Here is a 67,739-nt window from a genome sequence, read left to right as displayed (position 1 = left end):
GCATGCAGAGTTTGAGGGGTGTTAGCTGTGGGCGAATCTGCTGGACGTCCCCCTCCTGCTCCCTGGGGCCGGGGTGGAAGCGGTGGGGGGAGGCTCCTGGGTGGTTGGGGGGTGGCAGGTGAGCAGGGGGGTGTGGGAGTTAAGGCCCATTGGGACCATGCAGCCGGGCTTCTGCAACACCTTTAACGCTGCCCCCCGACCCCCAGCTTTCTGCTGCCACTAGCCAATGGCATATACACAAAGCCTGTGTCACGTCCCTCTCTAGGGGCCTGGCCACATAACCACTGACAGTGTCTCCTCCAGCTCGGGGGCAGGTCTCTGCGGGGGCATTGGAAGGTCCGTGGGTCTCTCCTGGATATGGGGGCCTGGGATGGAATTTCTCTTTCTCTGATTTTCTTTTGAACCTGGTTGATTTAATTCACATGTTGAGAAAAACCCCTTAGAACCAGGCGTTACAGTGTAAACCCGTCATCACCCCTCAGCTATGGCGCAAGGGGCAGCAAACCCAGGCATCCCCCATCACACCCGCTCCTCACACGGTGCCACGGCTCGTGTCGCAGGTGGGCAGGTTTGCAGGCTGAGAGGGAAGGCTGCAGAGTCAAACCCTCCAGCACCAGGAAATGCCACAGTTAAGGTTCTCCGAACATCCTTAACTCTACTCCCTTGTGCACATGTATTATGATGCCAGCCTTTAATTGCACGATCAGGTATTAATTTTACCTACATGGGTCATTAGCCAGGTTTGAACCCAGAATAGAAAGGGGATGGAAATATTGGTCAGTGGATGACTGAAGACCAGACCCTGTGGTCTCTCAGGCTGATGCACTTTCCTCAAGGCTGCAGGGTACGTTGAGGGTGACCTGTCCCCTCCGCCCCCAGAGACACCTACAAGCTGGGAGCTGCGTGAGACTTGGCCAGGGCTGACAGTTCCTGGGTTTCTTTCCTTTTGCAAAGCCCTCTGCTTACTTTGACCACACTAGATTTCACCAGCAGATTAGAGACAATGTGTGATGGACATAGGAAGAGATGAGACATCGTTGACTTCCTGTAGCTGCAGCCAGCAGACGAGTTCCTTATTTGGGGCTCGGTGGAGCTGGGCACCGGGGTGTTGGTGGCAGCGCTGAGGGTCCCCTCGCTGCCCCCGTCATGGCATCTGCTCTCATCATCCTCTTCCTCGGTGAGTATTGGAGACAGCCAGGGCTTGTGCCCATGGGGGGGATCTGAGCCCAGGGTGTAGGATCCAGTTGCTCTGGGATCTGGCCCCTAACAACCCATCTCCTTTCCAGGCTGCTGGCTGGCCGGGCGGAGCGGGATGTCGGGAGGTGAGTATCTGTGGGGAATGGGGCAGCTGGGGGAATTTCCACATAAAGTACAAGGGACGTGGGTGAGGGATGAGGGGTGCAGCAGATCCCACAAAGTTATGATCCTCTCAGACCGCTGCTCCCAGTGATTTCCCTACACTCCCCCTGAATTTTCCCAACACCCCCCCCACACACACACTTTTGTGAGCTAGTTACATACCGATTTAGTGACTGTTTGGAAATCTGAATTTAAACTGGAACATTAATACACACTTTAAAAGCTTATACAGTGTATGATAAAATATGTGTATCTGAAAAAGTATAATAGATTTGAAAAGTATGAACATAGACTAGCTTCCTTGCTTCCTTATACAGCTGTTTTTTATGATGTCAGTGCATTCATTTCGGTGATGTTGGCCAACCTAATAATTGAGGTCAGGGGGGAGCAGCCTTCTACCCTGCACATGAGTTCTCCCTGACAGCTAGTGATGAGCTGGGGGCTAAGGCTTCAGGGACAGATTATATTTACATTCACACCTAATCTACCTAGATATCCAGCACACAGAGCTGTGTTGTCCAAGTGATAGATTTTGGCTGGGGTTGGGTTACAAACCACTTGAATGTAGGGGGAAGAGGGGATGAAATGTTGTTCTTATTGTATGAGTAAAGGGCAGTAGAACTGTACTTAGCCTGTGATGATCTGAAGGCATCAAGAGAGAGGGTGGGGAGGGGACCTGTCCCTCTCCACTGTTTAAAGACAGAGCTGATTAGGCTCCATAGATAGTCTTTTGTTCTGTTAAGTGACCACTGCAGCTGAAATCACTGACAATCAGGTCTCTGGGTATGGCTACATTTACGGTTTGCAGCGCTGGTAGTTTGCAGCGCTGGTCATCCAGCTGTGTAGGAGCAGCGCTGGTGTGTGGCCACACTCACAGCTACCAGCGCTGGTGTGTGGCCACATTTGCAGCGCTGTTGGGAGTGCTGCATTATGGGCAGCTATCCCAGCATTCAAGTGGCAACAACGTGCTTTTCAAAAGAGGGGGGTGGAGGGTGGTGTACTGTGACAGGGAGCGGGGAAGATAGAGAGAGTGGATTTTTGGAGCCAACACTGTGTGTTAGCTTCCTGGATTGAAAAATCACAAAATGTTCGCGAGCCCTTAGTCTTAATTGCAAACAGCCTGCCTCCAACACGGACTCCCCGCTGTTTCACTCACTCCCTGTGGTGTACTGTGACAGGGAGCGGGGAAGAGAGAGAGAGTGGATTTTTGGAGCCAACACTGTGTGTTAGCTTCCTGGATTGAAAAATCACAAAATGTTCATGAGCCCTTAGTCTTAATTGCAAACAGCCTGCCTCCAACGCTGTTTCTCTGTCAAGCAAACATTCACTCCCTGCCTCTCATTTGATCGTTCACAGCCAGTACAGATAGCTCCTGTTTGCTGTGATCAATGTTTGGTTTTTTAGATAAGCAGTTCAACGGAGCTCCGATCGATCGGAGTTCACAACAAAACAAAGAGAGGCTGCATAACAAAACAAAGAGGGTAATTTAGTTAAAAGCATTCTGGGATATCTCCTTATCCCCTGGAGGCCAATAAAAGTGCTGGTGTGTGTCCACACTTGATGAGCAGTGCTGGATCACCAGCGCTGCAATTGCTACACCCCAACCTGACCAGGTGTACAGCCAGCGCTGCAGCCAGGGAGTTGCAGCGCTGGATGTGCCTTGCAGGTGTGGACGGTTACTAATTGCAGCGCTGGAAAGCCTCTACCAGCGCTGCAACTTGCAAGTGTAGCCAAGGTCTAAGTGCTTAGTCCTGTTGTGGGGACAGTGTTCCTGTGGGGACAGTGTTTTTGTGTAAGAGACAGCCCAGACTGCACTAGCAGTGAGGTTCCCGCACTGAGAGCTCAGCTGAAATCACTGAGAGCTGGTGGAACCTCAAGAGACCAACTCGCAGAGGTCACAGTGGTAGGTGACAGCAGAAGGTGACTGTGCAGGGCCATTGGCAACAGAGCGGTGGAGTGAACGGTGGCACAACGAACAGCCATGGCCAGAGCGAACTGTGCCTTCTTGCCCCCCACCTGGAAGGTGTACTCACGTGAAAGCACCTCTGAACTCTGAGTCTCCACTGACCAAGGACAACACCGGTGAGTGGAGTGCAGTGGAGGGAAAAGTGAGGGGCACGTTAAATAAACATTTGTTTGTTGGACTATATTTTAGTCACTTTGCTCCAGAATGCTGGATTTGTGACTGGGAATGGAAACTTATATAAATATGTTTCCCAGTAGGCCAAGATTTTTAAAATGCAGTATTTGCCAAGGTCGTTATCTCACGTTGTTGCTATCTTGGGAGGTCATTATGTTGGGGAGTTTCTGTACTAAACATTTTTATTATAATTAATTTTTACATAAGAATGGTCATACTGGGTCAGACCCATGGTCCATATAGCCCAGTACCCTGTCTTACAACAGTGGTCAAGGCCAGGTGCTTCAGAGGGAATGAATAGAACAGGGAATCATCAAGTGATCCATCCCCTTTTGCCCATTCCCAGCTTCTGGCAAACAGGCTAGGGACACTCCGAGCATGGCGTTGCATCCCTCCCATCCTGGCTAATAGCCACAGATGGACCTGTTCTCCAGGAATTTATCTAGTTCTTTTTAAAATCCTGTTATAGTTTTGGTCTTCACAGCATCCCCTGGCAAAGAGTTCCCTGGGTTGACTTTATATTGTGTGAAGAAATACTTCATTTCATTTTTTAAAAATCTGCTGCCTATTAATTTCATTGGGTGACTGCTAGTTCTTGTGTTATGTGAAGGATTAAATAAAATTTCCTTATTCACTTTCTTCGCACCAGTCAAGATTTTGTAGACCTCTATCATATCCCCATTAGTCATCTCTTTTCTAAGCTGAAAATTCCCAGTCACTTTAATCTCTCCTCCTGTTTCATACTCCTCATCATTTTAGTTGCCCATCTCTGTACCTTTTCCAATTCCAATATATATATATTTAGGATGGGTGACCAGATCTACACACACTATTCAAGGTGTGCACGTACCATGGATTTATATAGAGGCAATATGATATTTTCTGTCTTATTATCTATCCCTTTCTTAATGATTCCCAACATTGTTTGCTTTTGTGACTGTTGCTGCACATGGAGTAGATGTTTTCAGAGAACTATCCACAATGACTGCAAGATCTCTCCAAGATGCCATCATTTTGTATGTATAGTTGAGATTGCTTTCCAATGTGCATTACTTTGCATTTATCAACATTGAATTTAATTTGCCATTTTGTTGCCCAGTCACCCAGTTTTGTGAGATCCCTTTGTAGCTCTTCGCAGTCTGCCTGGGACTTAACTATCTTGAATAGTTTTGTATCATCTGCAAATTTTGCCACCTCACTGTTTACCCATTTTTCCAGATCATTTATGAATATGTTGAACAGCACTGGTCCCAGTACCGACCCCTCAGGGATACCACTATTTATCTCTCTCCATTCTGAAAACTGATAATTTATTCCTACCCTTTGTTTCCCATCTTTTAACCAGTTACTGATCCACAAGCAGATCTTCCCTCTTACCCCATGATGGCTTACTTTTCAAAAGTCAATTTAAATTAAATACTTTTTTTTAAATGTATTTTTTTTTAGAAATCTAGACCTGTTATGTGTTTTGGTGTAACTTGCATTATTCTTATGTTAAATTTGCATAATCCTAACAAAACATTTACTTTATTCATATCTCTTTTATATATCTTATTGGTCCTGAGACCCCCCCTGTAAATTCGAACACCCCCCCACTAATTTCAATTCCTGGGGAAACCACTGGCTGCTCCCTTCCACAACCAGAGGTGGGGACTGAGACCTCGCCCCACTCATTACAGGGATGGGCACCACACAGGGTGAATTCACCTGCACTCAAAGCAGGAAATACAGAGTGAAGGCCCCAGCCCCCCCGCAGCGCCCCCGCACTGTGCCCGGGGAGCTGGCAGGAGCCCGGGGAACGGGTCAGGCAGAGCAGGGCTGTAAGACGTGGACACGCAGAGGGACTGGAGCAAGGCCCCGTTGTGTCTCCCCCTCGGCTTGCTGCACACGCGTGTCACTGCTTTGCTCGTAGGTCAGGCTCAGCCCGGCCCGGCGTTCGCAACGTCCCCTGAACAGCTTTGGGAATATCCCGTCCCCAAAGGGGCCGCCGGCACCGTGCAGAGCGGAGCTAAATCCCCAGCGGCTGAGAGCGGTTTGGGGCGGAGCAGAGCCAGAGATTGAGCCCCAGGGGTGGGCAGGAAAATGTTAGAACAACCGGGGGATTTTGCAAACGTGTTTTTCGGAGCCTTTGCTCAAAGGACTCAGATTTGTCCTATGATCCCCACACAACACTCCTGTGCATACAGCACGTTGCCGGACAATTGGAGTCAATGTGGTTTTTAGAATATTTTAAAGAATAATCCGTGTTCAGCCCAACTCCAGCAGAGCTGCAGCTCTGCTACAATGTTAGTGTAATCCCTCTGCCAGGCTGAATTGATAGCAGCAAGGGCCGGGTTCAATACATAGCGGTCCCTTCCCCACAACGTAATGCAAAACCAGCTAGAGCCCCCACCCAGTGACCTGGGAAAATCTTACACACACCCCTGGGCACCTCGAGGAGGCAATACTTCCCCTTTCACAAGCACAGAGTCTTGGTGTAGCAGAAAAGGTTTAATTACATGAGATAAACCACAAGGATTAAATTGGGAAAATACCTCAACTAGAGTTCATAGATCAAACCGTGAGCAAAGACCCACCCCAACAAATTGGGCCGTGTCCTTCTCTCTGGGTCCTTGAGTCCAGCAACCCTCAAATCACCCACAGTCCCAAAATCCAAACGTCTCTGTCCCAGGTCAGTGCAGCCCCAGAGTTCAAGAGTCTCTCTGCAGAGGTCCCCCTCCCCAACCTGGGTAGAAAGGGGCACCTTACATGGTTCGGGGCCAACTGCCCTGCCTCTTCATGGGGTTCTGCTTCCACTAGTCATCCCCGCAATTAGCTCAGCTCCGCTGGCTCTGTGGGCTGCTCCACCCATCCCACAGCTGCTTCGCTCTGCCAGCTGCTCTGCTCCACGGTATTGCTTCAGGCTCCCCCACTTATTAGCACATAACTCAGTGCTCTCAGCTTAGCAAGTCCAGCTCTTCACTGAGTCCAGCTCATAGTAGGGGAGCCCCAGTACCAGTGAGTTCAGCTCAGTAACCTGCATCTAGATTCTTAAGGGAATCAAAAATTAACTCTGACATTCCACAGTGGAGAGAGGCACAGATGGGACTGATGCTTCTGGCTCACACAATGAGCCTGTACCACCAGGTACAGATATCTGTCCCCAGCCTCTCTCAATTCACTGGGTTTTGGAACCCATGTCCCTTGTCTAGCAAGTGCTATTTAGTTGATAATGAAACCTTCTATCATAAGACAGTTTTGTAGTTCCTCATTTACTTAATCGGGGTGACAACATTTTATTCCTCCTGCCCCAATAACAATGAAATTGGGGATCCCACAGCTGTGAAAATAACCACCCCAGGCTCCTGTGGGCTATGCTAAATGGGGTGGGAGTGCCAATGCAAATAACTGAAATGCTAATGCGAATACTTGAAACTGCTTTCTGCACTCCCTATAATTTACCACCAGATGTCAGGGTGGGGCTCATCCTGACTCTCCTTACATTAGAAACACAGAAGGAGGGTGATTCTGAGCTCAGCCCCCAGGGTCAATCCAGAGTCACACCTGACTGCAGCGGGGGCAGGGCTGAATTCACCCTGGAGAACTGAGGGAATCCGAGACTGGAAATCTCCTTCCCCCTCTGCTGTGTCTCTCGCCGGCTGTGAGCCGCGGGTCCGGGCTGCACCCCAGGGACGGGCGGGGGGTGAAACGCTGGAGCGACAGATGGGCAGAGGATTGAATCAGACGGACGCGGTTTGTGTCACCCCCACTTACTGCCTGTTTGTTTGTGACTCCAGAGGGGTCCTACCCCAAACCCTCCATCTCCGTCAGCCCTGGTGGGGTGATCCCCGTGGGGGGAAACGTCACCATCCGGTGTCGGCATCAGCGCCTGGACATGAGGATCCTCCTCTACAAGGACGGAGCTGGGAACTATCTGACTTACACAGACCCTGCCGGCTCTGAGGCTGAATATCCCATCACCAGCGCCAGACGGGAACACGGGGGCAGCTACACCTGTCGTTATAGCAACAGAACAGGACAAGCTGCCTACTCGGAGCCCAGCGACCCTGTGCAGATCATTGTAGCAGGTGAGGGGCCCAGCCCGGCACCTCGGCTCCCAGCCCCACACCCAGCTAGATCCCCGGGGGCTCGCACCGATGGGCCACTCAGAGCCAGGCTCTGCCCTGAGCCCTGGGCCCAGCAGAGGGGACGCCCGGCCGGGGAGGGGGGACAGAGTCACTGGGGGGTCCCAGCCAGGGGGGAGCAGCCTTCTACCCTGCACATGGTCTGACGCTGCCCTGGTCACCACGGTGTTGGGCGCCTGCCAGTCGAGCATTAAGCGCTGTGGCCCCGTCTGTCCCGGGCGGGTCGTTCTCTCTCGTCCTCTCCCCGGGGGAGGTCTGTGCCCACCGCGGAGGGGCTGCTCTGGGGCGGTTTGGGGGGTCAATGGCCACGCTGCCCCGGGTCGATAACGGAGCAGGCCGGCCGGGGGAGGGCACCTGGCCTTAGAGCTGGAGGTGGGGAGGTTTGGGGGGCCCTTGGCTGCTGGGGGAGCTCGTTCTGCAGCCTGGGCCCAGCCCCGGAGGAAGTTCTGTCCCTGCCCAGACGAGCGTGACCCTGATTGTGGCCGGGCCGGAGGCAGGGAGCCAACACCCCGGGGTCACCCCAGAGCTGTGGGCTGTTGTCGGGTGTCTGCCCTGCAGCTGGGGGCCGGCAGGCAGCACCCGGGTTAGCTCTGATGGAGCTGAAAACAGCAATGGAGCCATGGGCGGGCAGGACTAGCCGCTCGCGTGTGCACCCGGCGCCCTGGGCGGCTTGTCCTCGAGCGCCCAGCCCGGCCCCACGCACCCGGCACTCGCAGCACCCTGCAGCCAGAGCCGGGAACACGCTGGACTCAGCCCTCGGGCATCTTGGAGATCAGGGCAGAGACCTCGGACTTGACTCCGTCTGCGGGAAGCCGATGCAGGGAGCGGGGGCTGGGTGTGGTGCCCTCACGGCAGCCTGTGCTGGGGAGGAGCTGCTGCAGCTGGCTTAGCCGTGTCCACACACCCCAAGGGCAGGCTGGATGCAGTGAATGAGGCAGGGGCCACACACGGCATATGAGGATCCCAAGCACTAGGGAGCCGCGGCTCAGTGTCTGTGGGGTGGGAGCCCAGCTCGCAGGGCCGGGATTCTGGGTGGGGGGAGCTCTGGGATCTGGGAGAGAATCTCTGCCTGGGGGCCCCTGGATCTGCCCAGGGGCTGCAGCCGGCTGGGGAGGCTGGGGCTGGGTGGGTGCCCGGGTCTGGCTCTCACAGCCTGTCTCCTGTGCGCAGATCCCAGCTTACCCAGACCCTCCGTCAAACTGAGCCGCACCGGGGTCACCGCCCCAGGGGCAGACGTCACCATCCGGTGTCAGGGGCAGCGCCGGGACGTGAGGTTCTTCCTGCACAAGGCTGGAGACCGGAACCCGCAGCGACACATGGACCCTGCTGGGGCCGGGGCCGAGTTCCACATCCCCAGCGCGGGCCCGGAGCACGGAGGGAGCTACAGCTGCAGCTACCGGCCCCGGTCAGAGCCCTTCGTCTCCTCGCAGCCCAGCGACCCCGTGCAGCTGGTGGTAGCAGGTGAGGGGCCCGGCTCAGTGTCCCTGTTCCCATCCCCACACCCAGCTAGACCCTCCAGGGCTCTGCACCAATGGGATGCTCAGAGTCAGGCTCTGCCCTGAGCCCTGGGCCCAGCAGAGGGGACACCCAGCCAGGGACAGGGGAGTCACTGGGAGTGGGAGGTTCCCCAGCCAGGGGGGAGAAGCAGCCGCTGGATATTTGGGGCAGAGGAATGGGGGATCTCTGCCCCCTGGGGGAGCTGCAGAGCAGGGGCCTTTCCCAGGCAACACATCAGTTAGGGGGCCATGGGCAGAGCTGAAGGTTTTAAACCTCAGTGTATAGTAGAGACTTGCACGGTCCCCTACAAGTCAGTGGTGGTGCTGTGCACAGAACCCAGGAGTCCTGGCCCCCATCCTCCCTGCTCTCCCCACTAGACCCCACTCCCCCCACAGAGCCAGGGACAGGACCCAGGAGTCCTGGCTCCCAGCCCTCCCAGCAGAGAAGCCAGGGAGTGAATGGACCCTGGAGACTGGCCTGGCCCGTCACCCACCGGGGAGCAGAGCTCTGGGCCCCAGGGGCTGGGGTTGCTCCGTGTCTCATGCTGTGAGCCCAGGGCTGAGGGGAAACTCTGGCCCCTGTGGAAAGGGATCCAGGAGCCCGTCCCCAGGGCCGCCGGGTCTGACCCACCACTGAGGCCGCGTGGTGAGGACAGGCCCCAGGAGTGAGTGACGGGGCCTGTGTCTCACGGCCTGTCTGCTTCCCACTGCAGAGCCCAGCTACCCCAAACCCAGCATCTCCCTGAGCCCCAGCGGGGGGGTCTCCCTGGGGGGAGCCGTGACCATCCGGTGTCGGGGGCAGCACCGGGGCGTGTGGTTCGTGCTGAATAAAGAGCGACGCCATTTCCCACCTGTGGATTCGGATGGGTTTGGGGCTGAGTTTCCCATCAGAGACGTGAGCCGGGAGGATGGCGGGAGCTACAGCTGCTCCTATCACAGCAAATCGGAGCCGTTCGCCGTGTCGTACCCCAGCGACCCCGTGGAGCTGGTGGTGAGAGGTGAGGGGCCCGGCTCAGCGTCCCTGTTCCCAGCCCCACCCCCAGCCAGACCCTCACGGGGACTCGGTGCCAATGGGACACTCAGAGCCAGGCTCTGCCCTGAGCCCTGACCCCGCAGAGGGGACGCCTGGCTGGGGAGAGGGGACGGAGTCACTGGGGGGTCCCTAGCTAGGGGGGAGCAGCAGCTGCCTGAGATTAGGGGCCGAGGGAGGGGGGGACCCCTGCCCCTAAGTTTCCTCTAAGATGCCGAGGCCAGGGAGAGGCACCTCTCCCCAGGCCCCAGGCTGCTGCGGCAACAGAGGGCTGGGGGGAGTCCTCTCTTCCCGCAGCAGCCCTGGGGCAGCCTGCACCCCACACCCCTGATCCCCAGCCCCACCCCAGAGACCCCACACCCAGCTGCAGCCCTCACCCCCCCCTGCACCCCAACCCTCTGCCCCACCCCCGTCACATATCACCTCTCTGTGCACACAACAAAATTCATTCCGCACATGGATGTAAAAAATTAGCAGGAACACGGCCCTGCCCCCGGGGGGAGCTGCAGAGCAGGGGCCTTTCCCAGGGGGATGCTCCCCTGGCTGCCCCGGCTCTGGGGACCCACAGAGGGGTCGGGGCCCAGGGGCTGCACAGCCAGCCCCGCCCCCAGCCTGTGACTGCCTTCCAGGGCCGGCTGTGTGATGCCCACCTGGGCTGGGGGCTGTCGGGTTACAGAGCAGTGGGAGCTGCACACGTTGGCTGCTCAGAAGCAGCCTGGAAACACCAGCTGTGGGGAGACCCCCAAGGATTCCCGGGCAGGGGAAGTGGGGGGAGCTCGAGCCTGGGGCGGGATTTTTTGTGGTGGGGAGAGAAAGAAACCAGCGGGGGACAGCAGCCAGCAGCTCCTCCCCCACCCCAGCGCTCCTGGTGGAAACGGCTGGTAGAGTTTGGAGGGAGGCTGCCCAGCGCCGGGGAGAGACACCAGCAGCCAGCGAGGTACCAACCGGCACCAGAAACGCAGGGACCCAGCGAGCGGGAGCCAGTGGAAAGGGACCCGGTGGCCGAGCTGTGTCATCGAAGGGGCCAGGCACAGAGCTGGCAGGGGGACAGTCCCGTTGGGAAGGGGCAGAGATGGCAGGAGCAGGGGGAGGCAGAGAGAGGAAAGACAGAGGCAGGAGGGGGAAAGTTAAAGGAGGAACCGGGCAGTAAATTGTTAGAAAACCTGCAGCGACAGGAAGAGAGAATTTGCCAGGGAGCAAAGGGACTCTAGAAAAAGCAGCGGAGGGACAGTTGTTGCATTGAGAACCAGCCTAGGAACAGAGAAGCCGCGACGGGACCGTAGCGCGGTGGGTTCTGGCCTAGTGCCTGGGACGCTCCAACTCCAGCTCCTGGGGCTCCATGAATGTAAATTGTTGCCCGTGAAGTGGGTTTAATTCAGCCAATGGCAGTTACTGGTCAGGCAGCTCAGCAATAGTTCCCAGTGTGACCCTACCCAGCAGTTCCTGCTACACCAGCGAACTGATTAACTTGTGGTCATTCCCCACTGAACTGATTTCTCCCTCCCCAGCCGATGGAGATAAAACACAATTGGCCTCTAGGTCCCCTCGGCCTCTCCTTGCCCTGCCCCAGCCACCCCTGGATCCGGCGGTTGCCCTGCTGAGGGGTGGGGGTCCCTGTGTCTCTTGTGTCACTAGCCCAGCTCTCTCGGTCTTGGATTCAGGGGAAAAGCATCCAGGAGACTCTCCCTGCAGGCCCCTATATCGGCCTCATCACTGGGGCTGTGCTGTGGGGACGGGGCGCAGTGACTGTGCCGGGGTCTGTGTCTTACGACCTGTCTCCTCCTGCCCTGTGGAGCTGGTGGTAGCAAGTGAGGGGCCTGGCTCAGCATCCCTGCTCCCAGCCCCACACCCAGCCAGCCCCACAGAGGGTCTCTGCACCGATGGGCCACTCAGAGCCAGGCTCTGCCCTGAGCCCTGGGCCCAGCAGAGGGGACGCCCGGCCGGGGAGGGGGGACGGAGTCACTGGGGGGTCCCAGCCAGGGGGGAGCAGCCTTCTACCCTGCACATGGTCTGACGCTGCCCTGGTCACCGCGGTGCCGGGCGCCTGCCAGTCGAGCATTAAGCGCTGTGGCCCCGTCTGTCCCGGGCAGGTCGTTCTCTCTCGTCCTCTCCCCGGGGCAGGTCTGTGCCCACCGCGGAGGGGCTGGTCTGGGGTGGTTTGGGGGGTCAATGGCCGCGCTGCCCCGGGTCGATAATGGAGCAGGCCGGCCGGGGGAGGGCGCCTGGCCTTGGAGCCGGAGGTGGGGAGGTTTGGGGGGCCCTTGGATGCTGGGGGAGCTCGTTCTGCAGCCTGGGCCCAGCCCCAGAGGAAGTTCTGTCCCCGGCCCAAACGAGCGTGACCCTGATTGTGGCCAGGCCGGGGGCAGGGAGCCGACACCCCGGGGTCACCCCAGAGCTGTGGGCTGTTGTCGGGTGTCTGCCCTGCAGCTGGGGGCCGGCGGGCGGCACCCAGGTTAGCTCTGATGGAGCCGAAAACAGCAATGGAGCCGTGGGCGGGCAGGACTAGCCGCTCGCGTGTGCACCCGGCGCTCTGGGCGGCTTCTCCTCGAGTGCCCAGCCCGGCCCCACGCACCCGGCACTCGCAGCACCCTGCAGCCGGAGCCGGGAACACGCTGGGCTCAGCCCTCGGGCACCTCAGAGATCAGGGCAGAGACCTCGGACGTGACTCCGTCTGCGGGAAGCCGATGCAGGGAGTGGGGGCTGGGCATGGTGCCCTCACGGCAGCCTGTGCTGGGGAGGAGCTGCTGCAGCTAGCTTGGCTGTGCCCGCATGCCTACAGGGCAGGCTGGACGCAGTGACCGAGGCAGGGATCACACACTGGCATATAAGGATCCCAAGCACTAGGCAGCCGCAGCTCCGCGTCTGTGGGGCTGGGAGCCCAGATCGCAGGGCGGGATTCTGGGTGGGGGAAGCTCTGGGATCTTGGAGGGAATCTCTGCCTGGAGGCCCTGGATCTGCCCATGACTGGTGTAGGCCGGGGAGGCCGGGGCTGGGTGGGTGCCCAGGTCTGGCTCTCACAGCCTGTCTCCTGTGCGCAGATCCCAGCTTACCCAGACCCTCCATCTCCCTGAGCCCCACTGGGGTCACCGCCCCAGGGGAAGACGTCACCATCCGCTGTCAGGTTCTGCGCTGTGACGTGAGCTTCTTCCTGCACAAGGCTGGAGACCTGAACCCGCAGCAACACATGGACCCTACTTGTGATGGAGCCGAGTTCCGCATCCCCACCGTGGGCCGGCAGCACGGAGGGAGCTACAGCTGCAGCTACCGGCCCCGGTCAGAGCCCTTCGTCTCCTCGCAGCCCAGCGACCCCGTGCAGCTGGTGGCAGCAGGTGAGGGGCCCGGTTCAGCCATCCCAGCCCCACACCCAGCTGGGCGCTCAGTGGGTCTCAGAGCGAGTCTGGGCTGTCAGTATTAGCGCCCCTGGTTTGATTCAGCCCCGGCTGTTAGACAAGCTCCCCTGTAGCTCTACAGACACAGGGACGTTCCTCCTCCCAAATAGGAACAGCCGCACCCAGACCTGCTCCGCAGTGACTCCAGGTGTGAATGGCACCTGGCTGGGACAGGGACCATCTCTGTGTCGTGTGTCTGTACAGCTCCGAGAACACGGGGGAGCTGGCCCAGCACAGGGGCTCCTGGTAATTAATACTAGTCAGTAATGATTTTGGTTCCAGATTCCGTGGAGCCAGCTGTCACGGAGTGTGGGGGAGTCAGGGCCCTGCACCCCCGGCTTCCTGTGATCACCAGGACTCTCAGCCAGCCAGTAAAGCTGAAGGTTTATTTAGGTGACAGGAACACAGTCCCAGACAGGTCTTGCAGGCACAGACAACAGGATCCTCCCCAGTTAGGTCCATCTTGGGGTCCCAGGAGCACCACAGCCCCCTTGGGGGGTCAGAGCCCTGTCTGACCTTCCCTCCCTTCCCCAGCCACCTCCTGAAACTCTCTCACTCTCCAGAGTCTTCTTCCCCAGCCTTTGTCCAGTTTCCCGTCAGAGGTGTCACCTGGCCTCTAACCCCTTCCTGGGTTCTCATGTTAGGTGCTCAGGTATCTTCCCCCAAGGCCAGTCTCCCATCCCCCCCCCCAGGCCAACCCTCCCCACTCAGCACTCACAGGCCACAGTAAGAACAGTCCCAGTTCGTCACACCAGCCAGGGGCTGTATCTACACTCAGGGTCTCGCTGGGCCGATCCTCCCCGTTCTGGGATCCTGGGGGCGCTGAGCCGGCCCGAATCCCTGGGTCCCGTTGTCACGGAGTGTGGGGGACCCAGGGCCTTCACCCCCGTGCTCCCTACGATTCACCAGGACTCTCAGCCATCCAGTAAAGCAGAAGGTTTATTTAGACGACAGGAACACAGTCCAACACAGGTCTTGCAGGCACAGATAACCAGATCCCCCCGGTTCGGTCCATCTTGGGGGCATCACAGCCCCCCCCCCGGGGATCAGAGCTCGGTCTCCCTGCTCCCCTCTCTTCTCCAGCCCACTTCCGTCTCCCAGTCCTCTCCGGCCCCTCCTCTCTCCTCCGCCTCCTTCCTTTGTCTGCCCTGGCCAGAGGTGTCACCTCCCCTCCCCCAGGCCCAGCTCAGCTCACAGTTGAATTCCTGACACTCACCTAAACCTCTGGCTTTTCCCTCCCCCACACAGACAGTCTGTGCTTCCTACTCTATCACACCTCTCCCCCCTCCGAGACTGAACTGAGCGGGGTCACTCCAGCCAGTGACCCGGGGAAGTTCAGACCCACCTACAACCTTATGCCGCCCGCGCCCTTTCCCCACCCCAATACCCCTGGGGTGCACCCTGGGCTGGGGCCTTCTCCCCACGTTCCAGTCTGGGGGGCTGTGATTCGGGCTCTCTCGGTTCAGAGCCCCCCTTCTGACCCTGGCCCCCCTCTGGACAGGCTCCTCAGGGCGGGGCGGGGGCCTTACAGCCATCTCCCCCCTGTCCCAGGCCTTCCCCCCCCTCCGGCAGGGGCCACAGGAGCGGCAGTGCTGCCGGACATGGGCAAAGACCCCAGGCCAGTAATAGTTCTGCAGCAGCCGCTGCTGGGTACGCCAGGCTCCCTGGTGCCCTGAGGGGGGAATGTCATGGGCCTGGCACAGCAGCTGGCGGCGATACTCCTGGGGTACCACCAGCTGCCTCCTGATCCCCCCTGACTCCATCTTCCCTGGGGGAGCCCATTCTCGGTACAGGAGCCCCTTCTCCCACAGGAACCTTTTCCGGCCACCTCGTCCCATGGTCTGTCCCCCCCCGAGGCTGGCCAGGTCCCTTATCCTCCGCACGGAGGGGTCGTCCCGCACCGCGGCCTGGTGCTCCGCCGCGGGGGCAGGGGCGGGATCTGTCCTCTCTCACCGGCTGGGTCTGGGGCCACAGCCTCTCTGGGCCCTGTCCCTGGGCGTTCCCTCCCTACCGGGTCCGGGTCCGGTGTCTCGGCCAAAGTACTTTCCCCGGGGTCAGGGTGCAGAGCCCTGCGTCGACCCTGACTACGGTTCACGGACAGGGTACCCTGGGTGTTACTTGGCCAGTCCTCGAGGTCCCCCCCCATTAACACCTCCGTGGGCAAATATGGGTGCACTCCCACGTCCTTGAGGCCCTCCTTGTCCCCCCACTTCAGGTGCACCCTCGCGACAGGCACCTTGAATGGGGTCCCGATCACGCCCCTCAGGTTCAGGTAGGTGTGGGGCACCATCCGATCTGAGCCCACCACCTGCGGCCGGGCCAGCGTCACCTCTGCGCCCGTATCCCAGTACCCAGTGACCTCCTTCCCGTCTACCTCCAGGGGAACAAGGCACTCGCTCCGGAGGGGTAGTCCCGTGCCCACCCTGTAAACCCCAAACTCAGGGCTGGGAGCATCCAGCCCCTCGGAGGGGTCGACCCGGGGCCCCCCTCCCTCCTTTGCAGGGGGTACGCGGCCTACCCCCCTTTCGTGCGACCGCTGCCCCTCATCCGGCTGGGTCTCTACCAAGTTGACCCGGTGTGGGGTTGGTCTGCTCAGTTTGTCCCGGAGCTTGGGGCACTGGCCCCGTACGTGGCCCGGTTGGCCACATTGATAGCAGCCCATGTCTCGTGGGTCCCCTCGAGGGGGACGGCTGGACCTGACGCCAGATGCTTCCCTTTGGTGGGGGCCCTCCCTCGGCTCCTTCTGGGAGGTCCCATGGTGACTCTCTCTCTGCGTTGAGGCAGATCTGCTCCTTCGAGACTCCTCCCTGCCATCCCCCGCCCGACTGTCCATGTATTGGTCGGCCAGCCGGCCTGCATGCTGCGGGTTCTCCGGCTTCCGGTCCATCAGCCACTGCTTCAGGTCAGACGGGCACTGCGCATACAGGTGCTCCAGTACGACTAGGTCAAGCAGGTCCTCTCTGGTTTGGGCCCCAGCCGTCCACTTGCGGGCGTACCCCTGCGCCCGGTTGACCAGTTGCAGGTATGTGACCTCCCGGGTCTTACGTTGACCCCGGAACCTCTTCCGGTACATCTCCGGGGTCAGCCCAAACTCGCGGAGCAGGGCCTCTTTGAACAGGTTGTAGTCCCGCGCCTCCTCCCCTCTCATTCGGCTGTACACCTCCACGGCGGTGGAGTCCAGTAAGGGGGTGAGGCGCCGGATCCTGTCTGCGGGGTCAACCTGGTGCAGCGCGCAGGCGTTCTCAAAGGCCGTCAGGAAGGTGTCTATGTCCTCCCCCTCCTTACGCGGGGCCAGGAAGTTCGCATCGAAGCTCTTTGTAGGCTGGGGCCCCCCCTCACTCACCGCAGCGGGGGCCTTACTGTGGTTCAGCTGGGCCATGGCCAGCTCATGTGCACGCTGCTTCTCCCTGTCCTCAAATTCACGTTGCTTCTCCTTCTCTCTCGCCTCGAATTCACGCTGCTTCTGCCGGTCCACCATCTCCATCTCCCTCAGTTTGACCTCCCTCTCCAAGTCCAGCCGCCTGTGCTCCACGGAGGCCGAGCGTCGCCGGGACGATCCCCTGCTGGCCGGGGGGGTCACGGTGCCCTCCGTAGCTGGGCTCCTCCTCCCCCTCCCCCTAGGCCTAGGGGTGGGGGGTCTCGAGGAGCCCTCATCCGCCGACTGGCCACTCCCAGCGGGTACAGACACTGGTGCCTGCGCTGCATCTGCCCGGCTGCTTCCCTCAGAGACAGGGACCGGTTCATTCCTGCGATCTCTCTCCTCCAGCCGGGCAATCAGCTGGGCCTTGGTGAGCTTCCCATGGCGCAGCCCCCCCTGCTTGCACAGCTCCACCAGCTCACACTTGCGCTTCTGGGAATACATCTTCCTGCTGGCCGCTCGCAGGCCGGGGTGCTCGCCACTCCCCACGGGTTCCAGGGGGACCCCTAGTGTGCCACTCCTTGAGGTCACCCCCTCCCTGCCAGGGTCGGGCTGCAGACTCCTCCGCCCCTGGGATCGCTCGCTGTGATCCCCCGGGGGACCCTGTTACTGCAAAGTCCTGCTCTCTGGCCACACTCGCCCAGGGGTGAATCGCCCCTTCGTTTTCCTGCTCCCCAGTCACTTACTGCAGGAAGCGCCGTCCACGGGGTGCCGCCGATCCCACCGCTGCCACCAGTTGTCACGGAGTGTGGGGGACCCAGGGCCTTCACCCCCGTGCTCCCTACGATTCACCAGGACTCTCAGCCATCCAGTAAAGCAGAAGGTTTATTTAGACGACAGGAACACAGTCCAACACAGGTCTTGCAGGCACAGATAACCAGATCCCCCCGGTTCGGTCCATCTTGGGGGCATCACAGCCCCCCCCCCGGGGATCAGAGCTCGGTCTCCCTGCTCCCCTCTCTTCTCCAGCCCACTTCCGTCTCCCAGTCCTCTCCGGCCCCTCCTCTCTCCTCCGCCTCCTTCCTTTGTCTCCCCTGGCCAGAGGTGTCACCTCCCCTCCCCCAGGCCCAGCTCAGCTCACAGTTGAATTCCTGACACTCACCTAAACCTCTGGCTTTTCCCTCCCCCACACAGACAGTCTGTGCTTCCTACTCTATCACACCCGTCCTCTCCCCAGGGACGCCAGCTCAGCCCGGGGAAGAGCCGCCATTGCCGACTAGGGGAAGGGATCCGTGTATAAGGCCTGGTCTACACTAGGACTTTAAGTCGAATTTAGCAGCGTTAATTCGAACTAACCGCTCAACCGTCCACACCAGGAAGCCATTTAATTCGAACTAGAGGGCTCTTTAGTTCGAATTTGGTACTCCACCCCGGCAGGTGGAGTAACGCTAAATTCGACACGGCTAGCTCGAATTAGGCTAGGTGTGGATGCTAATCGAACTTAGTAGCTCCGGGAGCTATCCCACACTGCACCACTCTGTTGACGCTCTGGACAGCAGTCCGAGCTTGGATGCTCTGACCAGCCACACAGGAAACGACCTGGGAAAATTTGAATTCCTTTTCCTGTCTGGGCACTTTGAATCTGACGTCCTGGCTGGACATCGGGGCGAGCTCCGCAGCACCTGCAACGATGCAGAGCTCTCCAGCAGAGGAGTCCGGGCAATCCCAGAATAGAAAGAGGTCCCCAGCATGGACTGACCGGGAAGTCATGGATCTGATCGCTGTGTGGGGCGAGGAGTCTGTGCTCTCGGAGCTGCGCTCCAACAAGCGGAATGCAAAGACCTTTGAGAAGGTCTCCAAAGCCATGATAGACAAAGGATACAGCCGGGATGCGATGCAGTGCCGCGTGAAAGTCAAGGACCTGAGACAAGGTTACCAAAAAGTCAGAGCGGCAAACGGACGCTCCGGAGCACAGCCCCAGACATGCCGCTTCTACGAGGCACTGCATGCCATTCTAGGTGGGTCTGCCACCACTGCCCCACCAGTGACCGTGGACTCTGACGATGGCATAGTGTACCTGGACAGTTCCTCGGCGATGTTCGCCGATGGGGAAGATGAGGAAGGGTTTGTGGAGGACGGCGCAGGCGACAGCAAACACAATACCGCTTGCCCTGACAGCCAGGATCTCTTCATCACCCTCACAGAGATCCCCTACCAACCCTCCCCGCCCGTTAACCCGGACTCAGAATCAGGGGAAGGATCAGGCGGTAAGTACTATAAACATGGAAACATTTATTTTTTAAAAAACAGGTATAGAAAAAATAGAAATACTATATAAAAAATTTTAAATGTCAAACTATATAAAAAGTAGGTCCACACATATAGGGATAGAACAATAATCCTCTTGGGACAGTTCAACAAAGTTCTCAGAGAGCTGCTCGAAAAGCCTCCACAGGAGGTTCCTGGGGAGAGGTGCCTTATTGGGTGCTCCGTGGAAGCACACTCTTCTGCGCCAGGACATCCTAATGTACATAGGAATCATCGCCTCCACCAGCATTGCTGCATATGGTCCTGGTCTGTGCAGGGCTTCCATTAGCATCCGCTCTCTCTAACTCCGAGTGACCCTCCTCAGGGTGATGTCGTTCTGGACAGGCTGCATCTAAGTAGGGCAATTAGTGTATTGTTACTACTGTTAATGGTTTAAAATTAGGTTGCATAACAACGACCCTCGCTTAACAGCCACGTGCTGGAGGCCACAGAGAACAAGCATACATTGATCTTTCCCATGCACTGGCGGGAGGGGCTGGAAAAGGCTCAGCCTTTCTGTTTTCCAGATTGCCTTTAGCAGGAGAGCACAGCTATCCACTAACTGATAAGCATTATCTACTTTAAGGCTTACCAGGACTGTCTGCAAGACGGATTCAGCTGTCTCTCCCCGCTTGTCCGCTCTCCTGTGCAATGGCGCCGCCAATGAGAGCGTATTCCGAAATCTCGAACTTGTCCTGAGATCTCGTGGAACTTGGTGCCCTGTATGGTCTTGTTCAGAGAAACTGACTACACTGTGTTCACTGTTCGCAAACATGTATCTGTTCAAGGAAATCACTTACTGTTTCCCATCACACAGCTTCTGGTCTTTCCCGGACTGCCCCGGCATCCCCCTCGCAGAGGCTGGCTCAGATTAGGCGGCGAAAGAAAAAGACTCGGGACGAGATGTTCGCGGAACTGATGGCCTGCTCCAGAGCCGAGGGCCCAGCAGAGCCACTGGAGGAGACCCTCTCAGCAGCAGCGCTCACACAGCGAACGGGAGGACAGGTGGCGGCAGGAAGACCAGCAGGCGACTCAAACGCTGCTTGGGCTAATGAGGGAGCAAATGGACACGCTCCGGCGCCTTGTTGATGTTCTGCAGGACCGCAGGCAGGAGGAGAGAGCCCCCCTGCACTGTATCTGCAACCACCCTCCAACGCCAAGAAGTCCTGTCCCTCCCTCACCGAAAATTACAAGACGGAGGGGCGGTAGGGGCCATGAGAACTGTCACTGCACCACAGCTGAGCGCTAATGTACCACACACCTCTGACGCTATAACTGTGTAGAAGCGCTTCCCTTACAGGATCACCCAGTCCCAAATCCAAGTTTCATCACCCCACTATGTAGTAGATTAATAAAAGCTGTTTGCTGTTGTTCACTCTTTCCATCACGTCTTTCGTGTCAGAAGACTGTGTGTATGTAGGGGTGGGGCAGGGGATTTATAATTGCACGGGATCGCCTACTTTAGCAGGATCCAGACTATCGGGGGCAGGATCAACTGCAGGGCACACACAGACTGCAGTCAGTAGTCACCAGGGTCACTCTGTGTGGTGTATGCTCCCCAGGGTCATTCTGTGATGTGTACGCTTGTCCACGGTCCTAGCGCCTGCCACCCCCTAATGTTAAGGCATGCTGCCCTTACCATGCACTTCCACCGTAGGCGCGATCCTCTCCGCTGCCCTGAGCCCCAAGAAGAGCCCTCATCCACGGACAGATACTCACCCTTCCCCCACACCCATCACCCCTTCCTACGCCCAAACCCACAGCCCAGAGCCTGCATCCAAATCCCTATCCAAAGATGGCACCACTCGCCCCTTCCTGCAAACCCACCCCTACATGCACAACCACTTGAAACCGTCCCCCACCCCAGAGACCTATGTAGGAGCAGGAGGCTGTCCGTCCTGTATTGTACAAGCGGTCTGTACATCAGTGCACACCGTACCCAGCACAGTATGCTTCCATGTTTCAAACCCTGAACAGAAATGCAAAGTAAAAGAAAGATTTATTAACAATAACTGTTCCGTTTAATTTGTTTTAAAACGTGTTTGGGAAGTGGGGGAAACTTGGAGAACGGGGTATGTAACCGCAGATCTCACTCAACACATAGAGACACAGGCCCAGGATCAGCTTCTCTTAAAATCAAGTGGAGAGTCCTAGGTTACCCTGCTCTCCGAGGAAACTTGCTTTCAAAGCCTCCCGGATACACAGCGCTTCCCGCTGGGATATTCTTTCGGCACGGGTGTCTGGCTGAGCGTAAACAGCAGCCAGGCGATTTGCCTCAACCTCCCATCCGGCCAAAAAGGTCTCGCCCTTGCTCTCACAGACATTGTGGAGCACACAGCAAGCAGCAATAACTACGGGGATATTCTTTTCGCTGATGTCCGAGCGAGTCAGTAAGCTCCGCCACCTCCCCTTAAGACGTCCGAAAGCACACTCCACCACCATTCTGCACTTGCTCAGCCGGTAGTTGAAGAGTTCCTTCTCACTGTCCAAGGCGCCTGTATAGGGCTTCATGAGCCAGGGCATTAGCGGGTAGGCTGGGTCCCCGAGGATCACTGTAGGCATCTGCACATCCCCAACCGTTATTTTGTGGTCCAGGAAGAAAGTTCCTGCCTGGAGGCGTCTAAACAGACCAGAGTTCCTGAACACACGCGCATCATGAACCTTGCCCGCCCACCTGACGAAGATGTTGGTAAAACGTCCCTTATGGTCCACCAGTGCTTGCAGCACCATTGAAAAGTAGCCCTTTCGGTTAATATACTGGCTGGCCTGGTGGGCTGGTGCCAGGATAGGGATGTGAGTCCCATCTATAGCCCCACCGCAGTTTGGGAATCCCATCGCAGCGAAGCCATCTATGATGACCTGGACGTTTCCGAGAGTCACTACCTTTGAGAGCAGTTGCTCAACGATTGCGTGGGCTACTTGAATCACAGCAACCCCCATGGTAGATTTGCCCATGCCAAAGTGGTTCGCTACTGATCGGTAGCTGTCTGGCGTGGCAAGTTTCCAGAGGGCTATGGCCACTCGCTTCTGCACACTCAGGGCTGCTCGCATCCGTGTGTCCTGGCGCTTCAGGGCAGGGGCCAGCAAGTCACAGAGTTCAAGGAAAGTGCCCTTACGCATCCTGAAGTTTCGCAGCCACTGTGATTCATCCCAGACCTGCAGCACTATGCGGTCCCACCAGTCCGTGCTTGTTTCCCGGGCCCAGAATCGCCGTTCCACACCATGAACTTGACCAATTGCCACCATGATCTCCACTGCCCGGCGTACCCTGCTTTCTGAGAGGTCTGCGCCACTCTCCTCACCGCGCTGCCGGAGCCTCCTCGCCCGATTTCTCAGCAGCTGACTGTGCAAGAGGTGGACGATAAGGTGTGAGGAGTTGACAACGGCCATAAGTGCAGCGATGATCGCAGCGGGCTCCATGCTCGCAGTGCTGTGGCGTCCGCGCTGTAACCGACCAGAAAAGTGCGCGAATAGATTTCCCGCCGGCGCTTTCAGGGAGGGAGGGTGTGATTGACGGTTCGATGACGACAGTTACCCAAAACCACCCTCAACACATTTTTTCCCCCAGCAGGCATTGCGAGCTCTACCCAGCATTCCAATGGGCAGCGGGGACTGCGGGAACTGTGGGATAGCTGCCCACAGTGCACCGCATCCAATGTCGATGCCGGCCCTGTTAATGTGGACTCAGAAATTCGAATTAGTGTCTTTACTGTGGATACACAAATTCGACTTCATAAGGTCGAATCCACAAATTCGACTTAAGTAGATTCAAAATAGTCTTGTAGTGTAGACAAGGCCTAACTCACCACAGACACCAGGGCTCCAGCTTTCTCACCCCTGTGCCCCACCCCTGACAGACGCTAGTTCTGTTCCTGCAGAGGAAACCGACCAGACTCAGTCAGGAACGGCGCCGACTTCCCCCTGCTCAGGCAGCGCAGGGCCAGGTACCGAGTCTAAGGGCAGTGAATCGCCATCAGCCACCCCAAAAACAGGTATGTGCTGCCCAAGGAGCCGCCCCCAGGGGGAGCCACGAATGGCTGCCTGGGTGGGATGGGGGCAGATCCCCATAGCGAATGCCCCATCTGACCCCCCCCCCCGGACTCATTTCATATAGGGGGGGGTCACTGGACAGATGCCAGATTGGCTTGGTGGGGACAGGGCCTGGGAGAGCTTCCCCCCAACGCACAGCCCCACCCTGGTGGGTCCCACAGACTGGGGAGACGCAGGGAGCTACAGCTGCCGATATCGCACCAAGTGGGACCCGCCCGTCTGGTCGAAGCCCAGTGACCCCGTGGAGCTGGTGGTAGCAGGTGAGGGGCCCTGCTCCACGTCCCCGTTCCCAGCCCCACCCAGAGCCGGGCCCTCAGGGGGTCTTGGCCCCAATGGGACGCTCAGAGCCAGGCTCTGCCCTGAGCCCTGAGCCCAGCAGAGGGGACGCCCAGATGGGGAGCAGGGACGGAGTCACTGGGGGATTCCCCAGCAAGGGGGCAGCAGCAGACACTGGAGTTTCAGGGCCAATGGCTGGGTGCTCGGTTCCCTCCCTCCCCCATCCCAGCAGACGCTCGTTCTCATCCCACAGAAGGAACCACCTCAGCTGGGCCCAAGCAGCCGAATCCCCCACTGACGGAGCCAGACAGAAAAGGTGAGTGGGAGAAATGGAGCAATTCACCCCCCAGGGAACAGGGCTCCCCGCTCAGACACCCACGGGGCCATTTGGGCCGTTTGGAGGGGGATGGTCCCTGCAGACAGAACTGATGGGTTCAATTCTGCTAGATAGAGGGTGATGGACAGATCCATGGGGACCGACGGCCACAGGTCAGTGGGAATGTGAGTCCTTGGGAACGCAGGGCAGTGGACAGATGGGAGCACGTCTGGTGAGGGATAGAAAGATGGAGTAAGACCTTGTCTACGTGAAAACTGGACCCGAAATGACGAATCCCGTGTGGTTCCAAGTGGTGGGTAATAGAAGCCCATATAAAAAAAAGCCCCAAATATCGGGACTGTCCCTATAAAATCGGGACATCTGCTCACCCTATTCCCAAACCCCACTGGTGATCTCAGAGCGAGTCTGGGCTGTCGGTATTAGGCCCCCCTGGTTTGATACAGCCCCGGCTGGCAGACAAGCTCCCCTGTAGCTCTACAGACACAGGGACGTTCCTCCTCCCAAATAGGAACAGCCGCCCCCAGACCTGGTCCACAGTGACTCCCGGTGTGAATGGCACCTGGCTGGGGCAGGGACCATCTCTGTGTCGTGTGTCCGTACAGCTCCGAGCACATGGGGGAGCTGGCCCAGGAACAGGGGCTCCTAGTAATTAATACTAGTCACTAATGATTTTGGTTCCGGTTTCCGTGGAGCCAGGCAGGGGCTGTATCTGCGCTCAGGGTCTCGCTGGGGTGATCCTCCCTGTTCTGGGATCCCTGGGGTGCTGAGCCGGCCCGAATGCCTGGGTCCCGTCCTCTCCCCAGGGACGCCGGCTCAGCCCGGGGAAGAGCCACCATTGCTGGTTGGTGGGAGAAGAGGTTCCCTGTATAAGTAACCACAGACACCAGAGCTCCAACTTTCTCAGCCCCGCCCCTGACAGATGCTGGTTCTATTCCCGCAGGGAGAACCGACTCGACTCAGTCAGGAACAACGCCGGCTTCCACCCACCCAGGCCACGCGAGGCCAAGTACCAGGACTGGCGGGCGGGAATCATCATCAAACCAGCCCTGGAAACAGCCCCACCCTGGGGGCCCAACAAACTGGGTTGCTTTTCTGTCCACCGGCTCCACAAAACCACCCTTGCAGGGCACAGGTCAGTGCATATCTCCCTGGGAGAACGGCGCCGGGGATAATGACCCCGTGTATCCTGTCTGTCTGCCTGAGTCTGCAGCCAGCCCAGCAGACCGGCTCAGAAGCAGGGCTTCCCCTTCACTGGGGTGCTGCCCAGTGTGGCATTAACCCTGGAACCTCTCAGTCCAGATAAACATAGTGTTAACACTTGAACCCACTGATCCATGGGGTTGACTCTGGAACCTAATGATGACCGTTGTGATGACAGCACGGTTACATCTTCCGCTGCTGAGCATTTCAGCAGGGCATGGCTCTCCCAGTGACCTCAAAGCACCCTCCCCAGCCAGAAGTCCGTTCCACTGCCATCCCCCCACTCATGATTCCTACACAGAAGTGAGCTGAAGCTGCTGAGAAATTCCCAGGACAGGGGCAGGACCCAAGTCTGGGGGTGCTGCAGGATCTGGGCCCAGCTGGTTTCACAGGGTACATGGGACCTGAGGTACATCCCCCCACACCCCCTGCCCCCACCCCAGTACAGCCCTCTGCCATTGGGAGTGAACCCCCAACCACTATTACCCAGAATCCCCTCTGCTCCTGCCCCTCCCACTAGCCCCATAGACTGTTCTGCTGTGGGTCCCTGGGTCCTTGAGAGGGAGGGGCTGGGGCAGCAGGTAATGAGATGCTCACGGCCTGGTGCTGCTTCCCAGGGGCATCGGAACCAAGCCCAGCACCGGGTCTGACCCGCCCCATCATCGCCGGGGTGAGCGCAGCGGCCACCGGCCTCCTCCTCCTCCTCCTCCTCCTGGCCTTCCTCTGCTACAGACGAACCCAAGGAGGTGAGTGTCCCGCCCAGCGAGGGAAGGGTTAAACCCGCTGCTAAGCCGGGCTGGGAAGGGGTCACGGCTTGGATGGGAGACGGGGAAGGAAACCCAGGGGGTGGGGCAGGGGCCCAGCAGGGGGCGTCTCCCCTGGCAGGGAGAGCTGGCCCCAAAGCCCCTGGGCAGCACTAGGGGGCGCTGTGCTGCAGGGGGTGTAGGCTCAATAGGGGGCCCGGGGCTGCAGGGGATGGAGGTCACCAGGGGGCGCTGTGCTGCAGGGGGTGGGTAAGGGCTCACTAGGGGGCGCTGTGCTGCAGGGGGTGGGGGCTCACTAGGGGGCGCTGTGGTGCAGGGGGCTGGACCTGTCTCTAGGGAATCCAGACTCAGCAGCTGGAGGGTGAGATGCTCCCCAGGCAGAGCGGGGGGGGGGCTCTCTCCTGGGCTCCCCATCCCGGCTGCCCTATAGGGCTGGGGGGCAGGGCTGGTAGACGGGATCTGAGTCGATTCATGGATGATTCTGCTTCATGTCTCTGCAGGGAAAGGACCAGCCCCAAAACAGACCAGGTGAGACCCCAGCTCCGCTCCCCACCCCAGATCTACCTGATACAAGACACAGGACTCCTGGGTTTTCTCTCCGGGTCTGCGAGGCGACTAGGATCTAATGGTTAGATCAGGGGGGCTGGGAGCCAGGACTCCTGGGTTCTCTGCCTGGCTCGGGATGGGGAATGGGGCCTAGTGGTTACAACAGGGGGGCTGGGAGCCAGGACTCCTGGGTTCTGTTACTAACTCTCTCTCTCTCTCTCTTTCTCCCCATAGGGAGTCCGAGCCTGCAACCACAGTCTGTAAGTCACACATGAGGGGGCAGCCATGGAGCAGGGGGGAGGGGCGGGTGTCCCCTGACAGGGTCTGTGTCCTGTGGGGGGACATGCTGATGTGGGGTGCAGCCCTGATTCACTGTGTGCTTTGGGGGTGCCCTGTTCCGTGCCTCAGTTTCCCCTGCTGCACTGTGGGGCTAGTGACCCTGCCCCACCCCAGTGTGCTGGGGGCAGGCGGGCCAGTCTGTGAACAGCTCAGATATGGGGTGGGGGGCTGATTTGGACTCAGCTCACTGGGGGTGTCTCTATTCCACAGACGCCCTCAGGGGTGAAGGGACGCAGCTGGATGTCCTGGTAAGTGCCCCCCACTCCTCGCCCCCCGCACCAATGAACCATCCAGCCTCCCTCTGCCCCACACAAGACATCTGGCCCGGCACAGGTCCCACTAGACCCATGTTCTGACGCCAGGCCCCAGACTCTGCCTGGCCCCTCCGTACCCCCTCAGGGCAGACACCGGAGCTGGGGATCAGCATCGGGGCTCCCCCCCGAGAGGGGCGGGAGACCCAGAACACAGAGAATAAAAGCCTGACCCTGCACCCCCCAACTCACCTCGACCCCCTCAAACTGTCCTCCAAACGTTTGCATTTGTCTGAGATTTGGGGAGGGTCAGCGGAATTCCGTGGGGGGCAGGTGCTGGGGGAGGGGAGATTTCCCTGATCTCTGCCCCATGGGGCTCTGTGGGCTGGAGGGGGGGCGGGGGTTGCTGGATTCCCTGGGGGTGGGGGGAAGAGCAGCTCTCGGGAGCCCCCTGCTGGACAGGACAGAGCACGTCAGAGCAACTGTGCATGGGGGACGGGGGCTGTGGGGGGCATTGCTGCCGCCTGGTGTCTGGGATCAGAACTGTCTGGTGTGCGTGTGTTGGTGTTCACACACACACACACACACACACACACACACACACACACACACACACACACACACACACACACACACACACACAGTGTCTCTCTCCCCTCCCAGCTCCAGGAGCCCGACCCCGGCACCAAGGGACTCACCTACGCCGAGCTGGACGGCCAGGCGCTGCAGGCCAAGCGGGGGGGCACGGCCCCTGCCCCCGAGCCTGTCCTGTACGCCGCCATCGATGTCAGCTAGGAGCCCCATGGGCAGAGCCCCTGGGGTGCAGGGGAGCCCCCCACCCACCCGCATAGCGTGAACCCAGGGGGAGTTATCGCAGCGACTGGGCAGGAAGCGTCGGCAACCGGGGGTAACAGAGTGATTCCCCCCCGATAATGGGCTTTGCTTATAGCCCCCCCGGAACCTCCCCCTCCAGGTGGTTCTGCCCCACCCAGCCCCACAGGTGGAGGGCCGGGGGGCTCAGCACCAGGAGGGGGAGGGGATGTGCTGAGGCAGCTGTTTGTGTTATTTTGCATCCTGTTAATCTCCAGATTTGTAATAAACACAGAACCGCAAACCAGCCCCCCCAGCACCCCGCAGCCCTCCTGTACCCGCGCCGGGAGTGTGTGTTACACCTGGGGGAGATGGGATCACTCTGGCCTGGGGCATGGGGGCTGGTATCCGGGGACCCTCGCCCAGCACTGGGATGCGACCCCTCTGGGGAGGGGTGCAGCAGCTGTTTCACCCAGAGAGTCGATGGCCGTGAGCCGGGCAGGCCCGGGGACAGAGCTGGCCGAGCGGCACGGGCAGGAGAGAAGAGAACGGCCACCCCGGAAGCAGTGTAACCTGGCGCTCCAGCCTCCCAGCCCGCATGGCGCTTCCCCACTGGGGCCCCAGGCCCTGCCACTGGGCCGAACGGGGAATCCCCACTCAATGGGAGCAGTGTGGGGGCTATGACACAGAGCAGGGCAGTCCTGGTTCCCTCCAGCAGGGGGCGGCCGGGACACACACACACACTGACATCCCCCCTGGCAGCCCCTCCCCACACTTTGGCCCTTGCAGGGGCGGGGGAGCTGCTCTAGCAAACCCATTCCCATCCCCACTCATGCACCGAGCTCACAGGCCTCAGCTCTGGGTTGCCAGGTGGCACCGACACCGAGGACCAAATAGGGGGTGGGTGGAGATCCCTCGTGGGCAGCGGGGAGGGGGGGTGATGGCAATTGGGGGGGCTCTGGGGAGCAACCAGCAGCCCCCCGACGCTCTCCCCTTCTGGCACACGGCCTTTGTTGTGATTGCTGTTTAGCATTCTGCCGTGCGCCTCCGCTAACGGCTGCTAGGAAGCCAGCGGCCTTACCGGCATCTCGGCTCTGCCAGGAACCAGCCGCTCGTAAACACCGGGGCGGCCAGAAACCCCGGGGGATCCCCCCCAACACACGACTCTGTGTGTGCAGAGGGGGTAAGTGGGCCTGGAGAGCCCCCCCCCTCCAGCATGTACACATGGCAACATACACAGCCCCACCCTCCACCAATGCACCCCAACAAGGGGCCTCTGGGGCTGGGCCTCTTTCTTGGGGTGGAAGGGGGGACGGGTGGCACCAGGGGGTGTCATGCATGGGGGGGGCGGGGGGGACGCCTGAGACCCAGCGTGAAGGCCACAGAACGGGAACAACACTGCTGGATGGGAGCCGGCGCCCCCTAGAGGGGAGAGGTCCCCCGCCCCATTCCCTGCCCCCCCCCCCGAGCCAGCCAGTCCCCACCCAGGGCCAGATGGGAGCCAGCGCCCCCTAGAGGGGACAGGCCCCGCGCCCCATTCCCTGCCCCCCTGAGCCAGCCAGTCCCTGCCCAGGGCCGGATGAGAGCCGGCGCCCCCTACAGGGGACAGGCCCCGTGACCCATTCCCCGCCCCCGTGAGCCAGCCAGTCCCCACCCAGGGCCGGATGGGGCGTCCCCTCTCACTCGCTGTCCTCAGGGGCCCTGAGTGTGTCACTGAGGCTGGGAAATGAACTGAGCTCACTGCCAACCAGCTGCAGCCAAGGGGAACCTGCCGTGGGGGTTAGGATGTGGGCAGGGTTCCTGCCCACAGTGTGGGGAAGGGAGGGGAGCTAGGAGAGAAAGGGAGAAAAGAGAAGTGGATGGAGAGGGGGGCTGGGAGCTAGGACTCCTGGGTTCTCTCCCTGGCTCTGGAAAGGCAGTGGGGCACAGTGGTTGGGAGCCAGGACTTCTGGGTTCTCTCCTCAGGTCTGGGAGGGGAGCAGGGTCTAGTGGTTTGAGCATGGTATAGTGGTCAGGGCGGGGCAGGACTCCTGGGTTCTCAGCCCAGTTCTGCTACAGCTGTGGACAAATCCATTCTCAGTGCCTCAGTTTCCCCATCTGCCCGATGGGGTGAGGGCTCCCGGCTGACCCCAGGGGAAGGCTGGTGAATTCCCAGCGAAAGGCCATGGACTGTGTTCAGGCATCCAGCCCACATCTGGGGGGCCGGCGATGGAGGGGACCCAGCGAGGGCTCAGGACCCCCAGGATCTGGCTCTGAGAACAGGCAGCAGGGGGAACTGAGCACCCAGCCAGGTGCTACTGACACCTGTCAACCATCCATCAATCCCCCTACTCCACTATAGGGCCCCGACACCCCCATGGCCACTCCCCAATACCCAGGGGTGGCCACTGAAACCTGAGTGGGGGGGGGTAGCAGGTATTCTCCCCCCAGACTCCTGGGTTCTGCAGAGGTTCCCCCAGACTCTCTCTCTGGGGGGCAGGGGACACTGTGCCTGCTGCTCTATGGGAGGTGGGGGGGATAGTGACTGGTATTTGAGGGGGTGTCCTCCCCCAGCGGGGGGCACTAGCAGGCACCCAGATTTTAAATGGTTTTTCGTTATATCCCTTGTTCAGCTCCCATCCGGCTGCAGTCCAGGGACTGGCTGGCGCAGGGGGGCAGGCAATGGGGCAGGAGGCCTCTCCCCTCTAGGGGGCGCCGGTTCAGGACCAGCCCCAGGGCAGGGACTGGCCAGCTCAGAGGGTGGGGAATGGGGCCCAGGGCCTGTCCCCTCAAGGGGGCGCCGGCTCCCATCCAGCCCTAGATCAGTAGATACCAAAAGTCCTTTCTCTTGGGTGGCTCATGTGCAAAATGAGTTTGTTGGGTCTCAGCCCCATTCCTGGGCACCCACAGTGCACAGCCCCCTCCTCCGCCAGGTGATCTAACCGAGCCCTGGATGGGCCAGGGAGACTCGCCCCATTTTGCCCCCAGCCCCGTGGGGGGGGGGGCTTCGGAGCTGAGATAAAGAGGCAAAAATGTGAAGCAGAAAGCAAGAAAAAAAGAAAGAGAAAAAGAGAGGGAGGGGGAGAAGGAGAGGGGAGAACAGGAAGGGGGGAAGCGCAGACGAAGCAGGAGGATGGGGAGGGGGAAGGAGGTGGGAGAAGGGAGTGGGGGTTGGGGAAGACAGTTGGGGGAATGGGCAGATGGAGGAGGAGAGGAAGGAGGGGAAGGAGGTGAGAAAGGAGAGCGGGGCAGAGGGGAGGGCACTGGGGAAGGGATAGATGGAGGAGGAGGGAAGGAGGTGGGAGAGGGGAGCTCGGGGCAGGGGAACTCGTGGGGAGCAGACAGAGGAGGAGGGGAAGGAGGCGGGAGAGGGGAGCTCAAGGGGAGGGCAGTGGGGAAGAAGCAGAGGGAGGAGGGGAGCAGGGCGGGGGCACAGTGTGGGGAAGGGGCAGACAGGAGGACAGGGAAGGAGGCGGGAGAAGGGAGCTCAGGGGGCAGTGGGGAAGGGGCAGATGGAGGAGGGGAAGGAGGCGGGAGAGGGAGCTCAGGGGCAGTGGGGAGGGGCAGATGGAGGAGGAGGAAGGAGGCGGGAGAAGGGAGCTCAGGGGGCAGTGGGGAAGGGGCAGATGGAGGAGGGGGAAGGAGGCGGGAGAAGGGAGCTCAGGGGCGGGGAAGGGGCAGATGGAGGAGGGGAAGGAGGCGGGAGAAGGGAGCTCAGGGGGCAGTGGGGAGGGGCAGATGGAGGAGGGAAGGAGGCGGGAGAGGGGAGCTGGGGGCAGTGGGGGAAGGGGCAGAGGAGGAGGGGGAAGGAGACGGGAGAGGGGAGCTCAGGGGGCAGTGGGGAAGGGGCAGATGGAGGAGGAGGGGAAGGAGCTGGGAGCGGGGAGCTCGGGGGGAGGGCACTGGGGGGAAGAATCAGGGGAAGGAGGCGGGAGAGGAGCGGGGCGGGGACGCGGGAGTAGGACAGCTGGGGTTGGCAGACGAAGGGGGGCTGCGCTCCGCTCCCCGCCTTCGGGAAGGTCTGTGACCGTCCCCGGTGCAGGCGTTGACGGGTTAACAGCTGGGCTGTGTGTTTCTTGGCGGGGGCGGGGGGGTTTACGGGACTCCCAGGAGGAGAGAGGGGCGAGCCAGCCCTGCCCTCCCCTCCCCCGGGTGTCCCTAGCCCCGTGCAGGCAGCGAGGGGGAGGGACCACGGCGCACATCCCCTCCCTTTTACCAACAGTGCCCTGCACACTTCCAGGAATCACCCTGAGCCGGGGGGCGGGGAGAGGGTTTACCCAGCCCCGCCTGCCAATCAGAGCCCAGCCAGCCGGCCCCCAGCACCCCCTCTGGCCAATGGGATGGGGATGGGGCCCATTCACAAAAATAAATATGAGACCCCCAGGATACACCCCCCCTCCCCAGTCCGGCCAGGGGAGACTCTGGCCCGGTGTCAATTTCAGGCTGAGCTGGGGGTGTGTGAAATTGACGAGATTAGGGGCCGGGCTGGCGAGGGGGGGGACCTTTCCTGTACCGCCCCCCCCCCTCCAGCCCCACAACTCCCAATGCATCCAAGCCTCCTGCTTGTGCAAAAGGGAAAGTGGTTTTTCCTCCTTCCCTCTGCGGTGCCTGCAGCGGCTTCCCGGCAGCTGCCCGCTCCAGGGGCCCTGCTTCCCCCCCCCCCGGCCGGAGATTGGGGGCCCGGCTGCCTGGCCAGGATGTACCCCCCAAGGGGGAGGCTTTCCTGTGACTTGGGGGAGGGGAGCTGATTTGCTCCGTTTCCCTCCCCCCTCTGCCCTGCGAGGACTCCGGGAGTAGCCTTCCCAGCACGCCAGAGTGAGTCTACACGGGCTGCTTGCAAAATCGCCTCAATCCGGACTGGTTGGGGGTCAGAAAGGGGTGAGTTACAACGGGGGATTATTTCATGGGGCAGGGGGAGCCGCCATGGGCAAACACCCACCAAAACTACAACCAGGGGAGTTTGCAAATAGATGGGGGGGGCTGGACCTAGGGCAGCCCTGGCTCAGCTGCCCCCCAATTTGCCCCGCTGACCCCCGCCCCCCCCCCCGTCACCCACGAAGCACAGCAGCTGGCGAGACAATGGGACTTTCGAGCACTTTTAGCAACACCCAGCTCCTGCTCCAGGAGTGGGGGGCCGTTAACGAGGATAACAACCACCTGGTTGATTTTAAGGAAGATCTTTGCAATGACTCTTCTCAAAGGATTCTTTGGATTTTTTTTTCTCCAGATGTTTTTTTAGGTGTCATTTTTGTTCTCTCCACCTCCCCCCCCCCCCCCTTGGACCGTCATGATTTCTTATTTCTCTCTTTGACACATTTTGAATTCGGCCATTCCTTTAATTGTTACTGTCCCACTGACTTAGGGTCAGTTACAGCTTGGGGGTTGTTTTTTAACATCGGTTTTAGGTTAGTTATTTGGGGTCAGTTTCCAGGTTGGTTTGGGGTGGGGGGTTAACATTGATTTTAGGTTAGTTATTTGGGGTCAGTTTCCAGGTTGGTTTGGGGGTGGGGGGTTAACATTGATTTTAGGTTAGTTATTTGGGGTCAGTTTCCAGGTTGGTTTGGGGGGGGGTTAACATTGATTTTAGGTTAGTTATTTGGGGTCAGTTTCCAGGTTGGTTTTGGGGGGGGGGGGTACCAGTGATTTTAGGTTAGTTATTTGGGGTCAGTTTCCAGGTTGGGTTGGGGGGGGCTTTTGACATTGGTTTTAGGTTAGTTATTTGGGGTCAGTTTCTGGGTTGGTTTTGGGGGGCGCGTTAACATTGGTTTCAGGTTAGTTATTTGGGGTCAGTTTCCAGGTTGGGTTGGGGGGGTAACATTGGTTTTGGATTAGTTATTTCGAGCTATGGGGGACCAGATGTCTCAATTTTATAAGGTCCATGCCGATATTCAGGGCTTTGTCTAATATCCAGGGGCGGCTCTAGGAATTTCGCCACCCCAAGCACAGCGGCACGCCGCGGGGGGTGCTCTGGCGGTCGCCGGTCCCGCGGCTCGGTGGACCTCCGCAGGCGTGTCTGTGGAGGGTCCGCTGGTCCCGCGGAGCCGGTGGAGCATCCGCAGGGTCGCCGGCAGGAGGTCCACCGGAGCCGCGGGACCAGCGGACCCTCCACAGACACGCCTGCGGGAGGTCCACCGGAGCCGCCTGCCACCCTCCCGGAGACAGGCAGAGCGCTCCCCACGGCATGCCGCCCCAAGCACGCGCTTGGCGCGCTGGGGTCTGGAGCCGGCCCTGCTAATATCCCCACCTATTACCTTCCGCCCCATCCCGGTTTTTCATACTTGCTAGTTGGGGGTCAGTTGACAGGTTGGGTTTTTGGACATTTTCGTGTGGTAACTTGGGTTCAAACTGGGATGCCCGGGCCGCGGGGGCCCGTCACACTGGCTCTGGACCCCCAGTACTTCCAAAGAAGTGACGCACGCGAGCGCGTTTCGCTGCAAGCGATGGGACAGATCCGAGCGGGTGCAGAAATCCGTGCCAGGCTCTGGGCCTTGAGCCGGGAGGGTCTGTGTGAGCCTTAGTACAAGGGTTCCCAGAACTGGGCTCAGATTTCACGTAGCACGATGCAGATCGGGCCCTTCGTTACTTTAATAGGTTCAGGTTTTTTATAAGAGTTTGGTTTAAAAAAAATATCTCGGCTGGATTTCTTCTCTTTTAGGACCAACCAGAAGAGTTCCTGTTCCCCCGGAGCTGGAGGTTTGTTCCAGCCTCGGGGTTTCCTGGAGGAAGTTGGAGCAGGGAGTGAATTTGGCGCAGCCTTAAAATGTTTGTTCCCCTTCCCCCCCCCCGCCCTCCACACACACAGACAAAGCAGGATTCGCTCCCTGTTCTCTGGGGCACCTGGGCTGGGGCAGGGACAGGCTAAGATCAGAAGAGTTTGTGGTGTGTGTGTGTGTGTGTGTGTGTGTGTGTGTACATCTTGTGTGGGGAGGAATGTGGGTGTGTTTGTTTTGTGTGGGGAGGAGTATGCCTGTGTGTATGTGTGTACATTTTGTGTGAGGAGGATTGTGTGTGTGGTGCACATTTTGTGTGGGGAGGAGTGTGTGTGTGGTGTGTACATCTTGTGAGGGGAGGATTGTGTGTGGGGTGTGTACATTTTGTGTGAGGAGGATCGTGTGTGTGTGCATGTGTACATCTTGAGTGGGGAGGGGAGGATTGTGTGTATACATTTTGTGTGGGGAGGATTGAGTGGGTGTGTGTACATTTTGTGTATATATGTTATGAATATGTTTGCATATTTTGTTGGTGTGAATGTATACATGTTTTGTCCATGAGTGTGTTCCACACACACACTCTCTCTGTGTATATTGTGTGTGTGTTTATGCCTCTTATGCTTTGTGTGTAGTGTACACAGAGACAAACCAGACACACAGGAGATATATATTTGTCTTTGTGTTTACCATATCAGTGTGCATTTGTGTGTTATACGTGTGTAAGAGGGTGCATGTGTATGGGTTGTTGTGAATGCTTGTGTTTGCATGGGTGTGTTTTCAGTGTGTGTGTATAATTATATGGAATAATATGTTGTGTTTGTAGATCTGCAATGAGGTTTCTGATGAGTGTGTTATAAGTGTGTGAATGTGGTGGTGGTATGGTTTTGTGCGCATATTTTGTGGGTGTGTCTTAAGTGTATGGTGTGTATACAAACACACACAGTGCAGGACTCATCCCCTCCAGCATGGGGCGGCAGGGAAATACACACACACACACACACACACACACACACACACACACAGCGCAGGGCTCATCCCCTCCAGCATGGGGCGGTAGGGATGGACACACACACACACACACACACACAGAGCGCACAGGGCTCATCCCTGCCAGCATGGGGTGGCAGGGACACACACATACACACCCCATAGATTTGTAGGTATGTTCTCCTGTGGGGTGTGATTATGTGTGTGTATCTACATAACTTAGTGTGTGTATCGCTGGTGTGCAGAGGTGTTTCTGGGAGTGTGTGTTTACAATTGTGTGTGGGTGTGTGTATAACTGTATGGGGTGCAGTTTGCTGTGTGTTGATGACTGACTGCTGAGTGACGTTTTTCTGTGTGTGGGGGGGGGGATGTTGTAGGTGACTCTAAGGGTACGTGACTGTATGTACGTGTGTGTCTGAGCCTGCTTGTGTGCACCTGTGTCGCTGTGTGTGTGTGTGTGTGTGTGTGTGTGTCAGTGATTTGTGTGTGTGAGAGGCTGTATCTCCAGCACTCAATATGGGTGGCTGATTGTGTGTGTGTGTGTCTGTACACACACCCCTCTACAACTGGAGGTGATTCCAATCTTAGAGTGGTTAGAGAGGGGGGGCGGCTGGGAGCCAGGACTCCTGGGTTCTCTCCCCAGCTCTGGGAGAGGAGTGGGGTCTAGTAGCTAGAGCAGGGGGGGTTGGGAGCCAGGAGTCCTGGGTTCTCTCACCAGCTGTGGGAGAGGAGTGGGGTCTAGTAGCTAGAGCAGGGGGGGTTGGGAGCCAGGACTCCTGGGTTCTCTCCCCAGCCCCAGGGTCATTAGGTCGTGAAGAGCATTAATAGCCGGTGTTGGATTCTGTGTGAGAACTGCCCGGTATCGGAATCGATCAGTCGCCTGCCCTGAGCTGCCCCTCGCTCCCGACCCGCAGCCCCAGGCTCCCCACAATGACCCCCCCTTCTCTCCACAGATGATCCCGCGGGAGGGACCCCGGTGACCAGGAGGACTCAGCAGGGAGCGGGGGGAGGAGAATCCGGCCTGGGCAGCGCGATGGTCCCGCTGTGCTGGCCCTGCCTGCACTGCTGCCCGTACCCCCCGGCGGCCATGAGCGGGCCCCCCGCCCCCTCCTACCACTACCGCAGCTTCTGCGGGGACTTCGAGCGGGTGGAGACGGCGCTGGAGCGGCTGGAGGCCAGCGGCTTCTACTGGGGCAGCCTGTCGGGGGCGGAGGCCAAGCGGCTGCTGAGCCCCCACCCGCCGGGGGCTTTCCTCGTCCGTGACTCCTCCGACCACCGGCACCTCTTCACCCTCAGCCTCCGCACCGGGGCCGGCATCACCAACCTGCGCATCCAGCAGCAGGGAGCCGCCTTCCACCTGGAGACCCAGCCGGGGGCCCCCTGCCCGCCCGCCTTCGCCTGCGTGGTGCAGCTGGTGGAGCACTACCTGGGGCGGGCCGGGCACCCGGGGGGCCCCTGCTACCTGGAGGCCCAGGGGAGCCGCCCCGAGCCCCTGGCGCTCGCCCGCCCGCTGCGCTGCAAGGTGGCCTCGCTGCAGGAGCTGTGCCGGCGGGCCGTGCGGGCCAGCGTCCGGGCGGGGACCGAGGGGCCCGATCTGGAGGGGCTGCCCGTGCCCCGGGCCCTACGCAACTCCCTGCGCTGCTAGGGGGCCCTGCCCCAGGCCCTACAGAACTGTCTGCGCAGAGGGAGGGGAGAGGAGCAAGGGGGGGGGCCCACTTCCGCTCAGGATCCCCCCAATGCTCGTGGGAGGCAGTGGGGTGTAGAGGGAGCCCCCCCGGTAACTTAGGCCTTCTCAGCACACCTGGGGGAGGGGAGGAAACGGCAGAGTGGGACCCCCTCTAGGACACCCCAGGGTTTTCCCGCACAGTGGGAGGAAGATCGGGGAAGGGGTCTTTACCCCCTGCCCTATGGAAAACCCAGCACCGCAGGGCGGGGAGAGACGGGGGAGGGGAGCAGATTGGCCCCAGCCCCATGGCAGCTCCAGAGTGTGGGGGAGATGGGACTGGAGGGGGCTCTTCAGGCCAGGGTAAGAACCGGGAGGGAGACACAGGAATTGGTTGGGGCTGGAAGCCAGGACTCCTGGGTTCCCTCTCCAGCTCTGGGGAGTGGGATCTAGTGAGGGGGTTGAAAGCCAGGACTCCTGGGTTCTCTCCGCAGCTCTGGGAAGGGCATTGGGTCTAGATCCCAACTATTCCCAGGGGAGCCAGATTGGACCGCGGCCGCTTGCCGGGGCTCCCACCTCATCCCCTGGAGGGCGCCACACCAACCGCATGGACCTCATCTCCCGCCAGAAGCACTCGTGGCCGTTACCAGCAGCCGGGCTGCATGTGGCGGGGGGGTGGGTCTTGTACCGCTGCATCGGGATGGAATAAACCTGTCTGCTGCATCCTGCCTCCCACCACTGCTTTGGGGGGTGCCTGGGACCTGGGGCCCCTCAAAGCACCCACGAATCAGAGCCAGCACCCCCTGAAGGGAAAAGCCCCATCTCCCCTGAGCCAGGCAAGACCCAGGCCTGGTCCCCCATTCCCTGCCAGCTGGCGGAGGTTGAGGGATCCTCCTGTCAACAACTTCCCCCCCTCCCCCGTCCCACCCCAGAAGCTGCTGCATCTAGCCGTGACCCCAGCCTGACCCCCTTCCGCGCCCAGCCGTTCCCGTAAGGCTCTTGGCACCACGAACGCTGACTCGGGGGAGCAAAGTTACTGAAAACAGCCTCAGCGGTTCAGAAAAAACCCAGCTGCTTCCGCCGCTCCGGCTTTCGCTTCCCCCAGCGGCCGGGTTCAGGGGCACCCGCTGCACTTTGCCATCACAGCCCCAGGCTGCTCCCCCACCCCTGGCACCCAGCTCAGCCCCAGCCTTTTACCCTCATTTCCCAGCAGGGGCCGGCCCTGGACCCGCCTCTCTCGTGGGTGGGGCTCCCCCAGCTGATCCAGCACCAGGGGTCACAGTGCCAGGGGCTGTGGGCAGGTCTCTGCCCCCATCCCCTCATAAAGCCACCGTCCAGCCAGCTGCTGGCTGCCCCACATTTGCTGCTCCAGCAGGCAGGGGCCAGAGCCCCCTTCTCAGCCTGGGGGGATTCGGGGACGAGCCAAGAGCAGCCCTACCTAGTTAGAACAAAGGTTCATTCGCCCCAGCAGGAATGAACAGACCAAGGAATCACCCCCCCAATCCCTCCCCCGTGCCCACTGCCAGCTTCCAGGAGAGGGGAGGGGAGCTCAGGGCAGCCTGGCACCCCCAAGAGCCATGAGGCAGGAAACAGACGAGGCCAGGCTGGGCAAGCAGGGAAGAGGGTCCCACCTCAGGCCACTCAGAGAACAGGCCCTTTCCCTCCCCTCAAGGCCCCCAGAGCCATGGCACCCCCCCCCCACGTGACAAGAGGGAGCAGAGAAATCCCCACTGCCCCCAGGCTTGGCTGAGACAGCATCAGGGCAGAGCAGGAGGGGGGCTAGGACCCAGGGGACCGTGGGGGGAGGGCAAGGCAGAGAGGAGTATCCCACCCAAATGCCCCTCTCTAACCCCAGAACCCAGCCCCCTTTGCCCAGTTCCAGCCCATGGCAAACAAGCCAAACTCCTCCCCCAGCAGCCATGTGTCTGTTGAGCTGGGGGACAGTTTTCTAGAGCTGATGCTGCTGTTCAAACTGCTCCATGGCGGGAAGGGGACGAAGCCCTGAGCTGGGCCCCATAGCCCCTGTGACAGCTCCCAGCTACTGTCCCTTACTACCCCTCCCTGGGAGTCACCTCCACCCATCAGCATCAGCCAGCCCCTGATCAGGGTCAATCCTCCAGCCCTCCACCCCCACCGTGGAAACAGGCAGCAGGCCTGCGGTGGTTTTATTTCCAAGGGCCAGTGCTGCCTGCAGGCCAGCGGGGGAAGGGCAAGCAGCAGGCAGGACGGGGCTCATTTCCAGCCACAGGGAGCTGGGGAACTACCTGCTGCAGGGTGCATGGCCCAGCAGACGCTGACACCAGGTGCACGGCTGCCTCCCGCTCACAGCCCAGAGCACCCCCCTCTGGTGAGGCACAAAACTCAGAGCATTTGCTGCCAGGCCGGGGTACAGCAGCCCTGACACCCCAATGGCAGGACCCCGCTAATAGGCCAATCCACCCAGTTCAGCTCCACTCCAAACTGGTTTATTGATACAGCAGTGCAGGCTGCCCAGCAGGGGGAGCTGCCAGGGCCTTTAATCCTCCTCTTCCTCATCCGCCCCGCCGGCGCCGCCCTGCCCCTTCTTGGCGTTCTTCCTCTTGACTCGGCCAGGTCGGCCGCCCCCGTAGGGCGAGCGCAGCGAGAAGTCGATGTGCTTCTGCGAGTCCAGGCGCACGATGAAGGACGGGATGTTCACGACCTGCTTCCGCACCCTGGGGAAGGGGAGAGGGGTGAGGGCAGGCACGGGAAGCCACCTACCCACAGTGCTCTGGGGCAACAGGATCCAGATCAGAATTTAACATGCAACCCCTGGGGCAGATGCCCCACCCCTTTGCCATCTTGTAGCTCCTCCCAGAGACTCCCCAGAGCCAGCTGCACATCAGCTGCTCCTGGATACCAGAGTCCCATCCCATCTCTTCCCCACACCCCCAGCCAGCTCCTGCTGGATTCACACCCGGTACCAGAGTCATCCAAAGAAAAGGGGTGACCTCTGGATTGATGCTAGGGGAGCTGAGATCAAAACCCAGCCCTGCCCCCATTGCAAAAAAGAGGAGTGACTCCAGATTGACACCAGGGGAGCAGAGATCAGAACCAGGTCCCACTGAACCAAGCTCCATTTCCAGGTAGCCCTGGGATCCAATCCCCGTTTGCAGGGAGCAGCCGGTGGCTCGTTACCTGTGCAGCAGCCCCGAGCGCAGGGGGCTGGTGGGACGGCCTGGCCCTTCGCAAGGTGTACGGCTCTGCCGCAGTGAGCCTTGCCGACACGGGCAGCCCTACCGCCCGCTAGCCGGAGCGCAGGGTTGGACCGACCAGGGGGCTCCCCAGGCCGGAGCCTGCCCCACTGGGCAGGGGGCTCCACGCACCTCACAGGCTCATCCAGGAGGGCTACACAACACAGCGAGAGCAAAGCTTTAGGCACAGGGAGGGAAGGAGCAACGGCCAAACTCCCCATGTCCTTGGGCTCAGCTTTGACCCTGCTGAAGACGCAGGGCAGTCACCAAGAACGGGGCCACTGACCTGCCTGCCACACGGCCCCTCCCCACCCGGTCCCACCCTGTGTAACCCAGCAAACCCTCCTCCCCTCCCTCAGCCAGGGAGAGAACCCAGGAGTCCCGACACCCCCCCCACAGCGGCACGTGCCCTACCGGATGTGCCTCTGGCGGATCAGCACCCGGGCGTGGTGGATGGACTTGGCCAGGCCCAGCTTGAAGACCTGGGTCTGGAGGCGCCGCTCCAGGAAATCCTCGATCTTCAGGCCCAGGATATAATCCAGCTTCATCTTGCCCTCGTCCAGCACCCCGATGCGCACCAGCCGGCGCAGCAGGGCATTGCCTGGGGGGTGTCGGTGAGACGGGGGTTAGACCCAGGGACCCTGCCTCTTCCCCTCCCAAGAGCTTCAGACAGCTGCTGGGACCAACTCCCAGCACCCCCCCACCATGCCCCCCCCCCCACCCCCTGCCCCCCTACCATCAAAGAGGCGTTTGGGGTCCTTCTCGTCCAGCGTGAGCAGCTCACGGGCCGCCTTGCGGATCTTGGCCAGGGTGAACTTCACCCGCCAAACCTCGCGCTTGTTCCGCAGCCCGTACTCGCCTGGGGAGGAGCAGGGCTGTTACCAACAGGGACAACAGGCAGCCACCTCTGGGGTGGGGCACGGGGGCGGGTTATATGGGGACCCTTCACTGGGCACTGAGATTCGACCTGGGGCCTGGTTATACGGGGACCGCTCACTGGGCACTGAGATGCGGCACCTCTGGGGTGGGGTGCGGGAGCTGGTTATACGGGGACTCCCTGCCCAGCGCCAGGATGCGGTTCAGGACTGTATCCCACTGACTAGAGGCAGCAGGTTTAACACTGCCTGGACTAATGGAGTTAAATCCCCTAAAGATCAGAAAATAATCCTTGGGCCATTCATGCTGTGTCTAACAAAGCAAGCTGCATATGGTGGCACAGCGCCCCCTAGTGCCAGCCCTGACTGCCAGGGACAGCGCCCCCTGCTGAACCCCCCCCCCCCCCCCGCAGCCCAGCACCCCCTAATGCTGCCCTAGGGCCAGCCCTGACAGGGGAGATCGCCCTTGCCCCACCCCCTGCTGAGCCCCAACCAGGCACCAGCGTGAGCCCCCGGCCTGCCCCCCAAACTCACCAATGAGCTTCAGCTCCTGGTCGAGGCGGGATTTCTCAAAGGGGCGCCGAGGGGTGACATAGGTCTTCCGGCACACCCAGCTCCTGGCAACGGGCATCCGGGCCGAGGCTGTGGGCTCGGGCCCTGGGGGGAGAGGCAGAGGGAAGGAGCTAGGAAGAGACAGGACAATACGGCTCCATCCTCACCTGCCCCCAACCAAAGCACATGGGGCCTTGGTCCTCCAGCTGCCACCACACAAACCCAGGGCACAGCTTATCCTGGGGGGGCCCCGGGCTGTGAACTGGGGTCAGACAGGTGCTCCCTGTCTAAGCCCCCAGGATCACCCCCCAATCATCTCCCATCAGGCCACGGCGCCAGCATCCTGCACCCACTCACGCTGTTCTCAACAGGTGTCTCTGCCACGCTGCTAGCGCCCACAAAGCCGCCTTCAGAGACCTCAGCTGCCCTGGCGTGGGGTGCGCTCAGGCCACAGCCAGCGGGGGCCCCTGGCACAGCAGACACTGGTATGGAGCAGGGAGCAGAGCCGTGGGCACGAGGGTGAGCGATTGCAGGGAGCCGGGGGAGGGATGCCAGGAGCCCATGGTGGGTGCAATGGGATCAGCCAACACAAGCTATGAAGCCGGGACCCACTAGCACTCAGAGGGGCCGCCCCGGTGGTGGGTCTGGACAGCACCGAGCGCGGCAGTTACACCGCACGGTGCCACGGACCCAGAGCGGCCTGCCCTCGTTACAGGGCCCCGGGTGACATCGAGCACGAAAACGTGGCCCCAGGGCTGCCAGCAGAGCTCAGCGCCCGTGAGGGGGAGCGGGAGGGGCTGCAGACCAGCCCGACACGGGCACTCGGGGTGCTCAGGGCGTGTCCTGGGTGCAGGAAGGGCGGCGGGGCGGGGGGGGCTTCGGCCCGGGGCGCAGCCGGTCTCTCCCGCGCAGCCGTGTCTGCAGCTCCGCGGGCGCCTTGCAGGTGGGGAAACTGAGGCACGACGGGGGGAGCCACTTGCCCGATGTCCGGCCCCGCTGCAGCAGGCGGGGGGAAGATGACCCCCCCCAATACTCGGAGCCGGGGGGGCGTCCCTGGCCACGTGTTGCGCCCCCTCCCCCTGCAGCAGCAACAGCAGCGCGCGCGCCAGGCCCAGGGGCCGCACGCGCCAGAGGCCCTAGCTCCCCTCTCGCCTCTGCGCATGCGCGCCCCCGCGGCGAGCCGCGCGCCCCCCCTTCCCCGTACCCCCGCGCGCCCTGCCTCTGCCGCGCGCTCGCCCATCAGCCCGGCCCCGCTCCGCGGCCGCCCGTTCCCCAGCCCCCACCGAGCGCGCGCGCGGCGCGGCCCTCACCTCACACCAACAGCCACAGCGAGGGCGGGCGAAAAAAAAGAGAGCGGAGCACCCTGGGGCTGCCTTATATACGGCACGGGAAAGGCTCCGCCCTCGGGCGCTTCAGCCAATGGCAGGGCGCCACCGGGTCCCGCTGGCCAATGGAAGGGAGGCGCTTCGCGCCGCCCGCTGGCCAATGACTGAACGCTCCCGGGGTCATAGAGAGAGATTCCTAGAGCGTCGTAGGCGCGTGGGAGAGTGTTGGGGGGCGGCCATTGCTGGGGGGGCGAACCCCCTTCCCGTCCCGGGGGGGCGGCCATTGCTGGGGGGGGCGAACCCCCTTCCCGTCCCGGCCATTGCTGGGGCGAACCCCCTTCCCGGGGGGGGCCGCCATTGCTGGGGGGGGCGAACCCCCTTCCCGTCCCGGGGAGGGAGCGGCTATTATACTGGCACAGGGGCCATGACCATCAACACTGGAGATAATTCGCCCCCCCCCCCCACTGACACCTGTCCCCTTTTGCTGCCCAGCGACCATTGATGTAGGTCAATATCTCCAGTCTCGGTGTCTCTGCTGTTTGCTTGACCCCCTAACTTCAGCCTCCAGGTGCCGTTTCCACTGGGGCTGGCTCCAGTGTGTCGTTCCCCCGGACCCGATCGAGGCTTCGTAGGGCTGTTATTGCTAATATTTGTGTGTCGGAGACAGAGCCTGCGCGGGGCTACGTCCTTTCCGGACAGTCGAGGAGAGATGGGAAGTCACAGTCAAAGGACACACAGACAGACAGGTAGTTGAGGGTGAAGGGGAAAACAGTGCGAATCTTGTACAAGTCAATACAACAGAAAAGGCGTTGCAGTAATACTGCTTGTTACCGTTATGTGTGTTATAGCGGCGTCAGGCGCTGCACAGATGCAGGTGTAGACCGTCCCTGCCCAGCTGAGATCAGGGCCCTGTCGTGCTGGGCGCTACACAGTTCCAGTGGGAGACAGGCCCTGCCAAGCTGAGATCCCTGCCCTGTTGTGCCGGGGGAAGCAGAGGCAAGAGCAGGGAATAGATCCCATGACTCCTATCCCAAACCAGTTCCCTAGCCAGCGGAGCAGTGCTTCCCTGACTTTTCACTAAGGCAACCCATCTAGAATCTCCCTGCGACCCACTGGTGGGTGGACCCTGGTTGGGAAACAATTCCCTCTGTATGGCCCGTGCGGCTAGTCCTGCTCCCCATGAAACCCACAGGGGTTTTGCTCTTGAATTCAGTGGGAGCAGAGTGAAACCTCGCAAACCGGAGCCCGATCCATGGGACCAGGTCCCCAGCTGACGTAAATCGGCCTAGCTCCAGAGAAGTCACCAGCTGGAGAACTGACCTATCAATGGGTGTTTCCCTGCTGATTTTTGTGGGCATTGCATAGGGACCTTGGTTGAATTAATTGGTGCTTGGCGCGCACGCGGGCAGTCTGATCCCTGCAGGAAGTGAAGTGGAGTCGATGGAGCAGCACCAGGGGTGGGATGTGTCCGGGCTAGTTTATTTTAATTGCCAACCGACCATGGCCTGTAGATCATAGACTAGCTCCATCCAGATGGAGCCGCAGCGTGGTTGGCCAGGGTGCCTGGCATCACATGGGAGGTGCCCAGCGTGTGTGGGGTCCCTAGCATGGCCACCCTTGGGGTGGGATTGAGATCAACTAGCAAAGAAAACATTGGAAGCCGTTGAGTGAGGGCTTGCAAACACCGGATCCCTCCCACCTCCTCCATCTCACGCCAAAACTTTCGCAGGGTTTGTGTCTGTCTTAGGGGAAGTTTAGGAGAAAAAAAGCAGGATGAAAAAGGCAGCAGAAAGGTGGAGAGAGAGGGACCCTCTCAATGGAAACGGACAACGGAACCGGAGTGGAGAGAATAATGTTAATGAATCCTCCACCCCAGGCCTGAGTCTGATTGCGTGGATTTTATACTGGTCTAGCTGAGATCAGAACCCGGCCCTGCCCCCATTGCAATAAGGGGTGACTTTGGATTGACCCCAGGGGGCTGAGGTCAGAACCTGGCCCTGGTCCCATTGCAGTGAGGGGTGACTCTGGATTGACCCCAGGGGGCTGAGATCAGAACCTGGCCCTGCCCCCATTGTAATGAGGGGTGACTCTGGATTGACCCCAGGGGGCTGAGATCAGAACCTGGCCCTGCTCCCATTGCAATGAGGGGTGACTAATCTGAAGGGCCCTGTGTCTGTGGCCCTTTGAGGTCTGGCCAGTTCTCCTTGGCCCGTTCCATCCTGGACACGGCCCATGGCTGGCAGCCCAGGCTGAGCCGGTAGCCAGTAAATCTCCCTTTTCATTGGACACTTTCACAGGGGAAGCCAGCAAGTGCCCAGCCACCACAAATGGCAGAGAATTAAGCTGCTGATTTATTGGGTGTTTTTCTCCTAACCTGGTGTTTGTGTGAGAAGCCAACTGTGCTGAACTCCCAGCCTCCCCGATCTAACCACTAGAACACCCCACCCCTCCCAGAGCTGGGGAGAGAACCCAGGAGTCCTGGCTCCCAGCCTCCCCGATCTAACCACTAGACCCCACTCCCCTTCCAGAGCCAGGAGTGGAGTGAGATGCAGACAGGCAGTAGCAGGTGGTATTTGTCTGTGTCCAGCCAGTGTGGGGGAGTGTCTGTGTGTTGGGGGGGCGTGTGTGTGTGTTTGGCGGCTGTTTTCTTCATGTGCACCTGGGGTGAGGGGAGCAGGTTTGTGTGTCTCCTATGTGTGTGGGAATGTTTGTAGCTATGTGTGGGGGCATCTCTGGCTGTGGGTGCTCAGGTTTGCGGGGGTGCATCTGTGTGTGTTTGGGTGTATCTCTGGGTGTGTATTTGGCCTTGTAGGTCCATGCATACATGCATGTGTGTGTGTTTTGGTTGTTTGTGCATGTGTGCGTGAGTATGTGGGGTTGTGTGTGTGTGTCTCTGTGTTTGGGGTTCGGAGTTGGTGTGTGTGTGTTTGAGATTGTATATGTGTGGGGTTGTGTGTCTGTGTGTTTGGGGTTGTGTGTATTTGTGTCTGTGTGGTTGGGGGGGTGTCTGTGTGGTTGGGGTTGTGTGTTTGGGGATGTGTGTGTGTGTGTCTGTGTGGTTGTGGGTGGATGTGACTGTGGTTGGGGATGTGTGTGCTTGTGTGGTTGGGGTTGGGTGTGCTTGTGTGGTGGGGGTGTCTAGACTGTGTGTGTGCGCGAGTCTGTCTGTTGCAATGATGACATCACATTCCTCTCATCTCCCCCGCCGCTCCCCATCTCGAATCCGACTCAGCTCCCCGGGGTGTCTCAGCTCAGCGATCCCCTGGGGTGGCACCCTGAGGGGCTGAACAGTGGAGCTGCGGGTTCTGTGCTACCCACACAGCATCATTGGGGGCGGGGGCTGTGATAGGGGCCGGGGCAAAGTGGGACCCCAGCAGAGGAGGGCTGTAGGGTGGAGGGGAGGGGATCCCAGCAGAGGAGGGGTTGTGAGGTGGAGGAATCCCAGTGGGGAGGGAGGAGGATCCCAGCAGAGGGGAGGTTGTGGGGTGAAGGGGATCCCAGCGGAGGGTACTGGGAGGGGAGGATCCCAGCAGGGGGCTGTGGGGTGGAGGGTGGGTGGATCTCAGCAGATGGGGGCTGTGGGGTGAGGGGATCCCAGTGGGGGGGTTGTGAGGGGATCAGGATACCAGTGGGGGTTGTGAGGTGAAGGGAAGGAGGGCTGTGGGGTGGGGAGGATCCCAGCAGAGAAGGTGGAGGGTGGGTGGATCCCAGCAGAGGGGCTGTGGGGTGAGGGAGGATCCTAGCGCGGGGGCTGGAAGGAGGGGAGGATCACAGCAGGGAAGGCTGTGGGGTGGAGGGATGGGTGGATCCCAGCGGGGCGGGTCAGTGGGGTGAGGGGATCCCAGCGGGGGCTGTGGGGATCAGGATCCCAGCGGGGGGCGGGCTGTGGGGTGAGGGGGATCCCAGTGGGGGGAGGGGCTGTGAGGGGATCAGGATCTCAATGGGGGGGGCGGGGCTGTGGGGTGAGAGGGATCCCAGCCGGGGGGGGGGGGGGCTGTGAGACACTATGATAGTGTGACTGATTATGTCTGTGTGACACTGTGTGTGTGTGTGTGTGTGTTAGTCTGGGTGTATGTGTGAAAGAGAGACTATGTCTGGGTATATGGAACTTTGCATGTGTGTGTAACTGTGTGTGTGTGTTTGTGAGAAAGAGAGACTGTCTGGGTATGTGAAACTGTGTGTGCGGCATTAAGTCGGTTTAACACTGCTAAAATCGGTTTAAACGCGTAGTGTAGACTAGGCCTGTGTGTGACTGATTATGTTTGTGTGACACTGTGCACATGTGACTGTGTGTGTGTGAAGGAGAGAGAGAGAGACTGTGTCTGAGTATGTGTGACAATGCCTGTGTGTGTCTATATATGACACTGTGTGCATGACTCTGTGTGTGTGTGTGTGTGTGTGAGTGAGAGAGTGTGTGTGTGTGTGTATGTGTGTGTGTCCAGGTATGTGAAACTCTGTGATACTATGTGTGTGCATTAGAAACTGAGAGTCTGGATTTGTGAAACTCTGTGTGACTGTGTGTGTGAAGTGCCTTTGTGTGTGTGTCCATGTGTGACACTGTGTGTGTGACTGTATTTGTGTGACACTGTGTGAGCCTGGGTATGTGAGACTGTGTCTTTGTGTTAGTGTGTATGTGCATGTGTCCGTATGTGACAATGTGTGTGTGTCTAGGTACGCGATACTGTGTGTGGCTGTGTTTGCATGATATTGTGTGTCTGGGTACATGATACTGTGTATGAAACTCTGTGTGTGTGAAACTGAGGATGTCTGAGACACCATGTGTGTCTGTGCACATGGCATTGTGTGTAATTGTGTACTTAGACTGTAATCTCCTTAGGGCACACGCCAGCATTTCAGTCTATGGATCTATACAGCACCCCGCACGATGGGGTCTGGTCCCTGCCTGGGGCCACTGGACACGACTGCAACAAAAACAGTAAATATGTGTTTTTGTGACGTACACACACACCTCACTGTATTCGTGTGTGTGAGACATGTGTATGTGATACACTGTGAGACCTCACGCGCACATGTGGCAGCATGGGTTTGTGTGGGAGCCATTGTGAGTATGTAGGAGACATGGTGTTGTGTCATTCTGTGTGTGTGATGCTCTGTGTGTGTAGGAGACATCACATGGACATGTTTGCATGTGAGAGTGTCAATGTGTGTATGAGCTGCATGTGTGACACTGTGTGTAGAGCCAAGTGTGCGTAACACTCAGTGAGTGTATGAGCTCTGTGTGTGACACTGTCAGTGTGTGTATGAGTGACAGTGTATGTGCAAGCTTTGTGTGTGTTGACACTGTCAGTGTGTGTGTGAGCCACATGTGTGACAGTATGTGTGCAAGCCGTGTATGAGAGAGAGAGAGAGACAGGGTGTGTATGAGTTGTGTGTGTGTGTGTGCAAGCCGTATATGTGTGTGTATGAAACTGTCAGTGTGTGTATGAGCCATGTGTGTACCTGACACTGTCAGGGTGTGTGCAAGCCATGTGGGTATGTGACAGTGTGTGTATGAGCTGTGTGTGTGCGAGCTGTGTGTGTATCTGACACTGTCAGGGTGTGTGCAAGCCATGTGTGTATCTGACACTGTCAGGGTGTGTGCAAGCCGTGTGTGTGACAGTGTGTGTGTGAGCCATATGTTTATGTGACACTGTCGGTGTGTGTGCGTCTGTGTGTGTGTGTGTGTGTGGCCCATGTGACACTGTGTGTGTTTACGCATGACACCTCTTTTTCCCCCACCTTGGCTTGGGGAATCCCCTGGCAGCTCCCCCCACACCCTGCACCCCCAAACTCCACCCTCTCCCCAAAATACCCCCCCCACACACACACACCCTCCCTCCCCATCCCTCTCCCACAGTGCCCTACTGCTGCTAAGGCTGGTACCAGGGAGAAGGTAACCATGGAGACGCTCCCCCCCTCCATCTCCTGCATCTCTCCGCCCTCCCCCTCTCCCTTCCTCTCTCCTTTCTTTGGGCTTCTGGCCCTGACGGACAGCTCCCGGGCCCAATCGGCGAGCCCGGCGGCGGGGCGGGGGGGGGGGTGTCTGTCCGAGGGGGTGGGGCTTGTCTCCATCAATTCCAGCCGCCCAGCTCCCTAGCCAGGCGGATGCTGAAATCAGCCCGCCTCCCATTGGATTTGATCCTCCTTTTCTTCTCCTCTTCCCCCCCTTCCACTTCCCCGCCCCCCCCACCCCGGCAAAGCGGGTGGAAAACCCAGACGTCTGCCCGGATCTCCCCCCCTCCCTGTTTTCCTTTCCACCCTGCATCCCACCCTCCCCAATTCTCCTCCTCCCCCCATCTATTGTTGGCATGGGCATAACCCGCATCTGATCCTTTCTATTGCTTGGCCGCTGCCAGCCCTCCGCTGGGCGGATTGGCCCCTTCCCTCCTTCCCCTTGGAGCCCTGAGGCGGAGGAAGGAAGGAAGATGCTCCGGGATGAAAAGCAGGTAGCAGCTGAGGCCAGGCCGGCCCATCTTCCCGGCGATGCGAAGCCGGGGTGCCCTCCGGCCCGGGTCCCCCTCGCCCCTTCGGATGCGTGAAAGCCACCGGGCGCGCCCCCCCTGTCCCGCGCACCTGCCCCGTTTCAGGCGGCGTGGCCCGCGCCTGGCTTCCCTCCCCCGGGTCCCCCCTGTTCCCCCCCCGGACCTAGGCCGTCTCCCCGCCGGTGGCCCCCGCCGATCGATGCCCGCCGAGCCCCAACAATGCTAAGGCAGGGGCCCGTCGTCCTGCTGGCCGCCTCCATGTCGTATTTCAACCCGGACAGAGCGTTAGCCGCGCCGCTGGAGAACGGTGAGCACCCGGGCCTGGACGGCCTCCCTGGAGTCTGGGCACGTGGAGGGGACAGGTCTCCGGGCAGATCGCCCCCCCCCCCGATCCTTCCACCTCTCCATCGCTTCCTTCATCCCTTCCGTCACTGTAACCGGCTTACCGTTCCTCCTCAATCCCTTCCTTCGCTCTAACCTGCTTTTCATTCCTCCTTCATCTCTTCTTTCGCTCCCTCCATCTGCAACCCCTTCCTCCTTCATCCCTCCACCGTCCCCTTCCTCCTGCATCCCTCCCTTCGCTCCATCCCTGCACTGTCCCCTTCCTCTTTCATCCCTTCCTTCACTCCCTCGGTCATCCCCTTCCTCCTTCATCCCTCCACCGTCCCCTTCCTCCTCCAGGCCTCCCTTCACTCCCTCCATCCTCTGTCCCCTTCCTCCTTCATCCCTTCCTTCGCTCCATGCCTCCCCCGTCCCCTTCCTGCACTCCATCCCTCCGCTGTCCCCTTCCTCCTCCATCTGCCGTCCCTTTCCTCTTTCATCCCTTCCTTCGCTCCATGCCTCCGCCGTCCCCTTCCTCTTTCATCCCTTCCTTCGCTCCATGCCTCCACCGTCCCCTTCCTCCTCAATCCCTTTGCTCCCTCTCTCCACCGTCCCCTTCCTCCTCCCTCCGCCATCCCCTTCCTCCTTCATCCCTCCGCCATCCCCTTCCTCCTTCACTCCCTCCATCCTCTATCCCCTTCCTCTTTCATCCCTTCCTTCACTCCCTCTGCCATCCCCTTCCTCCTTCATCCCTCTACCGTCCCCTTCCTCCTCCATCCCTCCCTTTGCTCCCTCCATCCCCTTCATCTCTCCGTCGTCCCCTTCCTCCTTCATCCCTTCCTTCGCTCCCTCCCTGCCGTGTCCCATTTCTCTTTCCTTAGCTCTATTCCACCTGCTTTCCACCCCTCCATAGGGCACCTCCTGTTGGCACACCCTTCCCCTCTGCTGAAACTTCCCCGTCGTGTCCAGTGTCGTGTGGGGGGCTGGATCGGGATGGGGGTTTTCCTCCCCCTGTAAGTTTCTCTCCTTAGGTGGCCGGGCCCGTCCCCTCCACACAGCGGATTAGTCAGTCCCGGGCTAGTGACGTGTTTGTGTGGCTGCAGGAGGGTAGGGGATGGGGTGTTAGGAGTTGGGGCGCTGGGGAGAGGTCCATGTTTATGGTGGCTGGGCCTGTTGGGCCGCTGATCTGTGGAGCCCAGGCATGACGAGTTTGTGGGACTTGAGCCTGGTTGAGGGGAAGGGCTGGGTCCAGTCCCGGAGGTGTTTGGGGGCGGTTCTGGGCCGAGTTTCGGGAGAGGTAATTTGGGGTGCAAGAGCTGCTGGCCTGATGCCCAGTGGGTGAGTTGCAGCCAGTGTCTCGGCCTGGTTACTAGTGGGGCAGTTCGGGGTCAAGGCCCAATTCCTACTCAGTGATTTGGGGAGGGGTCTTGGCCCAGTTCCTGATGGGTGAATTCGGAGGAGTCTGTCGGTCCCCGCTCGATACCCATCCATCCATCCCTCGCCCCCTCCCCAAATCGTGCATTTGCCACGAATTACCGTTTCAGCTGGGGCTGGGCGTTATTTGCCCTGTAATGCCCGGAACTGGTCGCTGTTCCGATGGGGTTTTCCTCACAGAGCTCAATCAAGACAGTCATCTCAGCACCACACAAGGGATCCCTGTATAACCAACCCCCGTGCCCGCCCCAGAGGGGCTGCATCTCAGTGCCGGGCGGGTTCTTACTCTCATTTCTCTCTCCCCTAGATGGTCTGTCCCAAGGCCGGTTCCCTCTTGCCCCCCCGTATGCCGTGGTCTTGATCTCCTGTTCGGGTCTCCTGGCCTTCGTCTTCCTCCTCCTCACCTGCCTGTGCTGCAAACGGGGCGATGTCGGCTTCAAGGTGAGAGGCGGCTGGGGCTGGGGAGGAGCACGGCTGGGTGTCACAGGGTGCACTGGCCCTTTAAGGGAAAACCACACGCCTAGAACATCCCTGTTCTGACTCCAGGACCACCTGCCTTCTGCCCCTGGGATTTGTGGTTCCCAGGCCATGTGCCTAGAGAGACATAGACCCTAGAATGGATATCCCAGGTCCTCATGCATCCCTGTCTGTCTGCGCCCTGCAGGAGTTTGAGAACCCGGATGGGGAGGAGTATTCGGGGGAATACACGCCACCCGCTGAGGAGACCTCATCATCCCAGTCCATCCCAGACGTCTACATCCTGCCGCTCTCTGAGGTCTCGCTCCCCGCTCCCAACCAGCAGATGCCCAAGACAGGTAGGGGACATGCTTGTCTCCCAGCTGGGTGTGACACATGCCTGGACTGTGGGGATGGGGTGGATTGGAAAACCAGATTCTAGGTTGTCCAGTGGGAATGGGCTGTGTTAGGTTGGTTCTAGGCTAGTCAGAGGGGACTGGGACGCTCTGGTTCTGGGTTAGTCAATGCACACAGGGAAGTTCTGGTTCTAGACTAGTCTATGGAGGCAGGGAGGCTCTGGTTATAGGCTAGTCAGTGGGATTGGTGGTACTGGTTCTAAGTTAGTCCATGGGGAGGCACTGGTTCTAGACTGCTCAACTGGGATGTGGTGACTTTTGTTTTAGGTAGTTGACAGGAATGAGAAAGCTCTGGTTCTAGGCTAATCAACATGAAGAGGTGATTCTGGTCAGTGGAGATGGACTGACTCTGTTTCCAGGCTAGCCAATGGGGATGGACTGGCTCTGGAAATAAGGTTCTAAGCCAGGGGTGGCCAACGTGTGGCTCCGGAGCCGCATGCGACTCTTCATAAGTTAATATGCGGCTCCTGGGATAGGCACCGACTCTGGGGCTGGAGCTATAGATGCCAACTTTCCAATGTGTCAGGGAGTGCTCAGTGCTCAGCCCCTGCTCTGCCCCAGGCCCTGCCCCCACTCCACCCCTTCCCGCCCCCACCCCTGAGCCTGCCATGCCCTCACTCTGCCCCCCCTCCCCACCAGAGCCTCCTGCGCACCGGGTAACAGCTGATCACGGTGGGCAGGAGGAGTGGGGAGGGAGCGGGAGACACTGATTGGTGGGGCTGCCAGGGGGCAGGAGGCACCGCAGGTTGGAGTGGAGGGAGCTGACGGGGGGCTGCTGACATATTACTGTGGCTCTTTGGCAATGTACATTGGTAAATTCTGGCTCCTTCTCCGGCTCAGGCTGGCCGTCCCTGTTCTAAGATAACCAGTGAGAGTTGAGAGATTATTTGTAGACCCACCATTGTGGCTAAAATTACAGTAGAAATCAGGATCTAGATCAGATACTGATGATTTATTAGGTCAAAACTAGACCAGACAAAGGGGCTGAAATGGCTGCAGCCTTGAACTAGGATCTGAGGCACAATGACATTTGATACCACATGCCGGCAAATTAAAGAAGTTTGGGCTGGATGAATGGACTATAAGGTGGATAAAAAGCTGGCTAGATTGTCGGGTTCAACGGGTAATGATCAACGGCTCCATGTCTAGTTGGCAGCCGGTATTGAGCGGAGTGCCCCAAGGGTCGGCCCTGGGGCCGGTTTTGTTCAATATCTTCATTAATGAGCTGGAGGATGGTGTGAATTGCACCCTCAGCAAGTTTGCAGATGACACTAAACTGGGAGGAGTGGTAAATACGCTGGAGGGTAGGAATAGGATACAGAGGGACCTAGACAAATTAGAGGATTGGGCCAAAAGAAATCTGATGAGGTTCAACAAGGACAAGTGCAGAGTCCTGCACTTAGGATGGAAGAATCCCGTGCACTGCTACAGACTAGGGACCAAGTGGCTAAGCAGCAGTTCTACAGAAGAGGACCTAGGGGTTACAGTGGACGAGAAGCTGGATATGAGTCAGCAGTGTGCCTTTGTTGCCAAGAAGGCTAACGGCATTTTGGGCTGTATAAGTAGGGGCATTGCCAGCAGATCGAGGGACGTGATCATTCCCCTCTATTCGGCATTGGTGAGGCCTCATCTGGATACTGTGTCCAGTTTTGGGCCCCACACTACAAGAAGGATGTGGAAAAATTGGAAAGAGTCCAGCGGAGGGCAACAAAAATGATTAGGGGGCTGGAACATATGATTTATGAGGAGAGGCTGAGGGAACTGGGATTGTTTAGTCTGCAGAAGAGAAGAATGAGGGGGGGATTTGATAGCTGCTTTCAACTACCTGAAGGGGGGTTCCAAAGAGGATGGATCTAGACTGTTCTCAATGGTACCAGATGACAGAACAAGGAGTAACGGTCTCAAGTTGCAGTGGGGGAGTTTTAGGTTGGATATTAGGAAAACAAATTTCACTAGGAGGGTGGTGAAGCACTGGAATGGGTTCCCTAGGGAGGTGGTGGAATCTCCTTCCTTAGAGGTTTTTAAGGTCAGGCTTGACAAGACCTGGCTGGGATGATTTAGTTGGGGATTGGTCCTGCATTGAGCAGAGGGTTGGACTAGATGCCTCCTGAGGTCTCTTCCAACTCTGATATTCTATGATTCTATGACATTCAGGATCAGCAGATAGGGCAAAAGACCACAGAACCATGTTCTAGATTACTCAATGAGAATGCAGAAATTCTGGTAACCACATTCCACACTAACCAATGAAGATTCAGTGACTGGAGATCGGGATCTAGAGTAGCCAGTGTAGATGCAGCAAATCAAGAAAATGGGTTCTAGACCAACCAGTGAGGCAGCAGTGACACTATAAAGCAGGCTTTAGACTAACCAAATGTGGAAGTAATGATACTGGGAAAGAGGGTCTAGACTAACAATGTTCTAGCTTAGTTACCCTGGATGCAGAGATACTGGAAATCTCTTTATAGACAAGTGATGTTCTAGATTAACTGGTGTGGACAAAGCAGCTCTGGACACAGTGTTCTAGATTAGTCTATGACACTAGGGTTTTGTTAGAAAAAAATGACCTTAGGTGCAATGACTCTTGCAACCCAATTCTATACCAGTGAGGTTCTAGACACGCAAGTGCAGATGAAGCAACTCTGGAAAGCAAGTTCTAGACCAGCAATCGAGGCATCTGCTCCATTAGAAGCCATGTTCTAGATGACCCAATAGGGATGCAGTGACTCTGGGAACATGGTTCTAGATTAACCAGTGATTCTGGAAGCCGTGTTTCGATGAGCCGATGGCCCAGCCTCCTGGGGGGGCCCTGAAGGAGGATCACGACCTCCTGGTCCCAACTCCTTTCCTGCTGGGAGGAGGGATCGGATGAAAGTGGGTAGGGGGCCATCATGGGAGCTCCCTTCTCCCCGTTGGAGGGGCTGGCAGGGTTCAGCCCCCTCCTCACCCTCCTGTGTCCCCTTCCAGACCTAGTGAAGCATCTGGGCTTGAGCCGGCAGCACCTCAGCTACCTGCAGGAGATCGGGAATGGCTGGTTTGGGAAGGTGAGTGCGTCTCCCCTGCCCCTTCGCTACCTGCTGGCTCGGCCTCTACAGGTGTCACGTCCAGGAAGCACCAACTCCCATCTGGCCCCATGGCAGGCACTGGGCCTTTCCCCTCTAGGGGTGCCAGCTCCTACCCCAGGACTGGGACTGGCTGGCTCTGGGGGGTAGGGGCCCCATTGGGGTGCAGACCCTGCCATATGACCATCAGCTCTGTCTCCTAGGTGATCCTGGGGGAGATCTTCTCAGACTTCACCCCAGCCCAGGTTGTGGTGAAGGAGCTTCGGGTCAGTGCCGGACCCCTGGAGCAGAGGAAGTTCCTGTCGGAGGCTCAGCCCTATCGGTAATTAGGGGATGGGGGCACCCCAGAAGTGGCTGCATCTGAGCACCGGGCGAGGGGGTCATAGAATATCAGGGTTGGAAGGGACCTCAGGAGGTCATCTAAGTCCAACCCCCTGCTCAAAGCAGGGCCAATCCCCAGACAGATTTTTACCCCAGTTCCCTAAACAGCCCCCTCAAGGATTGAACTCACAACCCTGGGTTTAGCAGGCTAATGCTCAAGCCACTGAGCTCTCCCTCCCCCAGCCTGCACAGCTGACCCCAGAGGCGGTTACATCTCAGCACTGGGTGAGGGGTCCCCGTATACCCAGCCCTCACGCTCCACCCCAGAAGCAGCCGCATCTCAGCATCCTTAGAGCACAAAGATAAGAGGAGGAAACCTGTATCATGCAGTGGCGTGAAAGCAGCCCAGGGTGGTCCTGCTTCCACCCAGACTTACTGAGATTGTGGGTGAGGCTTGCCAGACCTGTGTTTAAAGCCACAGGGTCAAATGAAAGTCCCACAGCTAAAAATCACACCCCCCCTGCCCGACCCCTCCTTCCCCAGCCCGTCAGTACGGGAGGATCTGGGAAGGGACTGAGGCCGGACGGGGACTGGGAGATCTAGTCACTGGGATTGTTCCCCGCTCCTCTCCGCTGAGGATCCCACAGCGTCCTCCAGCCCTTCAGAAAACTTCCTGCCCCCTGTGGAAAGGGCAGGAGCCTCTCCCCAAATTTTGCGGAGGGGGAAATCGAGGCACACAGGGGAGGGGCTTGCCCAGACCAAGTCATTTTCACAGCTGTCAAGAGAACCCAGGAGTCCTGGCTCCCAGCCCTCTCCCCACTCTAACCACCAGATAGAATGCCGGGATAGAACCCAGGCGTCCGGGTGCTGCTGTTGCCATGAGGAATGACATTGTTTTCTCTCTCTCTGCCCCCTCCCTTTGAAGAAGCCTTCAGCACCCCAACATCCTGCAGTGCCTGGGGCTGTGCACGGAGACCATCCCCTTCCTGCTCATCATGGAGTTCTGCCAGCTGGTGAGCGCGGGCGGGGGCTGCCGTGGGGATGGGGGGGGGGTGAGAGTATGGGCAGCGCTGCCCCCTAGTGGCTGGGCTCAGAACTGCTCTGTGTGTGTGTCCCGCTGCTCCCTGGTGGCTGGGTTTATCACTGCTGTGTGTGTGTGTGCACGCCCTGGTGGCTGGGATCAGAACTCCCTGCTCTCTGTGTGTGTGTGTGTGTGTGTGTCCTGCTGCCCCCTAGTGGCTGGGATCAGAACTGCTCTGTATGTGTAGGTGGGTGGGTGTGTCTCGCTGCTCCCTGGTGGCTGGGTTTATCACTGCCGTGTGGGTGGCTGCATGGGTGGGTTGGTGTGTCCTGCTGGCTGGGATCAGAACTCCCCGCTGTGTGTGTGTGAACGTGTGTGTCCCCTGCTGCCCCCTAGTGGCTGGGCTCAGAACTGCTCTGTGTGTGTGTGTGTGTGTCCCCTGCTGCCTCCTGATGGCCGGGGTCAGAATTCCCCGCTGTGTGTGTGTCCAAGAAGGGAAGTGAGCCCTCTCCTGGGTGCAGTGCACACTGCCGACCTGTGTGTCATAGCCCCATAATGCCGGAAGTGGGTGGGGAGTCTCCACTCCACCACCTGCCGTGGCTGGTGCTAACGAAGCTGGGGGCTCCGAGGTTGCTCCTGATTGCTGGAGAGGTACAGTGGCCCCTGCGGGGTCCCTGGTGCCCCCATCTGTGACCTCCCCCCCATCCCTCCCCCGTCGCCCCAGGGTGACTTGAAGCGCTACCTGCGAGCCCAGTGCCAGGCAGACGGGCTGACCCCCGACCTCCTGACCCGCGACCTCGGCACGCTTCAGCGCATGGCCTATGAGCTCATCCTGGGCCTGCTACACCTGCACAAGAACAACTACATCCACAGGTGAGCGCCCGGACGCCGGGGTTCTCTCCCTGCCGCGGGAGGGGAGGGGATTCGGGGGGTTGGAGCCAGGAGGTGGGGCTGGGCGCCAGGACTCCTGGGTTCTATCCCACCTCCGGGAGGGGAGGGGGATCTAGTGCTTAGAGCAGGGAGGACTGGGGGCCAGGACTCCTGGGTTCTATCCCACCTCTGGCAGGGGAGGGGGATGGTGGGGTTAGAGCAGGGGGTGTCTGGGAGGCAGAGCTCTCCCCAGGGCAGGTGTGACACCGACAGGGGGTTCCATGGGGATGCTGCCTGCCGCTGACTGGGGTCTCCCCACGTTCCCCCACAGCGACCTGGCCCTGCGGAACTGCCTGCTGACCTCTGACCTCACCGTCCGTGTCGGCGACTATGGCCTCTCGCACAACAACTACAAGGTGAGAGCCCCGGGGTGGGGATGGGGCACGGGGCCTGTCCCCTCTAGGGGGCTCCAGTTCCCACCCGGCCCCAGGGCAGGGACTGGCTGGCTCAGGGGGGCAGGGAATGGGGCACAGGGCCTGTCCCCTCTAGGGGGAGCCAGCTCCCATCCAGCCTCGGGGCAGGGACTGGCTGGCTCAGGGGGGTGGGTCTGGGTCACGGGGCCTTTCCCCTCTAGGGGGCGCCAGCTCCCATCCGCCCTCAGAGCAGGGACTGGCTGGCTCAGGGGGGTGGGGAATGGGTCACGGGGCCTTTCCCCTCTAGGGGGCGCCAGCTCCCATCCAGCTTCAGGGCGGGGACTGGCTGGCTCAGGGGATGGGGGGGAGGGTTCCTGCCCAGTGTTGACCCCCCCCCCCCCATGCAGGAGGATTATTACATCACCCCCGACCGGCTGTGGATCCCGCTGCGCTGGGTGGCGCCGGAGCTGCTGGACGAAGTTCACGGGACGCTCGTGGTGGTGGATCAGAGCAAGGAGAGCAACGTCTGGTGAGTCCTGACTGTGTCTCGGTGCCTTCTGCACCCCCGGGCAGCCAGGACCATCCCCAGCCTCAGGGGCAAAGGGTCAGTAAGGGGGAAGCTTTGGGGGGATCGCGGTCCCAGAGCTACCTGTTCCACATGGCTGTTAACCAGCCCCTGCACCCCACCCCAGATGGGCCGCGTCCCAGCATCGGACGAGGGGTCCCCGTATATACAGCCCCACCCCAGAGGTGGCTGCATCTCAGCGCCGGGCAAGGGGTCCCCGTGTACCCAGCCCCCGCGCTCCACCCCAGAGCAGCTGCATCTCAGTGCCGGGCAAGGGGTCCCTGTATACCCGGCTCCTGCACCCCACCGCAGAGGTGGCTGCATCTCATCACCAGGCGAGGGGTCCCCGTGTACCCAGCCCCCGCGCTCCACCCCAGAGCAGCTGCATCTCAGCACCAGGCGAGGGTCCCTGCACTCACCCTGTAACCCTACTCTGCCCAGGTCCCTGGGGGTGACGATGTGGGAGCTGTTTGAATTCGGCAGCCAGCCCTACCGGCACCTGTCCGACGAGGAGGTTCTCGCCTTCGTCATCAAAGAGCAGCAGATGAAGCTGGCCAAGCCGCGCCTGAAGCTGCCCTACTCTGACTACTGGTGAGCACTGGGTCCCCGCCCCACAGCTGCCCCAGCTCCCCGGCAGGTCCCAGTGGGGAGCTGCTGGCCACGACCCTAGCCTGGTACAGCCGCTCCGAAGGGCTGAGGACCACCGGACTCGGTGTGCGCCTGACGGGTTCTTCCATCGCTGACAGCTGCAGGTGGTTCCTGGCTGGGCTGTCGCTGGGGCCTGTCACTGCTCCATTTCTCCCATTCGTCTTGTCCTGCTTTGCTCTGTGTCTGCAGCTGTTGTTTTCTCACTGTTCTTCTTTCTCTCTGACTGTTGTTTTCCAGCTGATCCTCTGCCTCCCTCTCTCTGGCTGTGTTTTTCTCACTGTTCTTCCGTTTCTGACTGTTTTTCTGTCTCCACAGATGTTACTTTCTACCTTTCTGTTGTTGTTTTTTCTGGCTGGTCTGTCTCTGGCTGTTTTTTCCCCTCTTGCTTTTTCTGACTTCTGTTTCTCCAGCTGATGCTTCTGACTGTTCTTCTCTGTCTCTTTGGCTGTTATTTTTGGACTGTTCTCTCTTTGGCTGTTTTCTGACTGTTTTTTCTGTCACTCTTGATTTTTTTTCTGTCTTCTGTTACCAACTGGTCTTCTGACTCTACAGCTGTTATTTTCTTACTGTTGTTCTGCCTCTCTGTCCAGCTGTTCTCCTCTCTGGCTGTTTGTTTTCTCTGTCTCCAGCAGTTCTTCTGTCTCTCTCTGACAGGCTGTTTTTTCCCCCCTGACTGTTCTTCTGTCTCTCTCAAGTGTTTTTTCTGGGTGTTCTTCTGCCTCTTTCTGACAGTTCTCCTGTTTCTTTGGCTGTTACTTTCTGACTGCTCTGTCTGTTTTCTGATTGTTCTGTCTCTTTCTGGCAGTTGTTTTGAAACTGTTCTTTCATCTCTCTCCAGCTGTTTCTCTGTCTCTCCGGCTGTTGTTTTCTGCAGGTCCTCCTGTGTCTCTCTGGCTGTTCTTCAGTCTCTACAGCTAGCTTATTCCTGACCCTTACTCTATCTCTCTGGTGGTTCTTCCACCTCTCCAGCTGTTCTTTTTCCGACTGTTGTTCTCTGACTGTTCTGTCCCTCCCTGCCCTGACCGCCCCGTCTCCCTCCCGTTGCAGGTACGAGGTGATGCAGTCGTGCTGGCTGCCAGCGCCACAGCGCCCCACGCTGGAGGAGCTGCACCTGCAGCTGACCTACCTGCTGACGGAGCGCTGCCACGCGCAGGCGGAGGAGAGTTTCGAGTGGCGCTGGAACGCCCTGAAGCCCAAGCGCTCGCCGGCCGCCTCCCCCCACCGCCGGCGCCGCTCGGAGGAGATCTCGGCCTACCCGCTGCTGGATGGCTTCCAGGGGGCCGACCTGGACGACGTCCTCACGATCACCGAGAGCAGCCGGGGGCTCAACGTCGAGTACATGTGGGAGAAGGCCCGGCTGGGGCGCTGGAAGGCCAGCCCGGCCCCCGGGGCCGCCCCCGCCAGCAACGGCAGCCTGGCCGTGCCCGGCGCCAACCCCTTCTACGAGGCGCCGGCGCGGCAGAGCCTGGAGACGCCCAGCGTGGTCCCAGTGATTAGCGCCCGCAGCCCCTCGGTCAGCAGCGAGTACTACATCCGGCTGGAGGAGCACGGCGAGGGGGAAGGGCCCGCGGGCACCGTCTGCACCCCCAGCCCCGTTTACGAGCGCCAGTACGGGGTGCCCGGCTCCCCGCCGGAGCCCCTCTTCCCTTCCGACTGGGACCCCATCGAAGCGGGCCGGGGCAGCCCCCCGCCCCTGGCCCGGCACCACCTCCCCCACCTCCTGCCGGAGGGGCCGGCAAGCTGGGCCCCCGGTGCCACCAACCCCTTTATCTCGGTGTCCCGGGAGCCGGCCCGGCGCAGCGCCAACCCCTTCCGGGCCGAGATCCAGGAGACCTCGCTGACGGATCCGGCACCGGGGGGCATCTTCCTGGGGGAGTCCCTGCTCCACGTGTACCAGGAGCTGGAGGAGCAGCAGCGTGGCTGGGACTGCGAGGGGCTGGAGGAGCGGGGGGCCGGGGAGACGCTGGCGGGGGACCCCTCGGAGTTCCGCCCCTCGCCCCCCTGGGACCGGGAGCCCTCCCTGATGGAGGAGCAGAGTTCGGCCGGCAGCACGGACGGGGAGGACGCCAGCAGCGGCGGGGGCGGGCGCCGCAACCCCCTGCTCTGCCCGCTCTGCAGCCGGGGCGGGCGCTGCCGCTGCGCCCCGGGCCGGGGGGAGGTCGTGAGCGGCTGGAGCAACCACGCCCCCATCCCCCGGCCCCACCGCGACAGCTACGGCACCGAGGACGACTCCTCCCTTAAGGTGGAGCGGGGCTCCCTGGCCGACTGCCCCATCCTGCTGGGAGAGGGGCCCCCAGGAGCTGGAGAGGGCGGGGCCGGGCCGCTCGGCCCACCCCCTTTAACCGGGGCGCCGCCCCCTCCCTCGGCGTTCTACGACCCACTGATGGGCACGGCCGTGGTGAGCTACGAACTTCAGGACTACCCCAAGCGGGGGGCGGCCGGGCGGCCGCCGGGCTCACCCTTCCCCGGCCTGACCGCCGCCTGCTGCAGCGTCATCGTGCCGGTGGAGATCCCGCCCCTGGCCACGCTGGCGGAGAGTGCCGACGAGGAGACCATCGCCATCGTGCCCGAGGCCGCAGACGGCTTCGCAGCCAGGCCCGAGATCGGCCCGGCCCCGGTGGGCCGGCGGAGGGGCCCGCTGGACTCCGGGGACTCGCTGGACCTCCCATCCAACACCAGCTCCTCCGAGGGCTGCAGCCCGGCCTCCCGCTTCTCCTCGCCAGGCCAGAAGTTCCCCGACAGCGGCTACGAGACGGAGAGCACCTTCTCCCCGGAGCTCCTCGTCCGGGAGCCCGAGGAGGAAGAGGACGGGGAGTCGCCCGGCGAAGGGGATGCTGCCCAACTGCCCCCCACGCCCATCTCGGAGTCCACCAGCGACCTGACGCTGTCGGAGGAGACGCCGGGGACCGAGGAGGAAGCGGGCACGGGGCGGGGGCTGGCCACGACCCACCGGGATTCGGCCTATTTTTCCGACGGCGAGGCAGAGGGGGGCCGGGGGGAGGAGGAGGAGCCGGAGGCGGGGCAGGATGGGGGGCAGCCGGCGCCGGCCAAGGTGGAGGCCGGCTTCGTGGTGCAGGTGTGCAAGGAGCAGCTGCTGGTGTCGCTGCGGGAGAACATCACCCGCAACCTGCTCTGCAACCACCGGGACCCGGGGACCCCGGTGTCCGGGGCCCCAGCTGCCAAGGAGGAGGCCGTGATCCGACTCTGGGCCCTGGAGCCCGAGGGGGCCCGGGGCGCTGGAGACGAGCAGGAAGGGGGCGGCGGGGAGACGGCAGGTGGGCCGCCCCAGGAAAAGGAGGAGGGGGCGGAGAGCGAGGAAGGGCAGCTAGACGGCCAGGAGGTGCCGGAGCTGAGCGGGAAGGCCCCTGTCCCCTGCCCCGAGGGGGCCGACCTGGCATCTGAGCAGCCGCAGCCCCACCTGGACTTCAGCACGGCAGGGAGCCCAGGCAGCGAGGACATCAAAGGTAGGGAGATGCCAGGGGTCGGGGGTTCCATCGGAGGGAGGGGGCAGGGACCGTCTGGGGGGAGGGATGGGGGCCATCTGGGGGGGGGAGCTGTCTGGGGAAGGATTGGGGACCATCTGGAGCGGGAGCTGTCAGGACAGGAGAGGGATCATCTGGGGAGGGTACCTCTGCAGGACAGAGGAAGGGAGGTGTGGGGGGATGGAGGGATGGATGAAGGCCGGGGAGTGGGGGGATGGATGGAGGACTGGGGTAGGGGATGGACGGAGACATGAATGGAGGAGTGGGGATGTCGAGGATGGATGGAGGAGTGGGAGTAGGGGATGGACAGAGGAGTGGGGTGTTGGGGATGGACGGAGGATGGATGACTGGGGTGGGGACGGACAGAGGATGCAGGGGCAGCACGGACAGTGGAAGGGACAGGTGGAGGATGGGGTTGGGAATGGATGGAGGGATGAATGGAGGACTGGGGTGGGGAGATGGATGGAGGTCAGGAGGTGGGGGCATGGATGGAGACTGGGAGGTGTTGGGGATGGACGGAGCACTGGGAGTGGGGATGGACGAAGGGATGGATGGAGGACTGGGGTGGGGAGGGTGGATGGAGGACTAGGGATGTGGGAGGATGGATGGAGAGATGGATGGAGACCAGGAGGTGTGAGGGGCATGGATGGACGGAGGACCAGGGGTGTGGGTGGATGGACAGAGGATGGGGAGGCTGTGGGGAGAGTGGCAGGGATGGATGCGGGGGGATGGATGGAGGCCGGTAGGTGTGGGGGGGATGGATGGACAGAGGATGGGGGGGCAGCAGGAAGAGTGGCAGGGATGGATGCGGGTGGGGTGGGGATGGATGGAGGCCAGTAGGTGTGGGGATGGATGGACAGAGGATGGGGGCAGGGGAGAGTGGCCGGGATGGATGTGGGTGGGGTGGGGATGGATGGAGGCCGGTAGGTGTGGGGATGGATGGACAGAGGATGGGGGCAGGGGAGAGTGGCGGGATGGATGCAGGGGACGGATGGAGGCAGGTAGGGGGGGGGGGGATGGACAGAGGAGGGGGGGGGGAGGTAGGAATGGAGGACGGGGTGCTCACTTCCTCTGACCCTTGAACTTTCACCTCCACCCTTCTCTCACTTCACCTCTCGACCCTGACCTTTGCCCCCCCCGTCCCATCCCCGCCTGCAGCCAAGGTCTCGCGCCTGTCGCTGGCGCTGCCCCCGCTGAGCCTGCAGCCCTTCGCCGGCCCGGGGGGGCGGAAGGGCTGCGGGGGGCTGGCAGCGGAGGAGGAGGGGGCTGGGCGGGGGGCGCTGGGGCCGGGCGAGGAGGAGGAGGAGGATGAGGAGGCGCCGGGTGTCGGGGGCGTCCCCATCGTGGTCAGCGACTCGGACGACGGGCGCAACCTACGCGGGCTGCTCAAGTCCCCGCGCTCGGCCGAGGAGGCTGCCGAGCTGGACCGGAAACGCAAGATGGTGTCCTTCTTCGACGACGTCACCGTCTACCTCTTCGACCAGGTGAGGGCGGGGCCTGCGGGATGGGGGTGGAGCCTGGGGGAGGGGGGGGGGGCCTGCGGGATGGAGGCGGGGCTGGGGTGATGGGTCAGGGCCCAGGAATGGGGAATGGAAACGCAAGATGGTGTCCTTCTTCGACGACGTCACCGTCTACCTCTTCGACCAGGTGAGGGCGGGGCCTGCGGGAGGGGGGGGGGGCCTGCAGGATGGGGTGGAGCCTGGGGATGGGGCGGGCTGGGGTGATGGGTCAGGGCCCAGGAATGAATGGGAACGTAAGATGGTGTCCTCCTTCGACGACTTCACCGTCTACCTCTTCGACCAGGTGAGGGCGGGGCCTGCGGGATGGGGGTGGAGCCTGGGGATGGGGGCGGGGCCTGCGGGCTGGAGGCGGGGCTGGGGTGATAGGTCAGGGCCCAGGAATGGGGAATGGAAACTTAAGAAGGTGTCCTTCTTCAACGACGTCACCGTCTACCTCTAAGACCAGGTGAGTGCGGGTCCTGCAGGATGGGGGTGGGGCCTGGTGGGTGGAGGGCGGGGCCAGGAGAGCAGGGGGTGGAGTCTGGTGTAGGAAGGCGGGGACAAAGAATAGGGAGGAGCCCAGGGTGTGGGAGTGATGGGACGGGGCGGGGCCAGGCTGGGTTGGGCGGGGCCAACACACTCATTCTCCCCCATCTGCTCCTAGGAGACGCCCACCAATGAGCTGAGCTCGCAGAGCGGCCCGGAGGGCGAGGGCGGCACCACCCAGGGCCCCGTGGGGCAGCCTGGCCTTGAGGCCTTCCCGCCCGCCGACGGATTCAGTGAGCCCCGCGCCACGGGGGGGGGGGCAGGGCCAAGCCATCACCAATTATTTCATGGGCTCGTTTGCATATTTTAAAATGCTTGTTTGCATACAGCCATAAACAGCAGCTGCTGGTTGATGCCCCCTTGCCACGGTGCCCCAAGGTGTGGGGAGGAGGGAGCTGAGCCAGAGGGAGGTGGGGGCTCAGGAGGAGATGGGGGGGGGGCTTAGACACAGGCCAGATATCCCCATGGGGAAGGGGGTGTTGGCTGTGCCAACCAATGGGGGAAGGGGCGTTGGCCGCAGCGGGGATCCCTCCCTGGGGAGGGGCCATTGGCAGTGGGGTGGGGCTGGCCCCGCCCCCTCTCACCCTCCCCCTGCCCCCCAGGCGGCAGCTTCGAATGGGACGACGACTTCCCGCTGATGGCCCAGAACCCGTCCTTCGTCTCCATGGTGACGGACCCCAGCTCGGGGGCCCCCCCAACGCCGCCCCCCGCACTGCTCCCGGCCAAGGGGGCAGAGCCCAGCCTGATGGACGCCCTGCGCTTCTCCCGCTTCACCGTCTCCCCCGCCCTCGAGCCCCACCTGGCCCCCCGCGAGGCCGAGCTGGCGCCCACAGCCAGTGAGTGAGACCGGGGCGATGGGGCTGTGGAGCTGATCTGGGGGCAGGATACCGGGGTAGATGGGCCCCTGGGGCTGATCTGGGGGCAGGGAGGAGGCAGGATACCAGGGTAGATGGGCCTGTGGGGCTGATCCAGGGCAGGCAGGGAGGGGGTAGGATACCGGGGTAGATGGGCCTGTGGGGCTGATCCAGGGCAGGCAGGGAGGGGGCAGGATACCAGGGTAGATGGGCCTGTGGGGCTGATCCAGGGCAGGCAGGGAGGGGCAGGATACCGGGGTAGATGGGCCTGTGGGGCTGATCCAGGGCAGGCAGGGAGGGGCAGGATACCGGGGTAGATGGGCCTGTGGGGCTGATCCAGGGCAGGCAGGGAGGGGCAGGATACCGGGGTAGATGGGTCCGTGGGGCTGATCTGAGGACAGGGACGAGGCAGGATACCGGGGTAGATGGGCCCATGGGGCTGATCTGGGGGCAGGGTACTGGGCTGATGGGGCCGTGGGGCTGATCCAGGTCTTTTTGCTCTGACCTTCTGCTCCTCTCTCCTTCTCTTCCAGACCCCATTGAGAACTGAGGCGGGGACCCACCCCCAGCAATCAGAGACTCCATGGGATGGCGCTGGGCCATCGCCCCCCGCGCCCTCACCCCCTAGCCTGGCTGGGAGACGCATGCACCAGGCGTGTTCTGGGGGACACAGAGACTCGGGGGGGGGGGCAAAGCCAGCGTTTTGGGATCCCTCCCCCCCACACAAGGACTTGCTTCTCTGGACAATTTTTTTACAGTGACTCAGCCGCTGGGGGGCAGCCAGGCTGCTGAATGTACCTGCCCCCCAGAGCCCCTCTCTGCCCCTTTCCCCGCACGTGGGAGTTTGCTGTCAAAACTGTCTTGTGCCAAATCCAACCTCGAGGGGCAGCGAGCTACGTAGCGGGGTGGGGGGGCTCAGACTGCCCCCCCCCCAGGACTGGTCCCCCTACCAGTTTAACTCTGTCTCAAGCAAAGGGGGGAAATGCCCCATAACTCATCAGCAATGGGGGGCTCCCCCTAAGCAGCCCTGCCCCCCCCCCACTTTGGAATGTAGGCCCCAAAGCTGCTGCCCGCTTCCCCCTCCTGGCACCAGCTGCCGCCTGACGGATGGACAAGGGGGGGCATCGTTATACAGACACCTTCGTGCCCCCCCCCAGGATGTGTACTGAGGATGGAGCCCCCACCCCCTGCAGCTGGAGATCAGCTGGGGCCCCGGGATTCAGCGGGGAGGGGGAATGGGGGGGTGAGGTGGCTAAGAGTCTGACGCTCGCTGGTTGGTACTGGGGGCCGAGTGGAGACCCTGGCCTGGTGCAGGCGGCTGCTGAGTTATTACTGGGATGGGGGGGCACCACTGGTTTCTACTGGGAGCCTGATGGAGTCAGTGGGGGTTACAGAGCCTGTTGCAGAGGAGGGGCACTGGGTGTATTTTCTAGTCCTGGGGGCCCACCCCCTGCCTTTGGCCCATTGGGGGTGCATGGGGTTAGGCTTAGGGAAGGGGGCACCAGCTCCCATCTGGCCCCAGGTTGAGGGACTGGCTGGCTCAGGGGGGCAGGGAATGGGACATGGGGCCTTTCCCCACTAGGGGGCACCAGCTACCCAGTATCCTGCCCCTTTTCTCCTGGATCAGACCCATGGGTCCCTCTACCCTGGTGTCCTGCCCCACTGGATCACACCCATGGGTCCAGCTACGCCGGTGTCCCGCCCCCTCACCCAGCCCTACCTAGCCTGTGTCAGCAGTGGGCCTGGATTTCACTGGCACCCTCCAGGATGCGTTTCTGGCTCAGTTTGTCATTAAGGGGGGGATCTACCTGCCCCCCAAGAACCACCCCCCCCCCACCAGGCAGCTGCCAAACAAGGCCAGGTCTGTAAATACGTGGGCATGGGGAGACGCCTGGCGTCTCGCCCGGCGCCGCCTTCGGCCTGCTCCCGATTTGCCAAAATGAACAAAGATTAAAAAAGAGTGAATATTAACCCCCAAGTGTCTGCTACCCGCGTGCCGTGGGGGGGACTGGACACATGGATGGGGGTGGGGCTTGGGGGAGCGAGGTGTGTGGGGAGGAGGATGTGGGCTGAGAGATGGAGGGGTCAAGTGCTGCATTGTCTGGGATAGCGGGGGGGAGTGGGTACATGGGGGGAGGTGTGGGGTACGTGGGGGGATGGCTGGAGGGATGGATGCAGGGGAAGATGGATGGACAAACAGCAGGTAAAAGGAACGAGATGGGCCCCCCCATGTGGGGCAGTTCTGCTCCCAACCACCGGGGGGGGGGGGC

The 67,739-nt window shown here is 60.4% G+C and overlaps 3 protein-coding genes and 1 long non-coding RNA gene across 8 annotated transcripts; 3 read left to right on the top strand and 1 right to left on the bottom strand.

Annotated features, from left to right (window-relative positions):
- The first annotated feature begins 25,661 nt into the window (after positions 1-25,661).
- Positions 25,662-27,948, top strand: LOC120388392. Its single transcript, XR_005590552.1, has 5 exons — positions 25,662-25,812; positions 26,331-26,358; positions 26,611-26,636; positions 26,926-26,963; positions 27,630-27,948. It is a non-coding gene; the product is annotated as an uncharacterized LOC120388392 (long non-coding RNA).
- Positions 27,949-32,161: 4,213 nt separating this feature from the next.
- LOC120388363 (suppressor of cytokine signaling 3-like) lies at positions 32,162-37,835 on the top strand. Of its 3 annotated transcripts, none has more exons than XM_039510160.1 (3): positions 32,162-32,633; positions 34,411-34,448; positions 36,406-37,835. In XM_039510160.1, the coding sequence occupies exon 3, from the start codon at positions 36,486-36,488 to the stop codon at positions 37,095-37,097; it is 612 nt and encodes a 203-aa protein (XP_039366094.1). In that variant the 5' UTR covers positions 32,162-32,633; positions 34,411-34,448; positions 36,406-36,485; the 3' UTR covers positions 37,098-37,835. The 3 variants fall into 3 exon arrangements, with proteins under 3 accessions (XP_039366094.1, XP_039366093.1, XP_039366095.1); XM_039510159.1 differs by having other exon boundaries at positions 34,411-34,517; XM_039510161.1 differs by lacking the exon at positions 34,411-34,448.
- A 1,723-nt stretch (positions 37,836-39,558) lies between these two features.
- Positions 39,559-41,855, bottom strand: LOC120388390 (40S ribosomal protein S9-like). Its single transcript, XM_039510206.1, has 4 exons — positions 41,737-41,855; positions 41,064-41,186; positions 40,742-40,928; positions 39,559-39,808 (listed from the first exon to the last, which is right to left on the bottom strand). The coding sequence occupies exons 1-4, from the start codon at positions 41,831-41,833 to the stop codon at positions 39,631-39,633; spliced, it is 585 nt and encodes a 194-aa protein (XP_039366140.1). The 5' UTR covers positions 41,834-41,855; the 3' UTR covers positions 39,559-39,630.
- Positions 41,856-43,495: 1,640 nt separating this feature from the next.
- LOC120388245 (serine/threonine-protein kinase LMTK3-like) lies at positions 43,496-66,751 on the top strand. 3 transcript variants are annotated; one of them, XM_039509948.1, is made up of 16 exons: positions 47,153-48,015; positions 49,843-49,868; positions 51,624-51,757; positions 51,981-52,131; positions 55,156-55,232; positions 55,454-55,572; positions 56,497-56,584; positions 57,317-57,465; positions 57,794-57,878; positions 58,283-58,404; positions 58,882-59,031; positions 60,136-62,552; positions 63,729-64,054; positions 64,734-64,848; positions 65,218-65,451; positions 66,003-66,751. In XM_039509948.1, exons 1-16 carry the CDS (start codon positions 47,843-47,845, stop codon positions 66,017-66,019), a joined length of 4,383 nt encoding a protein of 1,460 aa, XP_039365882.1. In that variant the 5' UTR covers positions 47,153-47,842; the 3' UTR covers positions 66,020-66,751. The 3 variants fall into 3 exon arrangements, with proteins under 3 accessions (XP_039365884.1, XP_039365882.1, XP_039365883.1); XM_039509950.1 differs by lacking the exons at positions 47,153-48,015; positions 49,843-49,868 and adding an exon at positions 43,496-43,825; XM_039509949.1 differs by lacking the exon at positions 47,153-48,015 and having other exon boundaries at positions 49,225-49,868.
- Positions 66,752-67,739: the final 988 nt, after the last annotated feature.

The sequence above is a fragment of the Mauremys reevesii genome, linkage group 22 (assembly GCF_016161935.1).
Source record: "Mauremys reevesii isolate NIE-2019 linkage group 22, ASM1616193v1, whole genome shotgun sequence".
NCBI classification, from domain to species: Eukaryota; Metazoa; Chordata; order Testudines; family Geoemydidae; genus Mauremys; species Mauremys reevesii.
Note: the sequence above shows the minus strand (reverse complement) of the source record. Positions and strands in the feature narration are given on the sequence as shown.

Excerpts from the sequence above, each read along its gene's own strand:
- LOC120388363 (XM_039510161.1), top strand. The coding sequence starts at position 36,486 with ATGGTCCCGCTGTGCTGGCCCTGCCTGCACTGCTGCCCGTACCCCCCG.
- LOC120388390 (XM_039510206.1), bottom strand. The coding sequence starts at position 41,833 with ATGCCCGTTGCCAGGAGCTGGGTGTGCCGGAAGACCTATGTCACCCCT. Across the intron at positions 41,187-41,736 it reads CCAGGAGCTGAAGCTCATTG|GCGAGTACGGGCTGCGGAAC; the intron begins GTGAGTTTGGGG and ends GCTCCTCCCCAG. Across the intron at positions 39,809-40,741 it reads ATCCGCCAGAGGCACATCCG|GGTGCGGAAGCAGGTCGTGA; the intron begins GTAGGGCACGTG and ends CCCCTTCCCCAG.
- LOC120388245 (XM_039509948.1), top strand. The coding sequence starts at position 47,843 with ATGTCTGAGACACCATGTGTGTCTGTGCACATGGCATTGTGTGTAATT. Across the intron at positions 51,758-51,980 it reads GGGGCGATGTCGGCTTCAAG|GAGTTTGAGAACCCGGATGG; the intron begins GTGAGAGGCGGC and ends TGCGCCCTGCAG. Across the intron at positions 58,405-58,881 it reads AGCAAGGAGAGCAACGTCTG|GTCCCTGGGGGTGACGATGT; the intron begins GTGAGTCCTGAC and ends TACTCTGCCCAG.